Genomic DNA, 72,089 nt, shown 5'->3' with positions numbered 1-72,089 from the left:
TACAATACATTTCTCAAACTTTTTCTGTTAAAGATGAGTTTATCTAGTTTACAATTTAGTCTCAGAAATCAATTTCCGACTTATAACGAAATGTGTAGACTTTTTTGAGTTAACGTATATAAAATTCAACATTTTTATGAACTCTTTCTTTTTATGTTGGCTTTGTCTTTCTATTTGATTCAAGATAGATGAAATTTGTTAGGATTTGGATTAGTTCTGCATGGTCTTTCATCTTTCTTCTATTGTGAAATTTGACTTCCTTCATATTTTCTTGAATCAACGTACATTAAAATGCAATTTTTACTAGATGTATTGCCTTAGAACATATTAATTGTAATTACAATACATTTTTCAAACTTTTTCTGTTAAAGATGAGTTTATATAGTTTACAATTTAGTCTCAGAAATCAATTTCCGACTTATAACGAAATGTGTAGACTTTTTTGAGTTAACGTATATAAAATTCAACATTTTTATGAACTCTTTCTTTTTATGTTGGCTTTGTGTTTCTATTTGATTCAAGATAGATGAAATTTGTTAGGATTTGGATTAGTTCTGCATGGTCTTTCATCCTTCTTCTATTGTGAAATTTGACTTCCTTCATATTTTCTTGAATCAACGTACATAGAAATGAAATTTTTGCTAGACGTATTGCCTTAAAACATATTTATTGTAATTACAATACATTTTAAAACTTTTTTTTGTTAAAGATGAGTTTATCTAGTTTACAATTTAGTCTCAGAAATCAATTTCCGACTTATAACGAAGTAGACTTTTTTGAGTTAACGTATATAAAATTCAACATTTTTATGAACTCTTTCTTTTTATGTTGGCTTTGTCTTTCTATTTGATTCAAGATAGATGAAATTTGTTAGGATTTGGATTAGTTCTGCATAGTCTTTCATCTTTCTTCTATTGGGAAATTTGACTTCCTTCATATTTTCTTAAATCAACGTACATAAAAATGCAATTTTTACTAGGCGTATTGCCTTAGAACATATTAATTGTAATTAAAATACACTTCTCAAACTTTTTCTGTTAAAGATGAGTTTATCTAGTTTACAATTTAGTCTCAGAAATCAATTTCCGACTTATAACGAAATGTGTAGACTTTTTTGAGTTAACGTATATAAAATTCAGCATTTTTAAGAACTCTTTCTTTTTATGTTGGCTTTGTCTTTCTATTTGATTCAAGATAGATGAAATTTGTTAGGATTTGGATTAGTTCTGCATGGTCTTTCATCTTTCTTCTATTGTGAAATTCGACTTCCTTCATATTTTCTTGAATCAACGTACATAAAAATGTAATTTTTACTAGATGTATTGCCTTAGAACATATTAATTATAATTACAATACATTTTTCAAACTTTTTCTGTTAAAGATGAGTTTATATAGTTTACAATTTAGTCTCAGAAATCAATTTCCGACTTATAATGAAATGTGTAGACTTTTTTGAGTTAACGTATATAAAATTCAACATTTTTATGAACTCTTTCTTTTTGTGTTGGCTTTGTCTTTCTATTTGATTCAAGATAGATGAAATTTGTTAGGATTTGGATTAGTTCTGCATGGTCTTTCATCTTTCTTCTATTGTGAAATTTGACTTCCTTCATATTTTCTTGAATCAACGTACATAGAAATGCAATTTTTACTAGGCGTATTGCCTTTGAACATATTAATTGTAATTAAAATACACTTCTCAAACTTTTTCTGTTAAAGATGAGTTTATATAGTTTACAATTTAGTCTCAGAAATCAATTTCCGACTTATAACGAAATGTGTAGACTTTTTTGAGTTAACGTATATAAAATTCAACATTTTTATGAACTCTTTCTTTTTGTGTTGGCTTTGTCTTTCTATTTGATTCAAGATAGATGAAACTTGTTAGGATTTGGATTAGTTCTGCATGGTCTTTCATCCTTCTTCTATTGTGAAATCCGACTTCCTTCATATTTTCTTGAATCAACGTACATAGAAATGCAATTTTTACTAGAGGTATTGCCTTAGTACATATTAATTGTAATTACAATACATTTTTCAAACTTTTTCTGTTAAAGATGATTTTATCTAGTTTACAATTTAGTCTCAGAAATCAATTTTCGACTTATAACGAAATGTGTCAACTTTTTTGAGTTAACGTATATAAAGTTCAACATTTTTATGAACTCTTTCTTTTTGTGTTGGCTTTGTCTTTCTATTTGATTCAAGATAGATGAAATTTGTTAGGATTTGGATTAGTTCTGCATGGTCTTTCATCCTTCTTCTATTGTGAAATTTGACTTCCTTCAAATTTTCTTGAATCAACGTACATAGAAATGCAATTTTTACTAGACGCATTGCCTTAGAACATATTAATTGTAATTACAATACATTTTTCAAACTTTTTCTGTGAAAGATGAGTTTATCTAGTTTACAATTTAGTCTCAGAAATCAATTTCCGACTTATAACGAAATGTGTAGACTCTTTTGAGTTACCGTATATAAAATTAAACATTTTTATGAACACTTTCTTTTTATGTTGGCTTTGTCTTGCTATTTGATTCAAGATAGATGAAATTTGTTAGGATTTGGATTAGTTCTGCATGGTCTTTCATCTTTCTTCTATTGTGAAATTTGACTTCCTTCATATTTTCTTGAATCAGCGTACATAGAAATGCAATTTTTACTAGACCTATTGCCTTAGAACATATTAATTGTAATTACAATACATTTTTCAAACTTTTTTTTGTTAAAGATGAGTTTATCTAGTTTACAATTTAGTCTCAGAAATCAATTTCAGATGTATAACGAAGTGTGTAGACTTTTTTGAGTTAACGTATATAAAATTCAACATTTTTATGAACTCTTTCTTTTTGTGTTGGCATTGTCTTTCTATTTGATTCTAGATAGATGAAATTTGTTAGGATTTGGATTAGTTCTTCTTGGTCTTTCATCCTTCTTCTATTGTGAAATTTGACTTCCTTCATATTTTCTTGAATCAACGTACATAGAAATGCAATTTTTACTAGACGTATTGCCTTAGAACATATTAATTGTAATTACAATACATTTTCAAACTTTTTCTGTTAAAGACGAGTTTATCTAGTTTACAATATAGTCTCAAAAATCAATTTCCGACTTATAACGAAGTGTGTAGACTTTTTGAGTTAACGTATATAAAATTCAACATTTTTATGAACTCTTTCTTTTTGTGTTGGCTTTGTCTTTCTATTTGATTCAAGATAGATGAAATTTGTTAGGATTTGGGTTAGTTCTGCTTGGTCTTTCGTCTTTCTTCTATAGTGAAATTTGACTTCCTTCATATATTTTTGAATCAACGTACATAGAAATGCAATTTTTACTAGACGTACTGCCTTAGCAAATATTAATTGTGATTACAATACATTTTTCTAAAATTTTTCTGTTAAAGATGAGTTTATCTAGTTTACAATTTAGTCTCAGTAATCAACTTCTAACTTATAACGAAGAGTGTAGACTTTTTTGAGTTAACGTATAAAAAATCAACATTTTTATGAACTCTTTATTTTTGTATTGGCTTTGTCTTTAAATTTGATTCAAATAGATGAAATTTGTTAGAATTTGGATTAGTTCTGGCTGGTCTTTCATCCTTCTTATATTGTGAAATTTGACTTCCTTCATATTTTCTTGAATCTACGTACATAGAAATGCAATTTTTACTATACGTAATGCCTTAGAACATATTATTTGTGATTACAATACATTTTTAAAACTTTTTCTCTTAAAGATGAGTTTATCTAGTTTACAATTAAGTTTCGGAAATCAATTTTAGACGTATAAAGAAGTGTGAAGACTTTTTTGAGTTAACGTATATAAATTTCAACATTTTTATGAACTCTTTCTTTTTGTGTTGGCTTTGTCTTTCTATTTGATTCAAGATAGATGAAATTTGTTAGAATCTGGATTAGTTCTTCTTGGTCTTTCATCCTTCTTCTATTGTGAAATTTGACTTCCTTCATATTTTCTTGAATCAACATACATAGAAATGCAATTTTTACTAGACGGGATGCCTTAGAACATATTATTTGTGATTACAATACATTTTTCAAACTTTTTCTGTTAAAGATGAGTTTATCTAGTTTACAATTAAGTTTCAGAAATCAATTTCAGACGTACAAAGAAGTGTAGACTTTTTTGAGTTAACATATATAAAGTTCAAAATTTTTATGAACTCTTTTTTTTTGTGTTGGCTTTGTCTTTCTATTTGATTCAAGATAAATGAAATTTGTTAGGATTTGGATTAGTTCTGCTTGGTCTTTCGTCCTTCTTCTATTGTGAAATTTGACTTCCTTCATATATTCTTGAATCAACGTAGATAGAAATGCAATTTTTACTAGACGTACTGCCTTAGAACATATTAAATGTGATTACAATACATTTTTCAAATTTTTTCAATTAAAGATGAGTTTATCTGCTTTACAATTTAGTCTGAGAAATCAACTTCCGAATTATAACGAAGAGTGCAGACTATTTTGAGTTAACGTACAAAAAATTCAACATTTTTATGAACTCTTTATTTCTGTATTGGCTTTGTCTTTCAATTTGATTCAGATAGATGAAATTTGTTAGAATTTGGATTAGTTCTGGCTGATCTATCATCCTTCTTATATTGTGAAATTTGACTTCCTTCATATTTTCTTGAATCAACATACGTAGAAATGCAATTTTTACTAGACGTAATGCCTTAGAACATATTAATTCTGAATACAACACATTTTTCAAACTTTTTCTGTTAAAGATGAGTTTATCTAGTTTACATTTTAGTCTCAGAAATCAACTTCCGACTTATAACGGAGAGTGTAGACTATTTTGAGTCAACGTATAAAAAATTCAACATTTTTATGAACTCTTTATTTTTGTATTGGCTTTGTCTTTCAATTTGATTCAGATAGATGAAATTTGTTAGGATTTGGATTAGTTCTGGCTGGTCTTTTATCCTTCTTCTATTGTGAAATTTGACTTCCTTTATATTTGCTTTAATCAACGTACATAGAAATGCAATTTTTACAAGACGTAATGCCTTAGAACATATTATTTGTGATTACAATATATTTTTCAAACATTTTCTGTTAAAGACGAGTTTATCTAGTTTACAATTTAGTCTCAGAAATTACCTTCCGGATTATAACGAAAAGTGTAGACTTTTTTGAGTTAACGTATAAAAAATTCAACATTTATATGAACTCTTTATTTTTGTATTGGCTTTGTCTTTCAATTTGATTCAGATAGATGAAGTTTTTTATAATTTGGATTAGTTCTGGCTGGTCTTTCATCCTTCTTCAATTGTGAAATTTGACTTCCTTCATATTTTCTTGAATCAACGTACATAGAAATGCAATTTTTACTAGACGTATTTCCTTAAAACATATTTATTGTAATTACAGTACATTTTTCAAACTTTTTTTTGTTAAAGATGAGTTTATCTAGTTTACAATTTAGTCTCAGAAATCAATTTCCGACTTATAACGAAGTGTGTAGACTTTTTGAGTTAACGTATACAAAATTCAACATTTTTATGAACACTTTCTTTTTGTGTTGGCTTTGTCTTTCTATTTGATTCAAGATAGATGAAATTTGTTAGGATTTGGGTTAGTTCTGCTTGGTCTTTCGTCTTTCTTCTATAGTGAAATTTGACTTCCTTCATATATTTTTGAATCGACGTACATAGAAATGCAATTTTTACTAGGCGTACTTCCTTAGCACATATTAATTGTGATTACAATACATTTTTCTAAAATTTTATGTTAAAGATGACTTTATCTAGTTCACAATTTAGTCTCAGTAATCAACTTCTAACTTATAACGAAGAGTGTAGACTTTTTTGAGTTAACGTATAAAAAATCAACATTTTTATGAACTCTTTATTTTTGTATTGGCTTTGTCTTTAAATTTGATTCAAATAGATGAAATTTGTTAGAATTTGGATTAGTTCTGGCTGGTCTTTCATCCTTCTTATATTGTGAAATTTGACTTCCTTCATATTTTCTTGAATCTACGTACATAGAAATGCAATTTTTACTATACGTAATGCCTTAGAACATATTATTTGTGATTACAATACATTTTTAAAACTTTTTCTCTTAAAGATGAGTTTATCTAGTTTACAATTAAGTTTCGGAAATCAATTTTAGACGTATAAAGAAGTGTGAAGACTTTTTTGAGTTAACGTATATAAATTTCAACATTTTTATGAACTCTTTCTATTTGTGTTGGCTTTGTCTTTCTATTTGATTCAAGATAGATGAAATTTGTTAGAATCTGGATTAGTTCTTCTTGGTCTTTCACCCTTCTTCTATTGTGAAATTTGACTTCCTTCATATTTTCTTGAATCAACATACATAGAAATGCAATTTTTACTGGACGGGATGCCTTAGAACATATTATTTGTGATTACAATACATTTTTCAAACTTTTTCTGTTAAAGATGAGTTTATCTAGTTTACAATTAAGTTTCAGAAATCAATTTCAGACGTATAAAGAAGTGTAGACTTTTTTGAGTTAACATATATAAAGTTCAAAATTTTTATGAACTCTTTTTTTTTGTGTTGGCTTTGTCTTTCTATTTGATTCAAGATAAATGAAATTTGTTAGGATTTGGATTAGTTCTGCTTGGTCTTTCGTCCTTCTTCTATTGTGAAATTTGACTTCCTTCATATATTCTTGAATCAACGTAGATAGAAATGCAATTTTTACTAGACGTACTGCCTTAGAACATATTAAATGTGATTACAATACATTTTTCAAATTTTTTCAATTAAAGATGAGTTTATCTGCTTTACAATTTAGTCTGAGAAATCAACTTCCGAATTATAACGAAGAGTGCAGACTATTTTGAGTTAACGTACAAAAAATTCAACATTTTTATGAACTCTTTATTTCTGTATTGGCTTTGTCTTTCAATTTGATTCAGATAGATGAAATTTGTTAGAATTTGGATTAGTTCTGGCTGATCTATCATCCTTCTTATATTGTGAAATTTGACTTCCTTCATATTTTCTTGAATCAACATACGTAGAAATGCAATTTTTACTAGACGTAATGCCTTAGAACATATTAATTCTGAATACAACACATTTTTCAAACTTTTTCTGTTAAAGATGAGTTTATCTAGTTTACATTTTAGTCTCAGAAATCAACTTCCGACTTATAACGGAGAGTGTAGACTATTTTGAGTCAACGTATAAAAAATTCAACATTTTTATGAACTCTTTATTTTTGTATTGGCTTTGTCTTTCAATTTGATTCAGATAGATGAAATTTGTTAGGATTTGGATTAGTTCTGGCTGGTCTTTTATCCTTCTTCTATTGTGAAATTTGACTTCCTTTATATTTGCTTTAATCAACGTACATAGAAATGCAATTTTTACAAGACGTAATGCCTTAGAACATATTATTTGTGATTACAATATATTTTTCAAACATTTTCTGTTAAAGACGAGTTTATCTAGTTTACAATTTAGTCTCAGAAATTACCTTCCGGATTATAACGAAAAGTGTAGACTTTTTTGAGTTAACGTATAAAAAATTCAACATTTATATGAACTCTTTATTTTTGTATTGGCTTTGTCTTTCAATTTGATTCAGATAGATGAAGTTTTTTATAATTTGGATTAGTTCTGGCTGGTCTTTCATCCTTCTTCAATTGTGAAATTTGACTTCCTTCATATTTTCTTGAATCAACGTACATAGAAATGCAATTTTTACTAGACGTATTTCCTTAAAACATATTTATTGTAATTACAGTACATTTTTCAAACTTTTTTTTGTTAAAGATGAGTTTATCTAGTTTACAATTTAGTTTCAGAAATCAATTTCTGACTTATAACGAAGTGTGTAGACTTTTTTGAGTTAACGTATATAAAATTCAACATTTTTATGAATTCTTTATTTTTGTGTTGGCTTTGTCTTTCTATTTGATTCAAGATAGATGAAATTTGTTAGGATTTGGATTAGTTCTGCATGGTCTTTCATCTTTCTTCTATTGTGAAATCTGACTTCCTTCATATTTTCTTGAATCAACGTACATAGAAATGCAATTTTTACTAGGCGTATTGCCTTTGAACATATTAATTGTAATTAAAATACACTTCTCAAACTTTTTCTGTTAAAGATGAGTTTATATAGTTTACAATTTAGTCTCAGAAATCAATTTCCGACTTATAACGAAATGTGTAGACTTTTTTGAGTTAACGTATATAAAATTCAACATTTTTATGAACTCTTTCTTTTTATGTTGGCTTTGTGTTTCTATTTGATTCAAGATAGATGAAATTTGTTAGGATTTGGATTAGTTCTGCATGGTCTTTCATCTTTCTTCTATTGTGAAATTTGACTTCCTTCATATTTTCTTGAATCAACGTACATAGAAATGCAATTTTTACTAGGCGTATTGCCTTAGAACATATTAATTGTAATTAAAATACACTTCTCAAACTTTTTCTGTTAAAGATGAGTTTATCTAGTTTACAATTTAGTCTCAGAAATCAATTTCCGACTTATAACGAAATGTGTAGACTTTTTTGAGTTAACGTATATAAAATTCAGCATTTTTAAGAACTCTTTCTTTTTATGTTGGCTTTGTCTTTCTATTTGATTCAAGATAGATGAAATTTGTTAGGATTTGGATTAGTTCTGCATGGTCTTTCATCTTTCTTCTATTGTGAAATTCGACTTCCTTCATATTTTCTTGAATCAACGTACATAAAAATGTAATTTTTACTAGATGTATTGCCTTAGAACATATTAATTATAATTACAATACATTTTTCAAACTTTTTCTGTTAAAGATGAGTTTATATAGTTTACAATTTAGTCTCAGAAATCAATTTCCGACTTATAATGAAATGTGTAGACTTTTTTGAGTTAACGTATATAAAATTCAACATTTTTATGAACTCTTTCTTTTTGTGTTGGCTTTGTCTTTCTATTTGATTCAAGATAGATGAAATTTGTTAGGATTTGGATTAGTTCTGCATGGTCTTTCATCCTTCTTCTATTGTGAAATTTGACTTCCTTCATATTTTCTTGAATCAACGTACATAGAAATGCAATTTTTACTAGACGTATTGCCTTAAAACATATTTATTGTAATTACAATACATTTTCAAACTTTTTCTGTTAAAGATGAGTTTATCTAGTTTACAATTTAGTCTCAAAAATCAATTTCTGACTTATAACGAAGTGTGTAGACTTTTTTGAGTTAACGTATATTAAATTCAACATTTTTATGAACTCTTTCTTTTTGTGTTGGCTTTGTCTTTCTATTTGATTCAAGATAGATGAAATTTGTTAGGATATGGATTAGTTCTGCATGGTCTTTCATCTTTCTTATATTGTGAAATTTGACTTCCTTCATATTTTCTTGAATCAACGTACATAAAAATGCAATTTTTACTAGGCGTATTGCCTTAGAACATATTAATTGTAATTAAAATACACTTCTCAAACTTTTTCTGTTAAAGATGAGTTTATCTAGTTTACAATTTAGTCTCAGAAATCAATTTCCGACTTATAACGAAATGTGTAGACTTTTTTGAGTTAACGTATATAAAATTCAGCATTTTTAAGAACTCTTTCTTTTTATGTTGGCTTTGTCTTTCTATTTGATTCAAGATAGATGAAATTTGTTAGGATTTGGATTAGTTCTGCATGGTCTTTCATCTTTCTTCTATTGTGAAATTCGACTTCCTTCATATTTTCTTGAATCAACGTACATAAAAATGTAATTTTTACTAGATGTATTGCCTTAGAACATATTAATTATAATTACAATACATTTTTCAAACTTTTTCTGTTAAAGATGAGTTTATATAGTTTACAATTTAGTCTCAGAAATCAATTTCCGACTTATAATGAAATGTGTAGACTTTTTTGAGTTAACGTATATAAAATTCAACATTTTTATGAACTCTTTCTTTTTATGTTGGCTTTGTGTTTCTATTTGATTCAAGATAGATGAAATTTGTTAGGATTTGGATTAGTTCTGCATGGTCTTTCATCTTTCTTCTATTGTGAAATTTGACTTCCTTCATATTTTCTTGAATCAACGTACATAGAAATGCAATTTTTACTAGGCGTATTGCCTTAGAACATATTAATTGTAATTAAAATACACTTCTCAAACTTTTTTTGTTAAAGATGAGTTTATCTAGTTTACAATTTAGTCTCAGAAATCAATTTCTGACTTATAACGAAGTGTGTAGACTTTTTTGAGTTAACGTATATAAAATTCAACATTTTTATGAACTCTTTCTTTTTGTGTTGGCTTTGTCTTTCTATTTGATTCAAGATAGATGAAATTTGTTAGGATTTGGATTAGTTCTGCATGGTCTTTCATCCTTCTTCTATTGTGAAATTTGACTTCCTTCATATTTTCTTGAATCAACGTACATAGAAATGCAATTTTTACTAGACGTATTGCCTTAAAACATATTTATTGTAATTACAATACATTTTCAAACTTTTTTTGTTAAAGATGAGTTTATCTAGTTTACAATTTAGTCTCAGAAATCAATTTCTAACTAATAACGAGGTGTGTAGACTTTTTTGAGTTAACGTATATAAAATTCAACATTTTTATGAACTCTTTCTTTTTTGTGTTGGCTTTGTATTTCTATTTGATTCAAGATAGATGAAATTTGTTAGGATTTGGATTAGTTCTGCATGGTCTTTCATCTTTCTTCAATTGTGAAATTTGACTTCCTTCATATTTTCTTGAATCAACGTACATAAAAATGCAATTTTTACAAGGCGTATTTCCTTAGAACATATTAATTGTAATTACAATACATTTCTCAAAATTTTTCTGTTAAAGATGAGTTTATCTAGTTTACAATTTAGTCTCAGAAATCAATTTCCGACTTATAACGAAATGTGTAGACTTTTTTGAGTTAACGTATATAAAATTCAATATTTTTATGAACTCTTTCTTTTTGTGTTGGCTTTGTCTTTATATTTGATTCAAGATAGAAGAAATTTGTTAGGATTTGGATTAGTTCTGCATGGTCTTTCATCCTTCTTCTATTGTGAAATTTGACTTCCTTCATATTTTCTTGAATCAACGTACATAGAAATGCAATTTTTACTAGACGTATTGCCTTAAAACATATTTATTGTAATTACAATACATTTTCAAACTTTTTTTGTTAAAGATGAGTTTTCTAGTTTACAATTTAGTCTCAGAAATCAATTTCTGACTAATAACGAGGTGTGTAGACTTTTTTGAGTTAACGTATATAAAATTCAACATTTTTATGAACTCTTTCTTTTTTGTGTTGGCTTTGTCTTTCTATTTGATTCAAGATAGATGAAATTTGTTAGGATTTGGATTAGTTCTGCATGGTCTTTCATCTTTCTTCAATTGTGAAATTTGACTTCCTTCATATTTTCTTGAATCAACGTACATAAAAATGCAATTTTTACTAGATGTATTGCCTTAGAACATATTAATTGTAATTACAATACATTTTTCAAACTTTTTCTGTTAAAGATGAGTTTATATAGTTTACAATTTAGTCTCAGAAATCAATTTCCGACTTATAACGAAATGTGTAGACTTTTTTGAGTTAACGTATATAAAATTCAACATTTTTATGAACTCTTTCTTTTTATGTTGGCTTTGTGTTTCTATTTGATTCAAGATAGATGAAATTTGTTAGGATTTGGATTAGTTCTGCATGGTCTTTCATCCTTCTTCTATTGTGAAATTTGACTTCTTTCATATTTTCTTGAATCAACGTACATAAAAATGCAATTTTTACTAGACGTATTGCCTTAAAACATATTCATTGTAATTACAATACATTTTTCAAACTTTTTCTGTTAAAGATGAGTTTATATAGTTTACAATTTAGTCTCAGAAATCAATTTCCGACTTATAACGAAATGTGTAGACTTTTTTGAGTTAAGTATATAAAATTCAACATTTTTATGAACTCTTTCTTTTTATGTTGGCTTTGTGTTTCTATGTGATTCAAGATATATGAAATTTTTTAGGATTTGGATTAGTTCTGCATGGTCTTTCATCCTTCTTCTATTGTGAAATTTGACTTCCTTCATATTTTCTTGAAACAACGTACATAGAAATGCAATTTTTACTAGACGTATTGCCTTAAAACATATTTATTGTAATTACAATACATTTGCAAACTTTTTTTGTTAAAGATGAGTTTATCTAGTTTACAATTTAGTCTCAGAAATCAATTTCTGACTTATAACGAAGTGTGTAGACTTTTTTGAGTTAACGTATATAAAATTCAACATTTTTATGAACTCTTTCTTTTTGTGTTGGCTTTGTCTTTCTATTTGATTCAAGATAGATGAAATTTGTTAGTATTTGGATTAGTTCTGCATGGTCTTTCATCCTTCTTCTATTGTGAAATTTGACTTCCTTCATATTTTCTTGAATCAACGTATATAGAAATGCAATTTTTACTAGACGTATTGCCTTAGAACATATTATTTGTAATTACTGTACATTTTTCAAACTTTTTCTGTTAAAGATGAGTTTATCTAGTTTACAATTTAGTCTCAGAAATCAATTTCCGACTTATAAAGAAATGTGTAGACTTTTTTGAGTTAACGTATATAAAATTCAACATTTTTATGAACTCTTTCTTTTTGTGTTGGCTTTGTCTTTCTATTTGATTCAAGATAGATGAAATTTGTTAGGATTTGGATTAGTTCTGCATGGTCTTTCATACTTCTTCTATTGTGAAATTTGACTTCCTTCATATTTTCTTGAATCAACGTACATAGAAATGCAATTTTTACTAGACGTATTGCCTTAGAACATATTAATTGTAATTACAATACATTTTTCAAACTTTTTCTGTTAAAGATGAGTTTATCTAGTTTCCAATTTAGTCTCAGAAATCAATTTCCAACTTATAAAGAAATGTGTAGACTTTTTTGAGTTAACGTATATAAAATTCAACATTTTCATGAGCTCTTTCTTTTTGTGTTTGCTTTGTCTTTCTATTTGATTCAAGATAGATGAAATTTGTTAGGATTTGGATTAGTTCTGCATGGTCTTTCATCTTTCTTTTATTGTGAAATTTGACTTCCTTCATATTTTCTTGAATCAACGTACATAGAAATGCAATTTTTACTAGACGTACTGCCTTAGAACATATTAATTGTAATTACAATACATTTCTCAAACTTTTTCTGTTAAAGATGAGTTTATCTAGTTTACAATTTAGTCTCAGAAATCAATTTCCGACTTATAACGAAATGTGTAGACTTTTTTGAGTTAACGTATATAAAATTCAACATTTTTATGAACTCTTTCTTTTTATGTTGGCTTTGTCTTTCTATTTGATTCAAGATAGATGAAATTTGTTAGGATTTGGATTAGTTCTGCATGGTCTTTCATCTTTCTTCTATTGTGAAATTTGACTTCCTTCATATTTTCTTGAATCAACGTACATTAAAATGCAATTTTTACTAGATGTATTGCCTTAGAACATATTAATTGTAATTACAATACATTTTTCAAACTTTTTCTGTTAAAGATGAGTTTATATAGTTTACAATTTAGTCTCAGAAATCAATTTCCGACTTATAACGAAATGTGTAGACTTTTTTGAGTTAACGTATATAAAATTCAACATTTTTATGAACTCTTTCTTTTTATGTTGGCTTTGTGTTTCTATTTGATTCAAGATAGATGAAATTTGTTAGGATTTGGATTAGTTCTGCATGGTCTTTCATCCTTCTTCTATTGTGAAATTTGACTTCCTTCATATTTTCTTGAATCAACGTACATAGAAATGAAATTTTTGCTAGACGTATTGCCTTAAAACATATTTATTGTAATTACAATACATTTTAAAACTTTTTTTTGTTAAAGATGAGTTTATCTAGTTTACAATTTAGTCTCAGAAATCAATTTCCGACTTATAACGAAGTAGACTTTTTTGAGTTAACGTATATAAAATTCAACATTTTTATGAACTCTTTCTTTTTATGTTGGCTTTGTCTTTCTATTTGATTCAAGATAGATGAAATTTGTTAGGATTTGGATTAGTTCTGCATAGTCTTTCATCTTTCTTCTATTGGGAAATTTGACTTCCTTCATATTTTCTTAAATCAACGTACATAAAAATGCAATTTTTACTAGGCGTATTGCCTTAGAACATATTAATTGTAATTAAAATACACTTCTCAAACTTTTTCTGTTAAAGATGAGTTTATCTAGTTTACAATTTAGTCTCAGAAATCAATTTCCGACTTATAACGAAATGTGTAGACTTTTTTGAGTTAACGTATATAAAATTCAGCATTTTTAAGAACTCTTTCTTTTTATGTTGGCTTTGTCTTTCTATTTGATTCAAGATAGATGAAATTTGTTAGGATTTGGATTAGTTCTGCATGGTCTTTCATCTTTCTTCTATTGTGAAATTCGACTTCCTTCATATTTTCTTGAATCAACGTACATAAAAATGTAATTTTTACTAGATGTATTGCCTTAGAACATATTAATTATAATTACAATACATTTTTCAAACTTTTTCTGTTAAAGATGAGTTTATATAGTTTACAATTTAGTCTCAGAAATCAATTTCCGACTTATAATGAAATGTGTAGACTTTTTTGAGTTAACGTATATAAAATTCAACATTTTTATGAACTCTTTCTTTTTGTGTTGGCTTTGTCTTTCTATTTGATTCAAGATAGATGAAATTTGTTAGGATTTGGATTAGTTCTGCATGGTCTTTCATCTTTCTTCTATTGTGAAATCTGACTTCCTTCATATTTTCTTGAATCAACGTACATAGAAATGCAATTTTTACTAGGCGTATTGCCTTTGAACATATTAATTGTAATTAAAATACACTTCTCAAACTTTTTCTGTTAAAGATGAGTTTATATAGTTTACAATTTAGTCTCAGAAATCAATTTCCGACTTATAACGAAATGTGTAGACTTTTTTGAGTTAACGTATATAAAATTCAACATTTTTATGAACTCTTTCTTTTTATGTTGGCTTTGTGTTTCTATTTGATTCAAGATAGATGAAATTTGTTAGGATTTGGATTAGTTCTGCATGGTCTTTCATCCTTCTTCTATTGTGAAATTTGACTTCCTTCATATTTTCTTGAATCAACGTACATAGAAATGCAATTTTTACTAGACGTATTGCCTTAAAACATATTTATTGTAATTACAATACATTTTCAAACTATTTTTGTTAAAGATGAGTTTATCTAGTTTACAATTTAGTCTCAGAAATCATTTTCTGACTTATAACGAAGTGTGTAGACTTTTTTGAGTTAACGTATATAAAATTCAACATTTTTATGAACTCTTTCTTTTTGTGTTGGCTTTGTCTTTCTATTTGATTCAAGATAGATGAAATTTGTTAGTATTTGGATTAGTTCTGCATGGTCTTTCATCCTTCTTCTATTGTGAAATTTGACTTCCTTCATATTTTCTTTAATAAACGTCCATAGAAATGCAATTTTTACTAGACGTATTACCTTAGAACATATTTATTGTAATTACAATACATTTTCAAACTTCTTCTGTTAAAGATGAGTTTATCTAGTTTACAATTTAGTCTCAAAAATCAATTTCTGACTTATAACGAAGTGTGTAGACTTTTTTGAGTTAACGTATATTAAATTCAACATTTTTATGAACTCTTTCTTTTTGTGTTTGCTTTGTCTTTCTATTTGATTCAAGATAGATGAAATTTTTTAGGATATGGATTAGTTCTGCATGGTCTTTCATCTTTCTTCTATTGTGAAATTTGACTTCCTTCATATTTTCTTGAATCAACGTACATAAAAATGCAATTTTTACTAGGCGTATTGCCTTAGAACATATTAATTGTAATTAAAATACACTTCTCAAACTTTTTCTGTTAAAGATGAGTTTATCTAGTTTACAATTTAGTCTCAGAAATCAATTTCCGACTTATAACGAAATGTGTAGACTTTTTTGAGTTAACGTATATAAAATTCAGCATTTTTAAGAACTCTTTCTTTTTATGTTGGCTTTGTCTTTATATTTGATTCAAGATAGATGAAATTTGTTAGGATTTGGATTAGTTCTGCATGGTCTTTCATCTTTCTTCTATTGTGAAATTCGACTTCCTTCATATTTTCTTGAATCAACGTACATAAAAATGTAATTTTTACTAGATGTATTGCCTTAGAACATACTTATTGTAATTACAATACATTTTCAAACTATTTTTGTTAAAGATGAATTTATCTAGTTTACAATTTAGTCTCAGAAATCAATTTCTGACTTATAACGAAGTGTGTAGACTTTTTTGAGTTAACGTATATAAAATTCAACATTTTTATGAACTCTTTCTTTTTATGTTGGCTTTGTGTTTCTATTTGATTCAAGATAGATGAAATTTGTTAGGATTTGGATTAGTTCTGCATGGTCTTTCATCTTTCTTCTATTGTGAAATTTGACTTCCTTCATATTTTCTTGAATCAACGTACATAGAAATGCAATTTTTACTAGGCGTATTGCCTTAGAACATATTAATTGTAATTAAAATACACTTCTCAAACTTTTTCTGTTAAAGATGAGTTTATCTAGTTTACAATTTAGTCTCAGAAATCAATTTCCGACTTATAACGAAATGTGTAGACTTTTTTGAGTTAACGTATATAAAATTCAGCATTTTTAAGAACTCTTTCTTTTTATGTTGGCTTTGTCTTTCTATTTGATTCAAGATAGATGAAATTTGTTAGGATTTGGATTAGTTCTGCATGGTCTTTCATCTTTCTTCTATTGTGAAATTCGACTTCCTTCATATTTTCTTGAATCAACGTACATAAAAATGTAATTTTTACTAGATGTATTGCCTTAGAACATATTAATTATAATTACAATACATTTTTCAAACTTTTTCTGTTAAAGATGAGTTTATATAGTTTACAATTTAGTCTCAGAAATCAATTTCCGACTTATAATGAAATGTGTAGACTTTTTTGAGTTAACGTATATAAAATTCAACATTTTTATGAACTCTTTCTTTTTATGTTGGCTTTGTGTTTCTATTTGATTCAAGATAGATGAAATTTGTTAGGATTTGGATTAGTTCTGCATGGTCTTTCATCTTTCTTCTATTGTGAAATTTGACTTCCTTCATATTTTCTTGAATCAACGTACATAGAAATGCAATTTTTACTAGGCGTATTGCCTTAGAACATATTAATTGTAATTAAAATACACTTCTCAAACTTTTTTTGTTAAAGATGAGTTTATCTAGTTTACAATTTAGTCTCAGAAATCAATTTCTGACTTATAACGAAGTGTGTAGACTTTTTTGAGTTAACGTATATAAAATTCAACATTTTTATGAACTCTTTCTTTTTGTGTTGGCTTTGTCTTTCTATTTGATTCAAGATAGATGAAATTTGTTAGGATTTGGATTAGTTCTGCATGGTCTTTCATCCTTCTTCTATTGTGAAATTTGACTTCCTTCATATTTTCTTGAATCAACGTACATAGAAATGCAGTTTTTACTAGACGTATTGCCTCAGAACATATTAATTGTAATTACAATACATTTTTCAAACTTTTTTTTGTTAAAGATGAGTTTATCTAGTTTACAATTTAGTCAATTTCCGACTTATAACGAAATGTGTAGACTTTTTTGAGTTAACGTATATAAAATTCAACATTTTTATGAACTCTTTCTTTTTGTGTTGGCTTTGTCTTTCTATTTGATTCAAGATAGATGAAATTTGTTAGGATTTGGATTAGTTCTGCATGGTCTTTCATCCTTCTTCTATTGTGAAATTTGACTTCCTTCATATTTTCTTGAATCAACGTACATAGAAATGAAATTTTTACCAGACGTATTGCCTTAAAACATATTAATTGTAATTACAATACATTTTTAATACTTTTTCTGTTAAAGATGAGTTTATCTAATTTATAATTTAGTCTCAGAAATCAATTTCCGACTTATAACGAAATGTGTAGACTTTTTTGAGTTAAAGTATATAAAATTCAACATTTTTATGAACTCTTTCTTTTTGTGTTGGCTTTGTCTTTCTATTTGATTCAAGATAAATGGAATTTGTTAGGATTTGGATTAGTTCTGCATGGTCTTTCATCCTTCTTCAATTGTGAAATTTGACTTCCTTCATATTTTCTTGAATCAACGTACATAGAAATGCAGTTTTTACTAGACGTATTGCCTCAGAACATATTAATTGTAATTACAATACATTTTTCAAACTTTTATTTTGTTAAAGATGAGTTTATCTAGTTAACAATTTAGTCTCAGAAATCAATTTCCGACTTATAACGAAATGTGTAATCTTTTTTGAGTTAACGTATATAAAATTCAACATTTTTATGAAATCTTTCTTTTTGTGTTGGCTTTGTCTTTCTATTTGATTCAAGATAGATGGAATTTTTTAGGATTTGGATTAGTTCTGCGTGGTCTTTCATCCTTCTTCTATTGTGAAATTTGACTTCCTTCATATTTTCTTGAATCAACGTACATAGAAATGCAGTTTTTACTAGACGTATTGCCTCAGAACATATTAATTGTAATTACAATACATTTTTCAAACTTTTTTTTGTTAAAGATGAGTTTATCTAGTTTACAATTTAGTCTCAGAAATCAATTTCCGACTTATAACGAAGTGTGTAGACTTTTTTGAGTTAACGTATATTAAATTCAACATTTTTATGAACTCTTTCTTTTTGTGTTGGCTTTGTCTTTCTATTTGATTCAAGATAGATGGAATTTGTTAGGATTTGGATTAGTTCTACATGGTCTTTCATCCTTCTTCTATTGTGAAATTTGACTTCCTTCATATTTTCTTGAATCAACGTACATAGAAATGCAATTTTTACTAGACGTATTGCCTTAGAACATATTAATTGTAATTACAATACATTTTTCAAACTTTTTTTTGTTAAAGATGAGTTTATCTAGTTTACAATTTAGTCTCAGAAATCAATTTCCGACTTATAACGAAATGTGTAGACTTTTTTGAGTTAAAGTATATAAAATTCAACATTTTTATGAACTCTTTCTTTTTGTGTTGGCTTTGTCTTTCTATTTGATTCAAGATAGATGAAATTTGTTAGGATTTGGATTAGTTCTGCATGGTCTTTCATCCTTCTTCTATTGTGAAATTTGACTTCCTTCATATTTTCTTGAATCAACGTACTTAGAAATGCAATTTTTACTAGACGTATTGCCTTGGAACATATTAATTGTAATTACAATACATTTTTCAAACTTTTTCTGTTAAAGATGAGTTTATCTAGTTTACAATTTAGTCTCAGAAATCAATTTCCGACTTATAACGAAATGTGTAGACTTTTTTGATTTAACGTATATAAAATTCAACATTTTTATGAACTCTTTCTTTTTGTGTTGGATTTGTCTTTCTATTTGATTCAAGATAGATGAAATTTGTTAGGATTTGGATTAGTTCTGCATGGTCTTTCATCCTTCTTCTATTGTGAAATTTGACTTCCTTCATATTTTCTTGAATCAATGTAAATAGAATTGCAATTTTTACTAGACGTATTGCCTTAGAACATATTAATATTTTTCAAACTTTTTCTGTTAAAGATGAGTCTATCTAGTTTACAATGTAGTCTCAGAAATCAATTTCCGACTTATAACGAAATGTGTAGACTTTTTTGAGTTAACGTATATAAAATTCAACATTTTTATGAACTCTTTCTTTTTGTGTTGGCTTTGTCTTTCTATTAGATCTAGATAGATGAAATTTTTTAGGATTTGGATTAGTTCTGCATGGTCTTTCATCCTTCTTCTATTGTGAAATTTGACTTCCTTCATATTTTCTTGAATCAACGTAAATAGAATTGCAATTTTTACTAGATGTATTGCCTTTGAACATATTGATTGTAATTACAATACATTTTTCAAACTTTTTCTGTTTAAGATGAGTCTATCTAGTTTACAATTTAATCTCAGAAATCAATTTCCGACTTATAACGAAATGTGTAGACTTTTTTGAGTTAACGTATATTAAATTCAACATTTTTATGAACTCTTTCTTTTTGTGTTGGCTTTGTCTTTCTATTTGATTCAAGATAGATGAAATTTGTTAGGATTTGGATTAGTTCTGCATGGTCTTTCATCCTTCTTCTATTGTGAAATTTGACTTCCTTCATATTTTCTTGAATCAACGTGCATAGAAATACAATTTTTACTAGACGTATTGCCGTAGAACATATTAATTGTAATTACAATACATTTTTCAAACTTTTTCTGTTAAAGATGAGTTTATCTAGTTTACAATTTAGTCTCAGAAATAAATTTTCGACTTATAACGAAATGTGTAGACTTTTTTGAGTTAACGTATATAAAATTCAACATTTTTATGAACTCTTTCTTTTTGTGTTGGCTTTGTCTTTCTATCTGATTCAAGATAAATGAAATTTGTTAGGATTTGGATTAGTTCTGCATGGTCTTTCATCCTTCTTCTATTGTGAAATTTGACTTCCTTCATATTTTCTTGAATCAACGTACATAGAAATGCAATTTTTACTAGACGTATTGCCTTAAAACATATTTATTGTAATTACAATACATTTTCAAACTTTTTTTGTTAAAGATGAGTTTATCTAGTTTACAATTTAGTCTCAGAAATCAATTTCTGACTAATAACGAGGTGTGTAGACTTTTTTGAGTTAACGTATATAAAATTCAACATTTTTATGAACTCTTTCTTTTTTGTGTTGGCTTTGTCTTTCTATTTGATTCAAGATAGATGAAATTTGTTAGGATTTGGATTTGTTCTGCATGGTCTTTCATCTTTCTTCTATTGTGAAATTTGACTTCCTTTATATTTTCTTGAATCAACGTACATAAAAATGCAATTTTTACAAGGCGTATTTCCTTAGAACATATTAATTGTAATTACAATACATTTCTCAAAATTTTTCTGTTAAAGATGAGTTTATCTAGTTTACAATTTAGTCTCAGAAATTTATTTCCGACTTATAACGAAATGTGTAGACTTTTTTGAGTTAATGTATATAAAATACAACATTTTTATGAACTCTTTCTTTTTATGTTGGTTTTGTCTTTCTATTTGATTCAAGATAGATGAAATTTGTTAGGATTTGGATTAGTTCTGCATGGTCTTTCATCTTTCTTCTATTGTGAAATTTGACTTCCTTCATATTTTCTTGAATCAACGTACATAGAAATGCAATTTTTACTAGACGGAATGCCTTAGAACATATTATTTGTGATTACAATACATTTTTCAAACCTTTTCTGTTAAAGGTGAGTTTATCTAGTTTGCAATTTAGTCTCAAAAATCAATTTCCGACTTATAACGAATTGTGTAGACTTTTTTGAGTTAACGTATATAAAATTCAACATTTTTATGAACTCTTTCTTTTTATGTTGGCTTTGTGTTTCTATTTGATTCAAGATAGATGAAATTTGTTAGGATTTGGATTAGTTCTGCATGGTCTTTCATCCTTCTTCTATTGTGAAATTTGGCTTCCTTCATATTTTCTTGAATAAACGTACATAGAAATGCAATTTTTACTAGACGGATTGCCTTAAAACATATTTATTGTAATTACAATACATTTTCAAACTTTTTTTTGTTAAAGATGAGTTTATCTAGTTTACAATTTAGTCTCAGAAATCAATTTCTGACTAATAACAAGGTGTGTAGACTTTTTTGAGTTAACGTATATAAAATTCAACATTTTAATGAACTCTTTCTTTTTGTGTTGGCTTTGTCTTTCTATTTGATTCAAGATAGATGAAATTTGTTAGGATTTGGATTAGTTCTGCATGGTCTTTCATCTTTCTTCAATTGTGAAATTTGACTTCCTTCATATTTTCTTGAATCAACGTACATAAAAATGCAATTTTTACTAGATGTATTTCCTTAGAACATATTAATTGTAATTACAATACACTTTTCAAACTTTTTCTGTTAAAGATGAGTTTATATAGTTTACAATTTAGTCTCAGAAATCAATTTCCGACTTATAACGAAATGTGTAGACTTTTTTGAGTTAACGTATATAAAATTCAACATTTTTATGAACTCTTTCTTTTTATGTTGGCTTTGTGTTTCTATTTGATTCAAGATAGATGAAATTTGTTAGGATTTGGATTAGTTCTGCATGGTCTTTCATCCTTCTTCTATTGTGAAATTTGACTTCCTTCATATTTTCTTGAATCAACGTACATAGAAATGCAATTTTTACTAGACGTATTGCCTTAAAACATATTTATTGAAATTACAATACATTTTCAAACTTTTTTTGTTAAAGATGAGTTTATCTAGTTTACAATTTAGTCTCAGAAATCAATTTCTGACTAATAACGAGGTGTGTAGACTTTTTTGAGTTAACGTATATAAAATTCAACATTTTTATGAACTCTTTCTTTTTTGTGTTGGCTTTGTCTTTCTATTTGATTCAAGATAGATGAAATTTGTTAGGATTTGGATTTGTTCTGCATGGTCTTTCATCTTTCTTCTATTGTGAAATTTGACTTCTTCATATTTTCTTGAATCAACGTACATAAAAATGCAATTTTTACAAGGCGTATTTCCTTAGAACATATTAATTGTAATTACAATACATTTCTCAAAATTTTTCTGTTAAAGATGAGTTTATCCAGTTTACAATTTAGTCTCAGAAATTTATTTCCGACTTATAACGAAATGTGTAGACTTTTTTGAGTTAATGTATATAAAATACAACATTTTTATGAACTCTTCCTTTTTATGTTGGTTTTGTCTATCTATTTGATTCAAGATAGATGAAATTTGTTAGGATTTGGATTAGTTCTGCATGGTCTTTCATCTTTCTTCTATTGTGAAATTTGACTTCCTTCATATTTTCTTGAATCAACGTACATAAAAATGCAATTTTTACAAGGCGTATTTCCTTAGAACATATTCATTGTAATTACAATACATTTGTCAAAATTTTTCTGTTAAAGATGAGTTTATCTAGTTTACAATTTAGTCTCAGAAATTTATTTCCGACTTATAACGAAATGTGTAGACTTTTTTGAGTTAATGTATATAAAATACAACATTTTTATGAACTCTTTCTTTTTATGTTGGTTTTGTCTTTCTATTTGATTCAAGATAGATGAAATTTGTTAGGATTTGGATTAGTTCTGCATGGTCTTTCATCTTTCTTCTATTGTGTAATTTGACTTCCTTCATATTTTCTTGAATCAACGTACATAGAAATGCAATTTTTACTAGACGGAATGCCTTAGAACATATTATTTGTGATTACAATACATTTTTCAAACCTTTTCTGTTAAAGGTGAGTTTATCTAGTTTGCAATTTAGTCTCAAAAATCAATTTCCGACTTATAACGAATTGTGTAGACTTTTTTGAGTTAACGTATATAAAATTCAACATTTTTATGAACTCTTTCTTTTTATGTTGGCTTTGTGTTTCTATTTGATTCAAGATAGATGAAATTTGTTAGGATTTGGATTAGTTCTGCATGGTCTTTCATCCTTCTTCTATTGTGAAATTTGACTTCCTTCATATTTTCTTGAATCAACGTACATAGAAATGCAATTTTTACTAGACGTATTGCCTTAAAACATATTTATTGTAATTACAATACATTTTCAAACTTTTTTTGTTAAAGATGAGTTTATCTAGTTTACAATTTAGTCTCAGAAATCAATTTCTAACTAATAACGAGGTGTGTAGACTTTTTTGAGTTAACGTATATAAAATTCAACATTTTTATGAACTCTTTCTTTTTTGTGTTGGCTTTGTATTTCTATTTGATTCAAGATAGATGAAATTTGTTAGGATTTGGATTAGTTCTGCATGGTCTTTCATCTTTCTTCAATTGTGAAATTTGACTTCCTTCATATTTTCTTGAATCAACGTACATAAAAATGCAATTTTTACAAGGCGTATTTCCTTAGAACATATTAATTGTAATTACAATACATTTCTCAAAATTTTTCTGTTAAAGATGAGTTTATCTAGTTTACAATTTAGTCTCAGAAATCAATTTCCGACTTATAACGAAATGTGTAGACTTTTTTGAGTTAACGTATATAAAATTCAATATTTTTATGAACTCTTTCTTTTTGTGTTGGCTTTGTCTTTATATTTGATTCAAGATAGAAGAAATTTGTTAGGATTTGGATTAGTTCTGCATGGTCTTTCATCCTTCTTCTATTGTGAAATTTGACTTCCTTCATATTTTCTTGAATCAACGTACATAGAAATGCAATTTTTACTAGACGTATTGCCTTAAAACATATTTATTGTAATTACAATACATTTTCAAACTTTTTTTGTTAAAGATGAGTTTTCTAGTTTACAATTTAGTCTCAGAAATCAATTTCTGACTAATAACGAGGTGTGTAGACTTTTTTGAGTTAACGTATATAAAATTCAACATTTTTATGAACTCTTTCTTTTTTGTGTTGGCTTTGTCTTTCTATTTGATTCAAGATAGATGAAATTTGTTAGGATTTGGATTAGTTCTGCATGGTCTTTCATCTTTCTTCAATTGTGAAATTTGACTTCCTTCATATTTTCTTGAATCAACGTACATAAAAATGCAATTTTTACTAGATGTATTGCCTTAGAACATATTAATTGTAATTACAATACATTTTTCAAACTTTTTCTGTTAAAGATGAGTTTATATAGTTTACAATTTAGTCTCAGAAATCAATTTCCGGCTTATAACGAAATGTGGAGACTTTTTTGAGTTAACGTATATAAAATTCAACATTTTTATGAACTCTTTCTTTTTTGTGTTGGCTTTGTCTTTCTATTTGATTCAAGATAGATGAAATTTGTTAGGATTTGGATTTGTTCTGCATGGTCTTTCATCTTTCTTCTATTGTGAAATTTGACTTCCTTCATATTTTCTTGAATCAACGTACATAAAAATGCAATTTTTACAAGGCGTATTTCCTTAGAACATATTAATTGTAATTACAATACATTTCTCAAAATTTTTCTGTTAAAGATGAGTTTATCTAGTTTACAATTTAGTCTCAGAAATTTATTTCCGACTTATAACGAAATGTGTAGACTTTTTTGAGTTAATGTATATAAAATACAACATTTTTATGAACTCTTTCTTTTTATGTTGGTTTTGTCTTTCTATTTGATTCAAGATAGATGAAATTTGTTAGGATTTGGATTAGTTCTGCATGGTCTTTCATCTTTCTTCTATTGTGAAATTTGAATTCCTTCATTTTTTCTTGAATCAACGTACATAGAAATGCAATTTTTACTAGACGGAATGCCTTAGAACATATTATTTGTGATTACAATACATTTTTCAAACCTTTTCTGTTAAAGGTGAGTTTATCTAGTTTGCAATTTAGTCTCAAAAATCAATTTCCGACTTATAACGAATTGTGTAGACTTTTTTGAGTTAACGTATATAAAATTCAACATTTTTATGAACTCTTTCTTTTTATGTTGGTTTTGTCTTTCTATTTGATTCAAGATAGATGAAATTTGTTAGGATTTGGATTAGTTCTGCATGGTCTTTCATCTTTCTTCTATTGTGAAATTTGACTTCCTTCATATTTTCTTGAATCAACGTACATAGAAATGCAATTTTTACTAGATGTATTGCCTTAGAACATATTATTTGTGATTACAATACATTTTTCAAACCTTTTCTGTTAAAGGTGAGTTTATCTAGTTTGCAATTTAGTCTCAGAAATCAATTTCTGACTAATAACAAGGTGTGTAGACTTTTTTGAGTTAACGTATATAAAATTCAACATTTTTATGAACTCTTTCTTTTTTGTGTTGGCTTTGTCTTTCTATTTGATTCAAGATAGATGAAATTTGTTAGGATTTGGATTAGTTCTGCATGGTCTTTCATCTTTCTTCTATTGTGAAATTTGACTTCCTTCATATTTTCTTGAATCAACGTACATAAAAATGCAATTTTTACAAGGCGTATTTCCTTAGAACATATTAATTGTAATTACAATACATTTCTCAAAATTTTTCTATTAAAGATGAGTTTATCTAGTTTACAATTTAGTCCTAGAAATCAATTTCCGACTTATAACGAAATGTGTAGACTTTTTTGAGTTAACGTATATAAAATACAACATTTTTATGAACTCTTTCTTTTTATGTTGGATTTGTCTTTCTATTTGATTCAAGATAGATGAAATTTGTTAGGATTTGGATTAGTTCTGCATGGTCTTTCATCTTTCTTCTATTGTGAAATTTGACTTCCTTCATATTTTCTTGAATCAACGTACATAGAAATGCATTTTTTACTAGACGTATTGCCTTAGAACATATTAATTGTAATTACAATACATTTTTCAAACTTTTTCTATTAAAGATGAGTTTATCTAGTTTACAATTTAGTCTCAGAAATCAATTTCCGACTTATAACGAAGTGTGTAGAATTTTTGAGTTAACGTATATTAAATTCAACATTTTTATGAACTCCTTATTTTTGTGTTGGCTTTGTTTTTCTATTTGATTCAAGATAGATAAAATTTGTTTGGATTTCGATTAGTTCTGCATTGTCTTTCATCCTTCTTCTATTGTGAAATTTGACTTCCTTCATATTTTCTTGAATCAACGTACATAGAAATGCAATTTTTACTAGACGTATTGCGTCAGAACATATTAATTGTAATTACAATACATTTTTCAAACTTTTTTTGTTAAAGATGAGTTTATATAGTTTACAATTTAGTCTCAGAAATCGATTTCCGACTTATAATGAAATGTGTAGACTTTTTTGAGTTAACGTATATAAAATTCAACATTTTTATGAACTCTTTGTTTTTGTGTTGGCTTTGTCTTTCTATTTGATTCAAGATAGATGAAATTTGTTAGGATTTGGATTAGTTCTGCATGGTCTTTCATCCTTCTTCTATTGTGAAATTTGACTTCCTTCATATTTTCTTGAATCAACGTACATAGAAATACAATTTTTACTTGACGTATTGCCTAAGAACATATTTGTTGTAGTTACAATACATTTTTCAAACTTTTTATGCTAAAGATGAGTTTATCTAGTTTACAATTTAGTCTCAGAAATCAATTTCCGACTTATAACGAAATGTGTAGACTTTTTTGAGTTAACGTATATAAAATTCAATATTTTTATGAACTCTTTCTTTTTGTGTTGGCTTTGTCTTTCTATTTGATTCAAGATAGATGAAATTTGTTAAGATTTTGATTAGTTCTGCATGGTCTTTCATCCTTCTTCTATTGTGAAATCTGACTTCCTTCATATTTTCTTGAATCAACGTACATAGAAATGCAATTTTTACTAGACGTATTGCCTTAGAACATATTAATTGTAATTACAATACATTTTTCAAACTTTTTCTGTTAAAGATGAGTTTAACTAGTTTACAATTTAATCTCAGAAATCAATTTCCCACTTATAACGAAGTGTGTAGACTTTTTTGAGTTAACGTATATTAAATTCAACATTTTTATGAACTCTTTCTTTTTGTGTTGGCTTTGTCTTTCTATTTGATTCAAGATAGATGAAATTTGTTAGGATTTGGATTAGTTCTGCATGGTCTTTCATCCTTCTTCTATTGTGAAATTTGACTTCCTTCATATTTTCTTGAATCAACGTACATAGAAATGCAATTTTTACTTGACGTATTGCCTTAGAACATATTAATTGTAATTACATTTTCAAACTTTTTTCTATTAAAGATGAGTTTAACTAGTTTACAATTTAGTCTCAGAAATCAATTTCCGACTAATAACGAAGTGTGTAGACTTTTTTGAGTTAACGTATATAAAATTCAACATTTTTATGAACTCTTTCTTTTTGTGTTGGCTTTGTCTTTCTATTTGATTCAAGATAGATGAAATTTGTTAGGATTTGGGTTAGTTCTTCATGGTCTTTCATCCTTCTTCTATTGTGAAATTTGACTTCCTTCATATTTTCTTGAATCAACGTACATAGAAATGAAATTTTTACTAGACGTATTGCCTTAGAACATATTAATTATAATTACAATAAATTTTTCAAACTTTTTCTGTTAAAGATGAGTCTATCTAGTTTACAATTTAGTCTCAGAAATAAATTTCCCTACTTATAACGAAATGTGTAGACTTTTTTGAGTTAACGTGTATAAAATTCAATATTTTTATGAACTCTTTCTTTTTGTGTTGGCTTTGTCTTTCTATTTGATTCAAAATAGATGAAATTTGTTAGGATTTGGATTATTTCTGTATGGTCTTTCATCCTTCTTCTATTGTGAAATTTGACTTCATTCATATTTTCTTGAATCAACGTACATAGAAATGCAATTTTTACAAGACTTATTGCCGGAGAACATATAAATTGTAATTACAATACATTTTTAAAACTTTTTCTGTTAAAGATGAGTTTATCTAGTTTTAAATTTATTCTCAGAAATCAATTTCCGACTTATAACGAAATGTGTAGACTTTTTTGAGTTAACGGATGTAAAATTCAAAATTTTTATGAACTCTTTCTTTTTGTGTTGGCTTTATCTTTCTATTTAATTCAAGATAGATGAAATTTGTTAGGATTTTGATTAGTTCTGCATGGTCTTTCATCCTTCTTCTATTGTGAAATCTGACTTCCTTTATATTTTCTTGAATCAACGTACATAGAAATGCAATTTTTACTAGACGTATTGCCTTAGAACATATTAATTGTAATTACAATACATTTTTCAAACATTTTCTGTTAAAGATGAGTTTAACTAGTTTACAATTTAGTCTCAGAAATCAATTTCCCACTGATAACGAAGTGTGTAGACTTTTTTGAGTTAACGTATATAAAATTCAATATTTTTATGAACTCTTTCTTTTTGTGTTGGCTTTGTCTTTCTATTTGATTCAAAATAGATGAAATTTGTTAGGATTTGGATTATTTCTGCATGGTCTTTCATCCTTCTTCTATTGTGAAATTTGACTTCATTCATATTTTCTTGAATCAACGTACATAGAAATGCAATTTTTACTAGACGTATTGCCTTAGAACATATTAATTATAATTACAATACATTTTTCAAACTTTTTCTGTTAAAGATGAGTTTATCTAGTTTACAATTTAGTCTCAGAAATCAATTTCCGACTTATAACGAAATGTGTAGACTTTTTTGAGTTAACGTATATAAAATTCAGCATTTTAATGAACTCGTTCTTTTTATATTGGCTTTGTCTTTCTATTTGATTCAAGATAGATGAAATTTGTTAGGATTTGGATTAGTTCTGCATGGTCTTTCATCTTTCTTCTATTGTGAAATTTGACTTCCTTCATATTTTCTTGAATCAACGTACATAAAAATGCAATTTTTACTAGATGTATTGCCTTGAACATATTAATTGTAATTACAATACATTTTCAAACTTTTTCTGTTAAAGATGAGTTTATAAAGTTTACAATTTAGTCTCAGAAATCAATTTCCGACTTATAACGAAATGTGTAGACTTTTTTGAGTTAACGTATATAAAATTCAACATTTTTATGAACTCTTTCTTTTTATGTTGGCTTTGTGTTTCTATTTGATTCAAGATAGATGAAATTTGTTAGGATTTGGATTAGTTCTGCATGGTCTTTCATCCTTCTTCTATTGTGAAATTTGACTTATTTCATATTTTCTTGAATCAACGTACATAGAAATGCAATTTTTACTAGACGTATTGCCTTAAAACATATTTATTGTAATTACAATACATTTTCAAACTTTTTTTGGTAAAGATGAGTTTATCTAGTTTACAATTTAGTCTCAGAAATCAATTTCTGACTAATAACGAGGTGTGTAGACTTTTTTGAGTTAACGTATATAAAATTCAACATTTTTATGAACTCTTTCTTTTTTGTGTTGGCTTTGTCTTTCTATTTGATTCAAGATAGATGAAATTTGTTAGGATTTGGATTAGTTCTGCATGGTCTTTCATCTTTCTTCTATTGTGAAATTTGACTTCCTTCATATTTTCTTGAATCAACGTACATAAAAATGCAATTTTTACAAGGCGTATTTCCTTAGAACATATTAATTGTAATTACAATACATTTCTCAAAATTTTTCTATTAAAGATGAGTTTATCTAGTTTACAATTTAGTCTCAGAAATCAATTTCCGACTTATAACGAAATGTGTAGACTTTTTTTTGAGTTAACGTATATAAAATACAACATTTTTATGAACTCTTTCTTTTTATGTTGGCTTTGTCTTTCTATTTGATTCAAGATAGATGAAATTTGTTAGGATTTGGATTAGTTCTGCATGGTCTTTCATCCTTCTTCTATTGTGAAATTTGACTTCCTTCATATTTTCTTGAATCAACGTACATAGAAATCCAATTTTTACTAGACGTATTGCCTTAAAACATATTTATTGTAATTACAATACATTTTTCAAACTTTTTTTTGTTAAAGATAAGTTTATCTAGTTTACAATTTAGTTTCAGAAATCAATTTCTGACTTATAACGAAGTGTGTAGACTTTTTTGAGTTAACGTATATAAAATTCAACATTTTAATGAACTCTTTCTTTTTGTGTTGGCTTTGTCTTTCTATTTGATTCAAGATAGATGAAATTTGTTAGGATTTGGATTAGTTCTGCATGGTCTTTCATCTTTCTTCAATTGTGAAATTTGACTTCCTTCATATTTTCTTGAATCAACGTACATAAAAATGCAATTTTTACTAGATGTATTGCCTTAGAACATATTAATTGTAATTACAATACATTTTTCAAACTTTTTCTGTTAAAGATGAGTTTATATAGTTTACAATTTAGTTCAGAAATCAATTTCCGACTTATAACGAAATGTGTAGACTTTTTTGAGTTAACGTATATAAAATTCAACATTTTTATGAACTCTTTCTTTTTATGTTGGCTTTGTGTTTCTATTTGATTCAAGATAGATGAAATTTGTTAGGATTTGGATTAGTTCTGCATGGTCTTTCATCCTTCTTCTATTGTGAAATTTGACTTCCTTCATATTTTCTTGAATCAACGTACATAGAAATGCAATTTTTACTAGACGTATTGCCTTAAAACATATTTATTGTAATTACAATACATTTTCAAACTTTTTTTGTTAAAGATGAGTTTATCTAGTTTACAATTTAGTCTCAGAAATCAATTTCTAACTAATAACGAGGTGTGTAGACTTTTTTGAGTTAACGTATATAAAATTCAACATTTTTATGAACTCTTTCTTTTTTGTGTTGGCTTTGTATTTCTATTTGATTCAAGATAGATGAAATTTGTTAGGATTTGGATTAGTTCTGCATGGTCTTTCATCTTTCTTCAATTGTGAAATTTGACTTCCTTCATATTTTCTTGAATCAACGTACATAAAAATGCAATTTTTACAAGGCGTATTTCCTTAGAACATATTAATTGTAATTACAATACATTTCTCAAAATTTTTCTGTTAAAGATGAGTTTATCTAGTTTACAATTTAGTCTCAGAAATCAATTTCCGACTTATAACGAAATGTGTAGACTTTTTTGAGTTAACGTATATAAAATTCAATATTTTTATGAACTCTTTCTTTTTGTGTTGGCTTTGTCTTTATATTTGATTCAAGATAGAAGAAATTTGTTAGGATTTGGATTAGTTCTGCATGGTCTTTCATCCTTCTTCTATTGTGAAATTTGACTTCCTTCATATTTTCTTGAATCAACGTACATAGAAATGCAATTTTTACTAGACGTATTGCCTTAAAACATATTTATTGTAATTACAATACATTTTCAAACTTTTTTTGTTAAAGATGAGTTTTCTAGTTTACAATTTAGTCTCAGAAATCAATTTCTGACTAATAACGAGGTGTGTAGACTTTTTTGAGTTAACGTATATAAAATTCAACATTTTTATGAACTCTTTCTTTTTTGTGTTGGCTTTGTCTTTCTATTTGATTCAAGATAGATGAAATTTGTTAGGATTTGGATTAGTTCTGCATGGTCTTTCATCTTTCTTCAATTGTGAAATTTGACTTCCTTCATATTTTCTTGAATCAACGTACATAAAAATGCAATTTTTACTAGATGTATTGCCTTAGAACATATTAATTGTAATTACAATACATTTTTCAAACTTTTTCTGTTAAAGATGAGTTTATATAGTTTACAATTTAGTCTCAGAAATCAATTTCCGGCTTATAACGAAATGTGGAGACTTTTTTGAGTTAACGTATATAAAATTCAACATTTTTATGAACTCTTTCTTTTTATGTTGGCTTTGTGTTTCTATTTGATTCAAGTTAGATGAAATTTGTTAGGATTTGGATTAGTTCTGCATGGTCTTTCATCCTTCTTCTATTGTCAAATTTGACTTCCTTCATATTTTCTTGAATCAACGTACATAGAAATGCAATTTTTACTAGACGTATTGCCTTAAAACATATTTATTGTAATTACAATACATTTTCAAACTTTTTTTGTTAAAGATGAGTTTATCTAGTTTACAATTTAGTCTCAGAAATCAATTTCTGACTAATAACGAGGTGTGTAGACTTTTTTGAGTTAACGTATATAAAATTCAACATTTTTATGAACTCTTTCTTTTTTGTGTTGGCTTTGTCTTTCTATTTGATTCAAGATAGATGAAATTTGTTAGGATTTGGATTTGTTCTGCATGGTCTTTCATCTTTCTTCTATTGTGAAATTTGACTTCTTCATATTTTCTTGAATCAACGTACATAAAAATGCAATTTTTACAAGGCGTATTTCCTTAGAACATATTAATTGTAATTACAATACATTTCTCAAAATTTTTCTGTTAAAGATGAGTTTATCCAGTTTACAATTTAGTCTCAGAAATTTATTTCCGACTTATAACGAAATGTGTAGACTTTTTTGAGTTAATGTATATAAAATACAACATTTTTATGAACTCTTCCTTTTTATGTTGGTTTTGTCTATCTATTTGATTCAAGATAGATGAAATTTGTTAGGATTTGGATTAGTTCTGCATGGTCTTTCATCTTTCTTCTATTGTGAAATTTGACTTCCTTCATATTTTCTTGAATCAACGTACATAAAAATGCAATTTTTACAAGGCGTATTTCCTTAGAACATATTCATTGTAATTACAATACATTTCTCAAAATTTTTCTGTTAAAGATGAGTTTATCTAGTTTACAATTTAGTCTCAGAAATTTATTTCCGACTTATAACGAAATGTGTAGACTTTTTTGAGTTAATGTATATAAAATACAACATTTTTATGAACTCTTTCTTTTTATGTTGGTTTTGTCTTTCTATTTGATTCAAGATAGATGAAATTTGTTAGGATTTGGATTAGTTCTGCATGATCTTTCATCTTTCTTCTATTGTGAAATTTGACTTCCTTCATATTTTCTTGAATCAACGTACATAGAAATGCAATTTTTACTAGACGGAATGCCTTAGAACATATTATTTGCGATTACAATACATTTTTCAAACCTTTTCTGTTAAAGGTGAGTTTATCTAGTTTGCAATTTAGTCTCAAAAATCAATTTCCGACTTATAACGAATTGTGTAGACTTTTTTGAGTTAACGTATATAAAATTCAACATTTTTATGAACTCTTTCTTTTTATGTTGGCTTTGTGTTTCTATTTGATTCAAGATAGATGAAATTTGTTAGGATTTGGATTAGTTCTGCATGGTCTTTCATCCTTCTTCTATTGTGAAATTTGACTTCATTTATATTTTCTTGAATCAACGTACATAGAAATGCAATTTTTACTAGACGTATTGCCTTAAAACATATTTATTGTAATTACAATACATTTTCAAACTTTTTTTTGTTAAAGATGAGTTTATCTAGTTTACAATTTAGTCTCAGAAATCAATTTCTAACTAATAACGAGGTGTGTAGACTTTTTTGAGTTAACGTATATAAAATTCAACATTTTTATAAACTCTTTCTTTTTTGTGTTGGCTTTGTATTTCTATTTGATTCAAGATAGATGAAATTTGTTAGGATTTGGATTAGTTCTACATGGTCTTTCATCTTTCTTCAATTGTGAAATTTGACTTCCTTCATATTTTCTTGAATCAATGTACATAGAAATGCAATTTTTACTAGATGTATTGCCTTAGAACATATTAATTGTAATTACAATACATTTTTCAAATTTTTTTTTGTTAAAGATGAGTTTATCTAGTTTACAATTTAGTCTCAGAAATCAATTTCCGACTTATAACTAAATGTGTAGACTTTTTTGAGTTAACGTATATAAAATTCAGCATTTTATGAACTCTTTCTTTTTGTGTTGGCTTTGTCTTTCTATTTGATTCAAGATATATGAAATAAATTTGTTAGGATTTTGATTAGTTTGCATGGTCTTTAATCCTTCTTCTATTGTGAAATTTGCCTACCTTCATATTTTCTTGAATCAACATACATAAAAATACAATTTTTACTAAACGTAAAGCCTTAGAACATATTATTTGTGATTACAATACAGTTTTCAAAAAAATTCTGTTAAAGATGAGTTTATCTAGTCTACAATTTAATTTCATAAATTAATTTCAGAATTTTAACGAAGTGTGTAAACTTTTTTGAGTTAACGTGTAAAAAAGTCAACATTTTTATGAACTCTTTATTTTTGTGTTGGCTTTGTCTTCTATTTGATTCAAGATAGGTGAAATTTGTTAGGAATTAGATTAATTCTGCTTGGTCTTTCATCCTTCTTTTCAAACTTTTTCTGTTAAAAATGAGTTTATCTAGTTTACAGATTAGTCTCATAAATGAATTTCCGATTTATAAAGAAGTTTGTCTACTTTTTTGAGTTAACGTATATAAAATTTAACATTTTTATGAACTCTTTCTTTTTGTGTTGGCTTTGTCTTTCTATTTGATTCAAGAAAGATTAAATTTGGTGTGATTTGGATTAGTTTGCATGGTCTTTCATCCTTCTTCTATTATGAAATTTGCCTACCTTCGTATTTTCTTGAATCAACGTACATAGAAATGCAATTTTTACTAATTCCTTAGAACATATAATTTGTGATTAAAATACAATTTTCAAACTTTTTCTTTTAAAGATGAGTTTATCTAGTTTAAAATTTAGTCTCAGAAATCAATTTGCGACTTATTTCGAAGTTTGTAGCCTTTTTTTGAGTTAACGTATAAAAAATTCAACATTTTTATGAACCTGTATTTTTGTAGTTGTTTTGTCTTTCAATTTGATTCAAATAGATGAAATTTGTTATAATTTGGATTAGTTCTGGATGGTCTTTCATCCTTCTTATATTGTGAAATTTGACTTCCTTGATATTTTCATGAATCAACGTACATAGAAATGCAATTTTTACTAGACGTAATGCCTTAGAACATATTAATTGTGAATACAATACATTTTTCAAACTTTTTCTGTTGAATATGAGTTTTTCTAGTTTACAATTTAGTCTCAGAAATCAACTTCCGACTTATAACGAAGAGTGTAGATTTTTTGAGTTAACGTATAAAAAATCTAACATTTTTATAAATTCTTTATTTTTATATTGGCTTTGTCTTTCAATTTGATTCAGATAGATGAAATTTGTTGGAATTTGGATTAGTTCTGCATGGTCTTTCATCCTTCTTCTATTGTGAAATATGACTTCCTTCATATTTTCTTGAATCAACGCACATAGAAATGCAATTTTTACTAGACGTAATTCCTTAGAACATATAATTTGTGATTGAAATACATTTTTCAAACTTTTTCTGTTAAAGATGAGTTTATCTAGTTTACAATTTAGTCTCAGAAATTAATTTCCGACTTATACCGAAGAGTGTGGACTTTTTGAGATAACGTATACAAAATCTAACATTTTTATGAATTCTTTATTTTTGTATTGGCTTTGTCTTTCAATTTGATTCAGATAGATGAAATTTGTTAGAATTTGGATTAGTTCTGGCTGGTCCTTCATCCTTCTTATATTGTGAAATTTGACTTCCTTCATATTTTCTTGAATCAGCGTACATATAAATGCAATTTTTACTAGACGTAATGCTTTAGAACATATTAATTGTGAGTACAATACATTTTTCAAACTTTTTTTGTTAAAGATGAGTTTATCTAGTTTACAATTTAGTTTCAGAAATCAACTTCCGACTTATAACGAAGAGTGTGGACTTTTTGAGATAACGTATACAAAATCTAACATTTTTATGAATTCTTTATTTTTGTATTGGCTTTGTCTTTCTATTTGATTCAAGAAAGATGAAATTTGTTAGGATTTGGATTAGTTCTGCATGGTCTTTCATCCTTCTTCTATTGTGAAATTTGACTTCCTTCATATTTTCTTGAATCAACGTACATATAAATGCAATTTTTACTAGACGCAATTCCTTAGAACATATAATTTGTGATTAAAATATATTTTTCAAACTTTTTCTGTTAAAGATGAGTTTATCTAGTTTACAATTTAGTCTCAGAAATCAATTTCCGACTTATAACGAAGTTTGTAGACTTTTTTGAGTTAACGTATAAAAATTTCAACATTTTTAGGAACTCTTTATTTTTTTGTATTGGCTTTGTCTTTCAATTTGATTCAAATATATGAAATTTGTTAGAATTTGGATTAGTTCTGGCTGGTCTTTCATCCTTCTTATATTGTGAAATTTGACTTCCTTCATATTTTCTTGAATCAGCGTACATAGAAATGCAATTTTTACTAGACGTAATGCCTTAGAACATATAATTTGTGATTAAAATACATTTTTAAAACTTTTTCTGTTAAAGATGAGTTTACTAGTTTAAAATTTAGTTTCAGAAATCAATTTGCGACTTATACCGAAGTTTGTACCCTTTTTTGAGTTAACGTATGAAAAATTCAACATTTTTATGAACTCTTTATTTTTGTATTGGCTTTGTCTTTCAATTTGATTCAAATAGATGAAATTTGTTAGAATTTGGATTAGTTATGGCTGGTCTTTCATCCTTCTTATATTGTGAAATTTGACTTCCTTCATATTTTCTTGAATCAATGTATAAAGAAATGCAATTTTTACTAGACGTAATACCTTAGAACATATTAATTGTGAATACAATACATTTCTCAAACTTTTTATGTTAAAGATGAGTTTATCTAGTTTACAATCTAGTCTCAGAAATCAACTTCCGACTTATAACGAAGAGTGTAGACTTTTTTGAGTTAACGTATAAAAGATCTAACATTTTTATGAATTCTTTATTTTTGTATTGGCTTTGTCTTTCAATTTGATTCAAATAGATGAAATTTGTTGGAATTTGGATTAGTTCTGCATGGTCTTTCATCCTTCTTTTATTGTGAAATTTGACTTCCTTCATATTTCTTGAATCAACGCACATAGAAATGCAATTTTTACTAGACGTAATTCCTTAGAACATATAATTTGTGATTAAAATACATTTTTCAAACTTTTTCTGTTAAAGATGAGTTTATCTAGTTTACAATTTAGTCTCATAAATCAATTTCCGATTTATACCGAAGTTTGTAACTTTTTTGAGTTAACGTATAAAAAATTCAACATTTTTATGAACTCTTTATTTTTTTATTGGCTTTGTCTTTCAATTTGATTCAAATAGATGAAGTTTGTTAGGATTTGGATTAGTTCTTCTTGGTCTATCATCCTTCTTCTATTGTGAAATTTGACTTCCTTGATATTTTCATGAATCAACGTACATAGAAATTAAACTTTTATTAGAGGTATTACCTTAGAACATATTAATTGTAATTACAATATACTTTTCAAACTTTTTATATTAAAGATGACTTTATCTAGTTTACAATTTAGTCTCAGAAATCAACTTCCGACTTATAACGAAGTGTGTAGACTATTTTGAGTTAACGTATATAAAATTCAACAAATTTATGAACTCCTTATTTTTGGTTGGCTTTGTCTTTTTATCTGATTCAAGATAGATGAAATTTGTTAGGATTTGGATTAGTTCTGCTTGGTCTTTCAACCTTCTTCCATTGTGAAATTTGACTTCCTTCATATTTTCTTGAATCAACGTACATAGAAATTCAATTTTTACTAGTCGTATTTCCTTAGAATATATTAATTGTGATTACAATACATTTTTCAAACTATTTATGTTAAAGATGAGTTTATCTAGTTTACAATTTAGTCTCAGAATCAATTTCCGACTTATAACGAAGATTGTAGACTTTTTTGAGTTAACATATATAAAATTCAACAAATTTATGAACTCTTTATTTTTGTATTGGCTTTGTCTTTCTATTTGATTCAAGATAGATGAAATTTGTTAGGATTTGGATTAGTTCTGCTTGGTCATTCAACCTTCTTCTATTGTGAAATTTGACTTCCTTCTTATTTTCTTGAATCAACGTACATATAAATGCAATTTTTACTAGACGTATAGCCTTAGAACATATTAATTTTGATTACAATACATTTTTCAAACTTATTCTGTTAAAGATGAGTTTATCTAGTTTACAATTTAGTCTAAGAAATCAATTTCCGACTTATAACGAAGAGTGCAGACTTTTTTGAGTTAACGTATATAAGATTCAAAATTTTTATGAACTCTTTCTTTTTGTGTTAGCTTTGTCTTTCTATTTGATTCAAGATAGATGAAATTTGTTAGGATTTGGATTAGTTCTTCTTGGTCTTTCATCCTTCTTCTATTGTGAAATTTGACTTCCTTCGTATATTCTTGAATTAACGTACATAGAAATGTAATTTTTACTAGACGTACTACCTTAAAACATATTAATTGTGATTACAATACATTTTTCAAACTTTTTCTGTTAAAGATGAGTTTATCTAGTTTACAATTTAGTCTCAGAAATCAACTTTTGACTTATAACGAAGAGTGTAGACTTTTTTGAGTTAACGTATAAAAAATTCAACATTTTTATGAACTCTTTATTTTTGTATTGGCTTTGTCTTTCAATTTGATTCAAATATATGAAATTTGTTAGAATTTGTATTAGTTCTGGATGGTCTTTCATCCTTCTTATATTGTGATTGACTTCCATCATATTTTCTTGAATCAACGTACATAGAAATGCAATTTTTACTAGACGTAAAGCCTTAGAACATATTATTTGTGATTACAATACATTTTTCAAACTTTTTATATTAAAGATGAGTGTATCTAGTTTATAATTTAGTTTCAGAAATCAATTCCCGACTTATAACAAAGTGTGTAGACTTTTTGAGTTAACGTATATAAAATTCAACATTTTTATGAACACTTTGTTTTTGTGCTGGCTTTGTCTTTCTATTTGATTCAAGATAGATGAAATTTGTTAGGATTTGGGTTAGTTCTGCTTGGTCTTTCGTCTTTCTTCTATAGTGAAATTTGACTTCCTTCATATATTTTTGAATCAATGTACATAGAAATGCAATTTTTACTAGACGTACTGCCTTAGAACATATTAATTGTGATTACAATATATTTTTCAAAAAGTTTCTGTTAAAGATGAGTTTATCTAGTTTACAATTTAGTCTCAGAAATCAACTTCTGAATTATAACGAAGAGTTTATACTTTTTTGAGTTAACGTATAAAAAATCAACATTTTTATGAACTCTTTATTTTTGTATCGGCTTTGTCTTTCAATTTGATTCAAATAGATTAAATTTGTTAGAATTTGGATTAGTTCTGACTAGTCTTTCATCCTTCTTATATTGTGAAATTTGACTTCCTTCATATTTTCTTGAATCAACGTACATAGAAATGCAATATTTACTAGATGTAATGCCTTAGAACATATTATTTGTGATTACAATACATTTTTCAAACTTTTTCTCTTAAAAATAAGTTTTTCTAGTTTACAATTAAGTTTCATAAATCTATTTCAGAAGTATAAAGAAGTGTGTAGATTTTTTTGAGTTAACGTATCTAAAATTCAACATTTTTATGAACTCTTTCTTTTTGTGTTGGCTTTGTCTTTCTATTTGATTCAAGATAGATGAAATTTGTTAGGATTTGGGTTAGTTCTGCTTGGTCTTTCGTCTTTCTTCTATAGTGAAATTTGACTTCCTTCATATATTTTTGAATCAACGTACATAGAAATGCAATTTTTACTAGACGTACTGCCTTAGAACATATTAATTGTGATTACAATACATTTTTAAAAATTTTCTATTAAAGATGAGTTTATCTAGTTTACAATTTAGTCACAGAAATCAACTTCCGACTTATAACGAAGAGTGCAGACTATTTTGAGATAACGTATAAAAAATTAAACATTTTTATTAACTATTTATTTTTGTATTGGCTTTGTCTTTCAATTTGATTCAAATAGATGAAATTTGTTAGAATTTGGATTAGTTCTGGCTGGTCTTTCATCCTTCTTATTTTGTGAAATTTGACTTCCTTCATATTTTCTTGAATCAACGTACATAGAAATGCAATTTTCACTTGACGTAATGCCTTAGAACATATTATTTGTGATTACAATACATTTTTCAAGACTATTTCAGATAAATTGACGAAGTGCGTGCTAAATTCATTAGAGATCCAATTTATAGACAAGACTATTTCAAGGAAAAAAAGGAGCAACTAGATAGAATGTTAACTAAGAAGAAAGCTCAATCTCCTATTAAGCTTGTTCCGGGTGGTAAATATGCTTCAGATGAAAATGAAGAGAATTGTGACTATGTTGAAACTTATGCTGATTATGAAGATGATTACAAAGAGACTTATCGTGACTATGATTTGACTCAAATTATTGCTAGTCTCATTCCCAAGAAGAAGAATTTTAGATTTGGAAATAAGGGGCGAAAACGTTTCTAATTTACCTAGTTTTCTTCTTTATGTTGTTTTTAAGTGTTTAGGAGCTTATTTTATGTGTTTTAAATTTTTTTACCCCTTCGGTTTATGGGGGTAGGGAGGCCTTTAGCCTCCCATTTTGTAATTCTTGTAATTACGCTTTTTTGCTTTAATAAACCATTTTGACCTAGCAAAAAAAAAAAAACATTTTTCAAACTTTTTCTGTTAAAGATGAGTTTATCTAGTTTACAATTTAGTTTCAGAAATCAATTTCAGACTTATAACGAAGTGTGTAGACCTTTTTGAGTTAACTTATATAAAATTCAATATTTTTATGAACTCTTTCTTTTTGTGTTGGTTTTGTCTTTCTATTCGGTTCAAGATAGATGAAATTTGTTAGGATTTAGATTAGTTCTGCTTGGTCTTTCGTCCTTCTTCTATAGTGAAATTTGACTTCCTTCATATATTCTTGAATCAACGTACATAGAAATGCAATTTTTACTAGACGTACTGCCTTAAAACATATTAATTGTGATTACAATACATTTTTCAAACTTTTCTGTTAAAGCCGAGTTTATCCAGTTTACAATTTAGTTTCAGAAATCAATTTCAGACTTATAAAAAGTGTGTGGAATTTTTTGAGTTAACGTATATAAAACTCAACATTTTTATGAACTGTTTCTTTTTGTGTTGGCTTTGTCTTTCTATTTAATTCAAGATAGATGAAATTTGTTAGGATTTCGATTAGTTCTTCTTGGTATTTCATCCTTCTTCTATTGTGAAATTTGACTTCATTCATATTTTCTTGAATCAACGTACATAGAAATGCAATTTTTACTAGACATATTGCCTTATAACATGTTAATTGTAATTACAATACATTTTTCAAACTTTTTCTGTTAAAGATGAGTTTATCTAGTTTACAATTTAGTTTCAGAAATCAATTTCCGACTTATAACGAAGAGTGTAGACTTTTTTGAGTTAACGTATATAAGATTCAACATTTTTATGAACTCTTTCTTTTTGTGTTGGTTTTGTCTTTCTATTTGATTCAAGATGGATGAAATTTGTTAGGATTTGGATTAGTTCTTATTGGTCTTTCATCCTTCTTCTATTGTGAAATTTGCCTTCCTTCATATTTTCTTGAATCAACGTACATAGAAATGCAATTTTACTAGACGTAATGCCTTAGAACATATTATTTGTGATTACAATACATTTTTCAAACTTTTTATGTTAAAGATGAGTTTATCTAGTTTAAAATTTAGTCTGAGAAATCAATTTACGACTTATAACAAAGTGTGTCGACTTTTTTGAGTTATCGTATATAAAATTCAACATTTTTATGAACTCTTTCTTTTTGTGTTGGCTTTCTGTTTCTATTTGTTCAAGATAGATGAAATTTGTTAGGATTTTGATTAGTTCTGCTTGGTTTTTCATCCTTCTACTGTTGTGAAATTTGACTTCCTTCATATTTTCTTGAATCAACGTACATAGATATGCAATTTTTGCTAGACGTATTGCCTTAGAACATAATTACAATACATTTTTCAAACTTTTTCTGTTAAAGATGAGTTTATCTAGTTTAAAATTAAGTCTCAGAAATCAATTTCCGACTTATAACGAACAGTGTAGACTTTTTTGAGTTAACGTATATAAAATTCAACAAATTTGTGAACTCTTTATTTTTGAATTGGCTTTGTCTTTCTATCTGATTCAAGATAGATGAAATTTTTTAGGATTTGGATTAGTTCTGCTTGGTCATTCAACCTTCTTCTATTGTGAAATTTGACTTCCTTCATATTTTCTTAAATCAACGTACATAGAAATGCAATTTTTACTAGACGTATTGCCTTAGAACATATTAATTGTGATTACAATACATTTTTCAAACTTTTTCTGTTAAAGATTAGTTTATCTAGCTTACAATTTAGTTTCAGAAATCAATTTCCGACTTATAACGAAGAGTGTAGACTTTTTGAGTTAACGTATATAAGATTCAACATTTTTATGAACTCTTTCTTTTTGTGTTGGCTTTGTCTTTCTATTTGATTCAAGATGGATGAAATTTGTTAGGATTTGGATTAGTTCTTATTGGTCTTTCATCCTTCTTCTATTGTGAAATTTGCCTTCCTTCATATTTTCTTGAATCAACGTACATAGAAATGCAATTTTACTAGACGTAATGCCTTAGAACATATTATTTGTGATTACAATACATTTTTCAAACTTTTTATGTTAAAGATGAGTTTATCTAGTTTACAATTTAGTCTGAGAAATCAATTTACGACTTATAACAAAGTGTGTCGACTTTTTTGAGTTATCATATATAAAATTCAACATTTTTATGAACTCCTTCTTTTTGTGTTGGCTTTGTCTTTCTATTTGATTCAAGATGGATGAAATTTGTTAGCATTTGGATTAGTTCTTCTAGGTCTTTCATCCTTCTTCTATTGTGAAATTTGACTTCCTTGATATTTTCATGAATCAACGTACATAGAAATGAAATTTTTATTAGAGGTATTACCTTAGAACATATTAATTGTAATTACAATATATTTTTCAAACTTTTTATATTAAAGATGAATTTATCTAGTTTACAATTTAGTCTCAGTAATCAACTTCCGACTTATAACGAAGTGTGTAGACTATTTTGAGTTAATGTATATAAAATTCAACAAATTTATGAACTCTTTATTTTTGTATTGGCTTTGTCTTTCTATCTGATTCAAGATAGATGAAATTTGTTAGGATTTGGATTAGTTCTGCTTGGTCTTTCAACCTTCTTCTATTGTGAAATTTGACTTCCTTCATATTTTCTTGAATCAACGTACATAGAAATGCAATTTTTAGTAGACGTAATGCCTTAGAACATATTATTTGTGATTACAATACATTTTTCAAACTTTTTCAGTTAAAGATGAGTTTATCTAGTTTACAATTTATTCTCAGAAATTCCGACTTATAACGAAGTGTGTAGACTTTTTTGAGTTAACGTATATTAAATTCAACATTTTTATGAACTCTGTCTTTTTGTGTTGGCTTTGTCTTTCTATTTGATTCAAGATAGATGAAATTTGTTAGGATTTGGATTAGTTTTGCATGGTCTTTCATCCTTCTTCTATTGTGAAATTTGACTTCCTTCATATTTTCTTGAATCAACGTACATATAAATGCAATTTTTACTAGACGTATTGCCTTAGAACATATTAATTGTAATTACAATACATTTTTCAAACTTTTTCTGTTAAAGATGAGTTTATCTAGTTTACAATTTAGTCTCAGAAATCAATTTTCGACATATAACGAAATGTGTAGACTTTTTCGAGTTAACGTATATAAAATTCAACATTTTTATGAACTCTTTCTTTTTGTGTTACCTTTGTCTTTCTATTTGATTCAAGATAGATGAAATTTGTTAGGATTTGGATTAGTTTTGCATGGTCTTTCATCCTTCTTCTATTGTGAAATTTGACTTCCTTCATATTTTCTTGAATCAACGTACATAGAAATGAAATTTTTACTAGACGAATTGCATTAGAACATACTAATTGTAATTACAATACATTTTTCAAACTTTTTCTGTTAAAGATGAGTTTATCTAGCTTACAATTTAGTCTCAGAAATCAATTTCCGACTTATAACGAAATGTGTAGACTTTTTTCAGTTAACGTATATAAATTCAGCATTTTAATGAACTTTTTCTTTTTATATTGGCTTTGTCTTTCTATTTGATTCAAGATAGATGAAATTCATTAGGATTTGGATTAGTTCTGCAAGGTCTTTTATCTTTCTTCTATTGTGAAATTTGACTTCCTTCATATTTTCTTGAATCAACGTACATAGAAATGCAATTTTTACTAGACGTATTGCCTTAGAAAATATTAATTGTAATTACAATACAATTTTACTTTTTCTATTAAAGATGAGTTTATCTACTTTACAATTTAGTCTCAGAAATCAATTTCCGACTTATAACGAAATGTGTAGACTTTTTTGAGTTAACGTATATAAAATTCAGCATTTTAATGAACTCTTTCTTTTTGTGTTACCTTTGTCTTTCTATTTGATTCAAGATAGATGAAATTTGTTAGGATTTGGATTAGTTTTGCATGGTCTTTCATCCTTCTTCTATTGTGAAATTTGACTTCCGTGTGATGCATAGGAAGGTTAAGCAGGTTCAGCCAATTGAGTGCTTTTGGAGTCCGCCAAATAGGGATGAAATTTTATTATGTTGTGATGGAGCAGCCAAAGGAAATCCGGGTATAGCTGGAGCTGGTGTTGTTGTTCGTGATGCTGATTGTAATTTTTTGGGTGCTATGAGTATTGGTTTGGGTTCTACTACTAATTTCTTAGCTGAACTTTATGGTATTATTGTTGGTTTGGAGTGGGCTATGAAGTGGAATGTTAAAAAAGTGGTTGTACGTTCTGATTCAATGGGCACAATTAAGACATTGACGGGTACAAATCTTCCTTGGTTTGTCAAGCACAGATGGAGAAGAATACAAAACAATTATGACTCTATTCGTTTTGTTCATACTTATCGTGAGGCTAATTTTGCAGCAGACAAGATGGCTAAAAGGGGATGTTATCTTCGTAATGGTGAAGGTTTAAATTATGATGAAAGGCCTGATTTCCTTTTGTCTTTAGAATTTCCTAATGTTGTTTATTTCAGATTCAAGTAGTTTGTAAGTTTTTGGGGTCTTATGATCTCTTTTCTTATGAACACTTTGTACATATTGGTTATTCATTAATACAACTTGGATTTAGCAAAAAAAAAATATCTAGTTTACAAATTAGTCTCAGAAATCAATTTCCAACTTATAAAGAAATGTGTAGACTTTTTTGAGTTAACGTATATAAAATTCAACATTTTTATGAACTCTTTCTTTTTATGTTGGTTTTGTCTTTCTATTTGATTCAAGATAGATGAAATTTGTTAGGATTTGGATTAGTTCTGCATGGTCTTTCATCTTTCTTCTATTGTGAAATTTGACTTTCTTCATATTTTCTTGAATCAACGTACATAGAAATGCAATTTTTACTAGATGTATTGCCTTAGAACATATTAATTGTAATTACAATACATTTTTCAAACTTTTTCTGTTAAAGATGAGTTCATCTAGTTTACAATTTAGTCTCAGAAATCAATTTCCAACTTATAAAGAAATGTGTAGACTTTTTTGAGTTAACGTATATAAAATTCAACATTTTTATGAACTCTTTCTTTTTATGTTGGTTTTGTCTTTCTATTTGATTCAAGATAGATGAAATTTGTTAGGATTTGGATTAGTTCTGCATGGTCTTTCATCTTTCTTCTATTGTGAAATTTGACTTCCTTCATATTTTCTTGAATCAACGTACATAGAAATGCAATTTTTACTAGATGTATTGCCTTAGAACATATTATTTGTGATTACAATACATTTTTCAAACCTTTTCTGTTAAAGGTGAGTTTATCTAGTTTGCAATTTAGTCTCAGAAATCAATTTCTGACTAATAACAAGGTGTGTAGACTTTTTTGAGTTAACGTATATAAAATTCAACATTTTTATGAACTCTTTCTTTTTTGTGTTGGCTTTGTCTTTCTATTTGATTCAAGATAGATGAAATTTGTTAGGATTTGGATTAGTTCTGCATGGTCTTTCATCTTTCTTCTATTGTGAAATTTGACTTCCTTCATATTTTCTTGAATCAACGTACATAAAAATGCAATTTTTACAAGGCGTATTTCCTTAGAACATATTAATTGTAATTACAATACATTTCTCAAAATTTTTCTATTAAAGATGAGTTTATCTAGTTTACAATTTAGTCCTAGAAATCAATTTCCGACTTATAACGAAATGTGTAGACTTTTTTGAGTTAACGTATATAAAATACAACATTTTTATGAACTCTTTCTTTTTATGTTGGATTTGTCTTTCTATTTGATTCAAGATAGATGAAATTTGTTAGGATTTGGATTAGTTCTGCATGGTCTTTCATCTTTCTTCAATTGTGAAATTTGACTTCCTTCATATTTTCTTGAATCAACGTACATAAAAATGCAATTTTTACTAGATGTATTGCCTTAGAACATATTAATTGTAATTACAATACATTTTTCAAACTTTTTCTGTTAAAGATGAGTTTATATAGTTTACAATTTAGTCTCAGAAATCAATTTCCGACTTATAACGAAATGTGTAGACTTTTTTGAGTTAACGTATATAAAATTCAACATTTTTATGAACTCTTTCTTTTTATGTTGGCTTTGTGTTTCTATTTGATTCAAGATAGATGAAATTTGTTAGGATTTGGATTAGTTCTGCATGGTCTTTCATCCTTCTTCTATTGTGAAATTTGACTTCCTTCATATTTTCTTGAATCAACGTACATAGAAATGCAATTTTTACTAAACGTATTGCCTTAAAACATATTTATTGTAATTACAATACATTTTCAAACTTTTTTTTGTTAAAGATGAGTTTATCTAGTTTACAATTTAGTCTCAGAAATCAATTTCTGACTAATAACGAGGTGTGTAGACTTTTTTGAGTTAACGTATATAAAATTCAACATTTTTATGAACTCTTTCTTTTTTGTGTTGGATTTGTCTTTCTATTTGATTCAAGATAGATGAAATTTGTTAGGATTTGGATTTGTTCTGCATGGTCTTTCATCTTTCTTCTATTGTGAAATTTGACTTCCTTCATATTTTCTTGAATCAACGTACATAAAAATGCAATTTTTACAAGGCGTATTTCCTTAGAACATATTCATTGTAATTACAATACATTTCTCAAAATTTTTCTGTTAAAGATGAGTTTATCTAGTTTACAATTTAGTCTCAGAAATTTATTTCCGACTTATAACGAAATGTGTAGACTTTTTTGAGTTAATGTATATAAAATACAACATTTTTATGAACTCTTTCTTTTTATGTTGGTTTTGTCTTTCTATTTGATTCAAGATAGATGAAATTTGTTAGGATTTGGATTAGTTCTGCATGGTCTTTCATCTTTCTTCTATTGTGTAATTTGACTTCCTTCATATTTTCTTGAATCAACGTACATAGAAATGCAATTTTTACTAGACGGAATGCCTTAGAACATATTATTTGTGATTACAATACATTTTTCAAACCTTTTCTGTTAAAGGTGAGTTTATCTAGTTTGCAATTTAGTCTCAAAAATCAATTTCCGACTTATAACGAATTGTGTAGACTTTTTTGAGTTAACGTATATAAAATTCAACATTTTTATGAACTCTTTCTTTTTATGTTGGCTTTGTGTTTCTATTTGATTCAAGATAGATGAAATTTGTTAGGATTTGGATTAGTTCTGCATGGTCTTTCATCTTTCTTCTATTGTGAAATTTGACTTCCTTCATATTTTCTTGAATCAACGTACATAGAAATGCAATTTTTACTAGACGTATTGCCCTAGAACATATTAATTGTAATTACAACACATTTTTCAAACTTTTTCTGTTAAAGATGAGTTTATCTAGTTTACAATTTAGTCTCAGAAATCAATTTCCGACTTATAACGAAATGTGTAGACTTTTTTGAGTTAACGTATATAAAATTCAACATTTTTCTGAACTCTTTCTTTTTGTGTTGGCTTTGTCTTTCTATTTGATTCAAGATAGATGAAATTTGTTAGGATTTGGATTAGTTCTGCATGGTCTTTCATCCTTCTTCTATTGTGAAATTTGACTTGCTTCATATTTTCTTGAATCAACGTACATAGAAATACAATTATTACTAGACGTATTGCCTTAGAACATATTAATTGTAATTACAATACATTTTACAAACTTTTTCTGTTAAAGATGAGTTTATCTAGTTTACAATTTAGTCTCAGAACTCAATTTCTGACTTATAACGAAATGTGTAGACTTTTTTGAGTTAACGTATATAAAATTCAACATTTTTATGAACTCTTTCTTTTTGTGTTGGCTTTGTCTTTCTATTTGATTCAAGATAGATGAAATTTGTTAGGATTTGGATTAGTTCTGCTTGGTCTTTCAACCTTCTTCTATTGTGAAATTTGACTTCCTTCATATTTTCTTGAATCAACGTACATAGAAATGCAATTTTTACTAGACGTATTGCCTTAAAACATATTAATTGTGATTACAATACATTTTTCAAACTTTTTCTGTTAAAGATGAGTTTATCTAGTTTACAATTTAGTCTCAGAAATCAATTTCCGACTTATAACGAAGAGTGTAGACTTTTTTGAGTTAACGTATATAAAATTCAACAAATTTATGAACTCTTTATTTTTGTATTGGCTTTGTCTTTCAATTTGATTCAAGATAGATGAAATTTGTTAGGATTTGGATTAGTTCTGCTTGGTCATTCAACCTTCTTCTATTGTAAAATTTGACTTCCTTCATATTTTCTTGAATCAACGTACATAGAAATGCAATTTTTACTAGACGTATTGCCTTGAACATATTAATTGTGATTACAATACATATTTCAAACTTTTTCTGTTAAAGATGAGTTTATCTAGTTTACAATTTAGTCTCAGAAATCAATTTCCGACTTATAACGAAGAGTGTAGACTTTTTGAGTTAACGTATATAAGATTCAACATTTTTATGAACTCTTTCTTTTTGTGTTGGCTTTGTCTTTCTATTTGATTCAAGATGGATGAAATTTGTTAGGATTTGGATTAGTTCTTATTGGTCTTTCATCCTTCTTCTATTGTGAAATTTGCCTTCCTTCATATTTTCTTGAATCAACGTACATAGAAATGCAATTTTACTAGACGTAATGCCTTAGAACATATTATTTGTGATTACAATACATTTTTCAAACTTTTTATGTTAAAGATGAGTTTATCTAGTTTACAATTTAGTCTGAGAAATCAATTTACGACTTATAACAAAGTGTGTCGACTTTTTTGAGTTATCGTATATAAAATTCAACATTTTTATGAACTCCTTCTTTTTGTGTTGGCTTTCTCTTTCTATTTGATTCCAGATAGATGAAATTTGTTAGGATTTTGATTAGTTCTGCTTGGTTTTTCATCCTTCTACTATTGTGAAATTTGACTTCCTTCATATTTTCTTGAATCAACGTACATAGATATGCAATTTTTGCTAGACGTATTGCCTTAGAACATAATTACAATACATTTTTCAAACTTTTTCTGTTAAAGATGAGTTTATCTAGTTTACAATTTAGTCTCAGAAATCAATTTCCGACTTATAACGAAGAGTGTAGACTTTTTTGAGTTAACGTATATAAGATTCAACATTTTTATGAACTCTTTCTTTTTGTGTTAGCTTTGTCTTTCTATTTGATTCAAGATAGATGAAATTTATTAGGATTTGGATTAGTTCTTCTTGGTCTTCCATCCTTCTTCTATTGTGAAATTTGACTTCCTTCATATTTTCTTGAATCAATGTACATAGAAATGCAATTTTTACTAGACGTAATGCCTTACAACATATTAATTGTGAATACAATACATTTCTCAAAATTTTTTTGTTAAATATGAGTTTATCTAGTTTACAATTTAGTCTGAGAAATCAATTTACGACTTATAACAAAGTGTGTCGACTTTTTTGAGTTATCGTATATAAAATTCAACATTTTTATGAACTCCTTCTTTTTGTGTTGGATTTCTCTTTCTATTTGATTCAAGATAGATGAAATTTGTTAGGATTTTGATTAGTTCTGCTTGGTTTTTCATCCTTCTACTATTGTGAAATTTGACTTCCTTCATATTTTCTTGAATCAACGTACATAGATATGCAATTTTTGCTAGACGTATTGCCTTAGAACATAACTACAATACATTTTTCAAACTTTTTCTGTTAAAGATGAGTTTATCTAGTTTACAATTTTGTCTCAGAAATCAATTTCCGACTTATAACGAAGAGTGTAGACTTTTTTGAGTTAACGTATATAAGATTCAACATTTTTATGAACTCTTTCTTTTTGTGTTAGCTTTGTCTTTCTATTTGATTCAAGATAGATGAAATTTATTAGGATTTGGATTAGTTCTTCTTGGTCTTCCATCCTTCTTCTATTGTGAAATTTGACTTCCTTCATATTTTCTTGAATCAATGTACATAGAAATGCAATTTTTAGTAGACGTAATGCCTTATAACATATTAATTGTGAATACAATACATTTCTCAAAATTTTTTTGTTAAAGATGAGTTTATCAAGTTTACAATTTAGTCTCAGAAATCAACTACCGACTTATAACGAAGAGTGTAGACTTTTTTGAGTTAACGTATAAAAGATCTAACATTATTATGAATTCTTTATTTTTGTATTGGCTTTGTCTTTCAATTTGATTCAAATAGATGAAATTTGTTGGAATTTGGATTAGTTCTGCATGGTCTTTCATCCTTCTTTTATTGTGAAATTTGACTTCCTTCATATTTTCTTGATTCAACGAACATAGAAATGCAATTTTTACTAAACGTAATTCCTTAGAACATATAATTTGTGATTAAAATACATTTTTCAAACTTTTTCTGTTAAAGATGAATTTATCTAGTTTACAATTTAGTCTCAGTAATCAACTTCCGACTTATAACGAAGTGTGTAGACTATTTTGAGTTAATGTATATAAAATTCAACAAATTTATGAACTCTTTATTTTTGTATTGGCTTTGTCTTTCAATCTGATTCAAGATAGATGAAATTTGTTAGGATTTAGATTAGTTCTGCTTGGTCTTTCGTCCTTCTTCTATAGTGAAATTTGACTTCCTTCATATATTCTTGAATCAACGTACATAGAAATGCAATTTTTACTAGACGTACTGCCTTAAAACATATTAATTGTGATTACAATACATTTTTCAAACTTTTCTGTTAAAGCCGAGTTTATCCAGTTTACAATTTAGTTTCAGAAATCAATTTCAGACTTATAACAAAGTGTGTGGAATTTTTTGAGTTAACGTATATAAAACTCAACATTTTTATGAACTGTTTATTTTTGTGTTGGCTTTGTCTTTCTATTTAATTCAAGATAGATGAAATTTGTTAGGATTTCGATTAGTTCTTCTTGGTATTTCATCCTTCTTCTATTGTGAAATTTGACTTCATTCATATTTTCTTGAATCAACGTACATAGAAATGCAATTTTTACTAGACATATTGCCTTATAACATGTTAATTGTAATTACAATACATTTTTCAAACTTTTTCTGTTAAAGATGAGTTTATCTAGTTTACAATTTAGTGTCAGAAATCAATTTCCGACTTATAACGAAGAGTGTAGACTTTTTTGAGTTAACGTATATAAGATTCAACATTTTTATGAACTCTTTCTTTTTGTGTTGGTTTTGTCTTTCTATTTGATTCAAGATGGATGAAATTTGTTAGGATTTGGATTAGTTCTTATTGGTCTTTCATCCTTCTTCTATTGTGAAATTTGCCTTCCTTCATATTTTCTTGAATCAACGTACATAGAAATGCAATTTTACTAGACGTAATGCCTTAGAACATATTATTTGTGATTACAATACATTTTTCAAACTTTTTATGTTAAAGATGAGTTTATCTAGTTTACAATTTAGTCTGAGAAATCAATTTACGACTTATAACAAAGTGTGTCGAATTTTTTGAGTTATCGTATATAAAATTCAACATTTTTATGAACTCTTTCTTTTTGTGTTGGCTTTCTGTTTTTATTTGTTCAAGATAGATGAAATCTGTTAGGATTTTGATAAGTTCTGCTTGGTTTTTAATCCTTCTACTGTTGTGAAATTTGACTTCCTTCATATTTTCTTGAATCAACGTACATAGATATGCAATTTTTGCTAGACGTATTGCCTTAGAACATAATTACAATACATTTTTCAAACTTTTTCTGTTAAAGATGAGTTTATCTAGTTTAAAATTAAGTCTCAGAAATCAATTTCCGACTTATAACGAACAGTGTAGACTTTTTTGAGTTAACGTATATAAAATTCAACAAATTTGTGAACTCTTTATTTTTGTATTGGCTTTGTCTTTCTATCTGATTCAAGATAGATGAAATTTGTTAGGATTTGGATTAGTTCTGCTTGGTCATTCAACCTTATCTATTGTGAAATTTGACTTCCTTCATATTTTCTTAAATCAACGTACATAGAAATGCAATTTTTACTAGACGTATTGCCTTAGAACATATTAATTGTGATTACAATACATTTTTCAAACTTTTTCTGTTAAAGATGAGTTTATCTAGTTTACAATTTAGTTTCAGAAACCAATTTCCGACTTATAACGAAGAGTGTAGACTTTTTGAGTTAACGTATATAAGATTCAACATTTTTATGAACTCTTTCTTTTTGTGTTGGCTTTGTCTTTCTATTTGATTCAAGATGGATGAAATTTGTTAGGATTTGGATTAGTTCTTATTGGTCTTTCATCCTTCTTCTATTGTGAAATTTGCCTTCCTTCATATTTTCTTGAATAAACGTACATAGAAATGCAATTTTACTAGACGTAATGCCTTAGAACATATTATTTGTGATTACAATACATTTTTCAAACTTTTTATGTTAAAGATGAGTTTATCTAGTTTACAATTTAGTCTGAGAAATCAATTTACGACTTATAACAAAGTGTGTCGACTTTTTTGAGTTATCGTATATAAAATTCAACATTTTTATGAACTCCTTCTTTTTGTGTTGGCTTTGTCTTTCTATTTGATTCAAGATGGATGAAATTTGTTAGGATTTGGATTAGTTCTTCTTGGTCTTTCATCCTTCTTCTATTGTGAAATTTGACTTCCTTGATATTTTCATGAATCAACGTACACAGAAATGAAATTTTTATTAGAGGTATTACCTTAGAACATATTAATTGTAATTACAATATATTTTTCAAACTTTTTATATTAAAGATGAATTTATCTAGTTTACAATTTAGTCTCAGTAATCAACTTCCGACTTATAACGAAGTGTGTAGACTATTTTGAGTTAATGTATATAAAATTCAACAAATTTATGAACTCTTTATTTTTGTATTGGCTTTGTCTTTCTATCTGATTCAAGACAGATGAAATTTGTTAGGATTTGGATTAGTTCTGCTTGGTCTTTCAACCTTCTTCTATTGTGAAATTTGACTTCCTTCATATTTTCTTGAATCAACGTACATAGAAATGCAATTTTTACTAGACGTATTGCCTTAAAACATATTAATTGTGATTACAATACATTTTTCAAACTTTTTCTGTTAAAGATGAGTTTATCTAGTTTACAATTTAGTCTCAGAAATCAATTTTCGACTTATAACGAAGAGTGTAGACTTTTTTGAGTTAACGTATATAAAATTCAACAAATTTATGAACTCTTTATTTTTGTATTGGCTTTGTCTTTCAATTTGATTCAAGATAGATGAAATTTGTTAGGATTTGGATTAGTTCTGCTTGGTCATTCAACCTTCTTCGATTGTAAAATTTGACTTCCTTCATATTTTCTTGAATCAACGTACATTGAAATGCAATTTTTACTAGACGTATTGCCTTGAACATATTACTTGTGATTACAATACATTTTTCAAACTTTTTCTGTTAAAGATGAGTTTATCTAGTTTACAATTTAGTCTCAGAAATCAATTTCCGACTTATAACGAAGAGGGTAGACTTTTTGAGTTAACGTATATAAGATTCAACATTTTTATGAATTCTTTCTTTTTGTGTTGGCTTTGTCTTTGTATTTGATTCAAGATGGATGAAATTTGTTAGGATTTGGATTAGTTCTTATTGGTCTTTCATCCTTCTTCTATTGTGAAATTTGCCTTCCTTCATATTTTCTTGAATCAACGTACATAGAAATGCAATTTTACTAGACGTAATGCCTTAGAACATATTATTTGTGATTACAATACATTTTTCAAACTTTTTATGTTAAAGATGAGTTTATCTAGTTTACAATTTAGTCTGAGAAATCAATTTACGACTTATAACAAAGTGTGTCGACTTTTTTGAGTTATCGTATATAAAATTCAACATTTTTATGAACTCCTTCTTTTTGTGTTGGCTTTCTCTTTCTATTTGATTCAAGATAGATGAAATTTGTTAGGATTTTGATTAGTTCTGCTTGGTTTTTCATCCTTCTACTATTGAGAAATTTGACTTCCTTCATATTTTCTTGAATCAACGTACATAGATATGCAATTTTTGCTAGACGTATTGCCTTAGAACATAATTACAATACATTTTTCAAACTTTTTCTGTTAAAGATGAGTTTATCTAGTTTACAATTTAGTCTCAGAAATCAATTTCCGACTTATAACGAAGAGTGTAGACTTTTTTGAGTTAACTTATATAAGATTCAACATTTTTATGAACTCTTTCTTTTTGTGTTAGCTTTTTTTTTCTATTTGATTCAAGATAGATGAAATTTATTAGGATTTGGATTAGTTCTTCTTGGTCTTCCATCCTTCTTCTATTGTGAAATTTGACTTCCTTCATATTTTCTTGAATCAATGTACATAGAAATGCAATTTTTACTAGACGTAATGCCTTATAACATATTAATTGTGAATACAATACATTTCTCAAAATTTTTTTGTTAAAGATGAGTTTATCAAGTTTACAATTTAGTCTCAGAAATCAACTACCGACTTATAACGAAGAGTGTAGACTTTTTTGAGTTAACGTATAAAAGATCTAACATTTTTATGAATTCTTTATTTTTGTATTGGCTTTGTCTTTCAATTTGATTCAAATAGATGAAATTTGTTGGAATTTGGATTAGTTCTGCATGGTCTTTCATCCTTCTTTTATCGTGAAATTTGACTTCCTTCATATTTTCTTGATTCAACGAACATAGAAATGCAATTTTTACTAGACGTAATTCCTTAGAACATATAATTTGTGATTAAAATACATTTTTCAAACTTTTTCTGTTAAATATGAGTTTATCTAGTTTACAATTTAGTCTCATAAATCAATTTCCGACTTATACAGAAGTTTGTAACTTTTTTGAGTTAACTATACAAAATTCAACATTTTTATGAACTCTTTATTTTTTTATTGGTTTTGTCTTTCAATTTGATTCAAATAGATGAAGTTTGTTAGGATTTGGATTAGTTCTTCTTGGTCTTTCATCCTTCTTCTATTGTGAAATTTGACTTCCTTGATATTTTCATGAATCAACGTACACAGAAATGAAATTTTTATTAGAGGTATTACCTTAGAACATATTAATTGTAATTACAATATATTTTTCAAACTTTTTATATTAAAGATGAATTTATCTAGTTTACAATTTAGTCTCAGTAATCAACTTCCGACTTATAACGAAGTGTGTAGACTATTTTGAGTTAATGTATATAAAATTCAACAAATTTATGAACTCTTTATTTTTGTATTGGCTTTGTCTTTCTATCTGATTCAAGATAGATGAAATTTGTTAGGATTTGGATTAGTACTGCTTGGTCTTTCAACCTTCTTCTATTGTGAAATTTGACTTCCTTCATATTTTCTTGAATCAACGTACATAGAAATGCAATTTTTACTAGACGTATTGCCTTAAAACATATTAATTGTGATTACAATACATTTTTCAAACTTTTTCTGTTAAAGATGAGTTTATCTAGTTTACAATTTAGTCTCAGAAATCAATTTCCGACTTATAACGAAGAGTGTAGACTTTTTCGAGTTAACGTATATAAAATTCAACAAATTTATGAACTCTTTATTTTTGTATTGGCTTTGTCTTTCAATTTGATTCAAGATAGATGAAATTTGTTAGGATTTGGATTAGTTCTGCTTGGTCATTCAACCTTCTTCTATTGTAAAATTTGACTTCCTTCATATTTTCTTGAATCAACGTACATAGAAATGCAATTTTTACTAGACGTATTGCCTTGAACATATTAATTGTGATTACAATACATTTTTCAAACTTTTTCTGTTAAAGATGAGTTTATCTAGTTTACAATTTAGTCTCAGAAATCAATTTCCGACTTATAACGAAGAGTGTAGACTTTTTGAGTTAACGTATATAAGATTCAACATTTTTATGAACTCTTTCTTTTTGTGTTGGCTTTGTCTTTCTATTTGATTTAAGATGGATGAAATTTGTTAGGATTTGGATTAGTTCTTATTGGTCTTTCATCCTTCTTCTATTGTGAAATTTGCCTTCCTTCATATTTTCTTGAATCAACGTACATAGAAATGCAATTTTACTAGACGTAATGCCTTAGAACATATTATTTGTGATTACAATACATTTTTCAAACTTTTTATGTTAAAGATGAGTTTATCTAGTTTACAATTTAGTCTGAGAAATCAATTTACGACTTATAACAAAGTGTGTCGACTTTTTTGAGTTATCGTATATAAAATTCAACATTTTTATGAACTCCTTCTTTTTGTGTTGGCTTTCTCTTTCTATTTGATTCAAGATAGATGAAATTTGTTAGGATTTTGATTAGTTCTGCTTGGTTTTTCATCCTTCTACTATTGTGAAATTTGACTTCCTTCATATTTTCTTGAATCAACGTACATAGATATGCAATTTTTTCTAGACGTATTGCCTTAGAACATAATTACAATACATTTTTCAAACTTTTTCTGTTAAAGATGAGTTTATCTAGTTTACAATTTAGTCTCAGAAATCAATTTCCGACTTATAACGAAGAGTGTAGACTTTTTTGAGTTAACGTATATAAGATTCAACATTTTTATGAACTCTTTCTTTTTGTGTTAGCTTTTTTTTTCTATTTGATTCAAGATAGATGAAATTTATTAGGATTTGGATTAGTTCTTCTTGGTCTTCCATCCTTCTTCTATTGTGAAATTTGACTTCCTTCATATTTTCTTGAATCAATGTACATAGAAATGCAATTTTTACTAGACGTAATGCCTTATAACATATTAATTGTTTTTTTTTTGCTAAATCCATGTTGTATTAATGAATAACCAATATGTACAAAGTGTTCATAAGAAAAGAGATCATAAGACCCCAAAAACTTACAAACTACTTGAATCTGAAATAAACAACATTAGGAAATTCTAAAGACAAAAGGAAATCAGGCCTTTCATCATAATTTAAACCTTCACCATTACGAAGAAAACATCCCCTTTTAGCCATCTTGTCTGCTGCAAAATTAGCCTCACGATAAGTATGAACAAAACGAATAGAGTCATAATTGTTTTGTATTCTTCTCCATCTGTGCTTGACAAACCAAGGAAGATTTGTACCCGTCAATGTCTTAATTGTGCCCATTGAATCAGAACGTACAACCACTTTTTTAACATTCCACTTCATAGCCCACTCCAAACCAACAATAATACCATAAAGTTCAGCTAAGAAATTAGTAGTAGAACCCAAACCAATACTCATAGCACCCAAAAAATTACAATCAGCATCACGAACAACAACACCAGCTCCAGCTATACCCGGATTTCCTTTGGCTGCTCCATCACAACATAATAAAATTTCATCCCTATTTGGCGGACTCCAAAAGCACTCAATTGGCTGAACCTGCTTAACCTTCCTATGCATCACACGGAAAAAGTTCAAAAGATCCAAGTCCGTTGTAGTATTATGCATGAAACCCTTCAAACGACCAGCGTATTCACTAATCAAATAGAACACTCTCTTCTTAAAAAAATGAATGCTAACAGAAGAATTCTGAAAACATGCCATATTTCTTGTTTGCCATAATTCCGAGCGAATCACCAAAATAGCTAAAAGCCATAAATCTTTGACAATTCTACTTCTACCCTTTGCTGATTTATATGAATTCACAATATCATAATAAGGTGTTAGATTAAACAAACCTGAACACCACTGCCAAATTTGAGTTGCAAACGTACAACTCCAAATAATATGCTCCAAAGATTCTTCCTCCATGTTGCACAAGTAACATTTGTTGGCCATTTCAACTTTGAATCTACTCCTGATCTTGTCTTGAGTTGCACAAACCTCACGACATATCTTCCAATTCTGAGCAGCCAATTTGGGATGAACTTCTTTCCTCCACAAAAGACCATAAATTGCTGATTTTGGATACGCCCTTCTAATGATATTCTTTGCTGAAGAGACTGAAAAGTGGCCATTCATCTCCGGCATCCAAACTCTACAATCATTCCCTCCTTGTAACAAAGGCAAATTTGTAAGATCCACACCCGCACAGACCAAATTCTGAATATGATCTCCCTGCATCATCCAAGCATTATTAACAATAATATCACTGACCTTGACATTTCTGTCCAAGTCAGTTTCATTAAGCATATCAGCAATACACTCATTACCATACCAAACATCAAAATAAAGAGATGTAGACCTCCCGTCCCCAATTAGAACCTTGGTATTCTTGTCAACAATAGAATGAATCAGTTTCATGCCCGGCAAAATAGAAGAATTTACCCCATAAAGCTTTATACTACCCTGCTTAGTAGTAAATTTCGCCCATAAGAAACGAGCCCATTTCTTGTTAGAAGAACGAACACTCCACCATAGCTTCATAAGAAGAGCCTTATTAGTAACAACCATGCTGGTTATACCAAGACCCCCTTCCTTCAACGGACAGCAAACCTTTGGATATCCAACAACAAATTTCCTTGCAACATCAGCATCACCCGACCAAAGAAAATTACGAATAACTCTTTCAGCCTGTTGAACAAATTTCCTAGGCCATTTGTACACCGCCATGTTGTGAATAGCATAACTCGCTATCACTGAATTGATAAGAACAACTCTATCTTGAAAAGAAAGTAACTTACCTTTCCAAACTGAAAGTTGGTTCTTAATTTTCTCTATCACATTACAAATGTGACGATACTTAACTGCTCCAGGCATAATTTGAACTCCCAAATACCTGTCCGGAAAAGTAGTAACTTCCATACCCAGTAAATTAGTGATAGTCCCACAGCGACTCAAAGAACCACCACCATAATAAATCTTACTCTTTTGACGACAGACAGTTTGGCCCGAGGCACTTTGGTATTTACCAAGCAAAGCAAGAAGATTATGCAGACTCTTCATATTGCCTTTACAAAAAATCATAATGTCATCAGCAAAGAAAAGATGTGTGGGAGAAATACCTCTTTTGGAAAGCATAGGCGTCATCATCTTCTCAGCAAACAACTTTGTAAGATTTCTACTAAGAACATCTTCAACCAGAACAAAAATAAGAGGAGATAAAGGATCACCTTGCCGAAGACCTCTATTGATTTTGAAGAATCCCTCTGGACTTCCATTAAGAAGAATAGAAATCCTTGCTGAGTTAAGAATAACCAAAATCCAAGAACACCAATTTTGAGAGAAACCATACCTTCGAAAAACCTCTAAAACAAATGACCAACTAACCGTGTCAAAAGCTTGAGTAATATCCAGTTTCAACCCCAAATTGCCATCCTTACGTTTGGTTTTCAGATCATTGATCATCTCCGACGCCACAGTAATGTTTTCATGAATGTTCCTCCCCTTCATGAAAGCAACTTGTTCTTCTGAAACCAAATTATCAAGAACACTCCCTAGTCTTGTAGCTAATATCTTAGTAAAAATTTTAAAGAAAAAATTACTAAGACCAATAGGCCGAAAGCTTCGAAGAGTGTTGGCTCCTCTAACCTTGGCAAGAAGAATAATAAGACTAGAATTAGCACCATGAGGAATGATTTGCCGTTGCCAACAGTACGTGATAGCTCTGACAAGGTCATATTGCACCACGTCCCAACAATGCCTATAAAAACAACCAGAGAAACCATCTGGCCCTGGCGCACTATCCGCACCCAAATCAAAAACAGCATTCTTAATCTCCTCCATAGTAGGAATTTCATCCATTCTCTGACTATCCTCCACCGAGATGATGTTATGATCATAATTAAAAAGCTCCTCATCAATAGGCAACTCATCACCATTAAACTTTGACTCAAAAAAAGAAATCGTATAGTCTCTAATTTGATTACAATCAGTAATAACGACCCCATTATCATCCACCAACTCCGAAATCATATTACTACTCCTGCGCATTCTGATATTAGCATGAAAGAAAGAAGTATTACTAGCTCCCTCCAAAAGCCATTTATTACGTGACTTTTGCTTTAGCATAGTAACATGATGAGAACGAATTTCCTGAAGAATAACTGAAGCCTCCTTGGCAGAATTCAGCTTAGTTATATCCTCTGGATCCTCATCCGAAATACGAAGAGCCACTTCCATAGTCAATTCAGCTTGTTTTAGCTTAGCAAAAATATTGCCAAATACATGTAAATTCCAATCCTTCATAGCAACTTTTAACCTCTTGAGCTTGAAAGGAAAAATAGAAGCAGGAGATCCTGTAACCGGTGCATTCCAACAATCACTTACCATTCTCATGAAATCAGAATGAGCAAACCACATCTTCTGAACTCTAAAAGGAGCTCTCTTCGGTCTAGTATTAACAAAAGGAAAGCCAATAAGAGTAGAATTGTCGGAAACTTCACGGGGAAGAGCTTTACACCTCCAATTCTCATACTTAATGAGCCATGCCTCATTAATCAAAGCTCTATCCAGCTTACAAAGGATTCTATGAACACCATATTGCCTATTAGACCAGGTGAATTTAGAACCCAAAAAATCAGCTTCAAAAAGATTATTATCATCCATCCAATCACTAAACTCATTGATGACTGAAGTACGTGGTTGATTGCCTCCTTTTTTCTCCTCATTACGAAGAACACAATTAAAATCACCCATAACCAACCAAGGAGTATTAATATCAACTGAGGAAAGTTGTTGCCACAAACTTCTTCTCGTGACTTGAAAACAGCTAGCATGAACAAAGGAAACCAACACCCCCTCTGTTGCAATGGTAATAGCTTGTCTACTAGTATTCATAACTACAGGCGTAGCTATGTCAATGGACCAAAAAATCCATATGTTACCTTTAGACGAATCAACAGCATTATGAATAACTTCCTTCTTATAACCAGCCACATATAATTTGTGTAAGAAACGCAAGGTACAATGCACCTTAGGTTCAGCTAGACAGAAAATATCTGGCTTAAAATCAAGAATTAACTCTCTTAACTTATTTTTGGCTGCATCCCGTGCAATGCCATTAATGTTCCAATAGAGAACACGCATTGAAAACCAGATTTAGAGACCTTACCAACTATAGAAGCAACTCCAGAGTTCACTCCTGGTGAACTTCCTTGTTCAACACCAACACGGACATTAGAGTCCTGAAGAGAAGCGGATTCAGAAATTGGTTCCAAAGAAGTATTCCTACCAGCTGTAGTATTCACAATCTTATGCATGGATAGCATGCGTATTCTCTTTACTTCTTGTTCAGCCCTAAACTTTGCATCAGCTGTGCTTTCCTCCACATCTTGCATAGAATTAAGAGCACTATATTTATTGTTATTCAATATAAACTCCCCAGCCGTGAGCTGATCACAAAGAGGAGTTGGAGTTGAAGTCACAATCCTAACAGGTTTAGGAATCCTAGTTCCAACCAAACTTGTCATATTTGAAGGATTAGTTTCACCCACTTTTCCATTCAATAATATGGCTGATTTTGAAGCCTGTGCTTGTTTAGTTCTCGCCAATTCAACATAGACAGATTCAAAATCAGCTTTGGCTTGTGACATAACAGCCTCCAACTGCTTAGCTTTCACCAGCTTAGCAGCAAACTCCTCATCAACCACGTCCCCAACAAAAGTCTCTTCATCATCATGAATAACCTCCAAGCTGTTTGTATCCTTCTTTTTTCCTTTTTTCTTACGCCTAGCAACTTGCCATTCACCACCAACCTTGTTATTCCTCACAGGTTGCGCTTCACCAGTTTCGTGAGATTGATTGGTAACCAAAGGTTGATGCTCAGAAGTTTCCTTGGAATGTTTTCTACACTCCTTATCATTATGACCAATTAACTTGCACTTGGAACAATATTTTGGAATTTTTTGGATCGCAACAGCTTGCCAAAAATCCAAACCCCCCACCGTGATATGTATAGCATCAGTAGCCGCTTCAGAAAAATCAATATCCACCAAAACTGAAGCAAAGTGTCCATATTCATGTTCAAGAGTTCTTCTATCAACCACAATAGGAGTTCCTAACGATTTTGCAAGAGACAATAACGTTTTTTCTGTCCAAAACTCCAATGGTAACCCTGGAAAAGTAACCCACACCGAAGCATGAGATGTGCGTTGCTTCTCAGCATCAAAACCAGGAAACCACTCAATTAGGTTTAACTTTTGGTTTCTAAAAAACCAAGCTTCAGCATTCAAAATCGTATCTTTGGCTGATTGCGTGCGTAACTTGATGGTAAAGAAACCTCTACTCATAGGAATTAATTGAACAGCATCTTGGCTTAACTTCCATTGATTTAACAAATCGTTTTTCACCTCTTGAAAGGTGATCCCTTTAAGATCTAAACGACCTATGAGACTGAATTTCCAAATATCACAACCTTCTAAATAAAACTCCTCAGGCAAAACAACAGCAGGCTTTCCTTCTTTTGACGTTGGTGTTGGCAAGGTTTTGAGATCAATAGAAGTTGTTGGAAGTTGTTGTTTTCCTTTCAACTGATCAGCATAAGAGCGAGTCCTATTAGTAGATGATTGAGGCGGATCCCCCATCTCAAATCACCTAAAGATGATTGAGAGGAAGAATGAAAAAAGTTGAAAGTTTGTAAAACCCTAAGGAAAAAATCGCCTCAGAGCAATGGCTTTGGCTTTCAAAAAAAAAAATACATATTAATTGTGAATACAATACATTTCTCAAAATTTTTTTGTTAAAGATGAGTTTATCAAGTTTACAATTTAGTCTCAGAAATCAACTACCGACTTATAACGAAGAGTGTAGACTTTTTTGAGTTAACGTATAAAAGATCTAACATTTTTATGAATTCTTTATTTTTGTATTGGCTTTGTCTTTCAATTTGATTCAAATAGATGAAATTTGTTGGAATTTGGATTAGTTCTGCATGGTCTTTCATCCTTCTTTTATCGTGAAATTTGACTTCCTTCATATTTTCTTGATTCAACGAACATAGAAATGCAATTTTTACTAGACGTAATTCCTTAGAACATATAATTTGTGATTAAAATACATTTTTCAAACTTTTTCTGTTAAATATGAGTTTATCTAGTTTACAATTTAGTCTCATAAATCAATTTCCGACTTATACAGAAGTTTGTAACTTTTTTGAGTTAACTATACAAAATTCAACATTTTTATGAACTCTTTATTTTTTTATTGGTTTTGTCTTTCAATTTGATTCAAATAGATGAAGTTTGTTAGGATTTGGATTAGTTCTTCTTGGTCTTTCATCCTTCTTCTATTGTGAAATTTGACTTCCTTGATATTTTCATGAATCAACGTACACAGAAATGAAATTTTTATTAGAGGTATTACCTTAGAACATATTAATTGTAATTACAATATATTTTTCAAACTTTTTATATTAAAGATGAATTTATCTAGTTTACAATTTAGTCTCAGTAATCAACTTCCGACTTATAACGAAGTGTGTAGACTATTTTGAGTTAATGTATATAAAATTCAACAAATTTATGAACTCTTTATTTTTGTATTGGCTTTGTCTTTCTATCTGATTCAAGATAGATGAAATTTGTTAGGATTTGGATTAGTACTGCTTGGTCTTTCAACCTTCTTCTATTGTGAAATTTGACTTCCTTCATATTTTCTTGAATCAACGTACATAGAAATGCAATTTTTACTAGACGTATTGCCTTAAAACATATTAATTGTGATTACAATACATTTTTCAAACTTTTTCTGTTAAAGATGAGTTTATCTAGTTTACAATTTAGTCTCAGAAATCAATTTCCGACTTATAACGAAGAGTGTAGACTTTTTCGAGTTAACGTATATAAAATTCAACAAATTTATGAACTCTTTATTTTTGTATTGGCTTTGTCTTTCAATTTGATTCAAGATAGATGAAATTTGTTAGGATTTGGATTAGTTCTGCTTGGTCATTCAACCTTCTTCTATTGTAAAATTTGACTTCCTTCATATTTTCTTGAATCAACGTACATAGAAATGCAATTTTTACTAGACGTATTGCCTTGAACATATTAATTGTGATTACAATACATTTTTCAAACTTTTTCTGTTAAAGATGAGTTTATCTAGTTTACAATTTAGTCTCAGAAATCAATTTCCGACTTATAACGAAGAGTGTAGACTTTTTGAGTTAACGTATATAAGATTCAACATTTTTATGAACTCTTTCTTTTTGTGTTGGCTTTGTCTTTCTATTTGATTCAAGATGGATGAAATTTGTTAGGATTTGGATTAGTTCTTATTGGTCTTTCATCCTTCTTCTATTGTGAAATTTGCCTTCCTTCATATTTTCTTGAATCAACGTACATAGAAATGCAATTTTACTAGACGTAATGCCTTAGAACATATTATTTGTGATTACAATACATTTTTCAAACTTTTTATGTTAAAGATGAGTTTATCTAGTTTACAATTTAGTCTGAGAAATCAATTTACGACTTATAACAAAGTGTGTCGACTTTTTTTAGTTATCGTATATAAAATTCAACATTTTTATGAACTCCTTCTTTTTGTGTTGGCTTTGTCTTTCTATTTGATTCAAGATGGATGAAATTTGTTAGGATTTGGATTAGTTCTTCTTGGTCTTTCATCCTTCTTCTATTGTGAAATTTGATTTCCTTGATATTTTCATGAATCAACGTACACAGAAATGAAATTTTTATTAGAGGTATTACCTTAGAACATATTAATTGTAATTACAATATATTTTTCAAACTTATTATATTAAAGGTGAATTTATCTAGTTTACAATATAGTCTCAGTAATCAACTTCCGACTTATAACGAAGTGTGTAGACTATTTTGAGTTAATGTATATAAAATTCAACAAATTTATGAACTCTTTATTTTTGTATTGGCTTTGTCTTTCTATCTGATTCAAGATAGATGAAATTTGTTAGGATTTGGATTAGTTCTGCTTGGTCTTTCAACCTTCTTCTATTGTGAAATTTGACTTCCTTCATATTTTCTTGAATAAACGTACATAGAAATGCAATTTTTACTAGACGTATTGCCTTAAAACATATTAATTGTGATTACAATACATTTTTCAAACTTTTTCTGTTAAAGATGAGTTTATCTAGTTGACAATTTAGTCTCAGAAATCAATTTCCGACTTATAACGAAGAGTGTAGACTTTTTGAGTTAACGTATATAAGATTCAACATTTTTATGAACTCTTTCTTTTTGTGTTGGATTTGTCTTTCTATTTGATTCAAGATGGATGAAATTTGTTAGGATTTGGATTAGTTCTTATTGGTCTTTCATCCTTCTTCTATTGTGAAATTTGCCTTCCTTCATATTTTCTTGAATCAACGTACATAGAAATGCAATTTTACTAGACGTAATGCCTTAGAACATATTATTTGTGATTACAATACATTTTTCAAACTTTTTATGTTAAAGATGAGTTTATCTAGTTTACAATTTAGTCTGAGAAATCAATTTACGACTTATAACAAAGTGTGTCGACTTTTTTGAGTTATCGTATATAAAATTCAACATTTTTATGAACTCCTTCTTTTTGTGTTGGCTTTCTCTTTCTATTTGATTCAAGATAGATGAAATTTGTTAGGATTTTGATTAGTTCTGCTTGGTTTTTCATCCTTCTACTATTGTGAAATTTGACTTCCTTCATATTTTCTTGAATCAACGTACATAGATATGCAATTTTTGCTAGACGTATTGCCTTAGAACATAATTACAATACATTTTTCAAACTTTTTATGTTAAAGATGAGTTTATCTAGTTTACAATTTAGTCTCAGAAATCAATTTCCGACTTATAACGAAGAGTGTAGACTTTTTTGAGTTAACGTATATAAGATTCAACATTTTTATGAACTCTTTCTTTTTGTGTTAGCTTTGTCTTTCTATTTGATTCAAGATAGATGAAATTTATTAGGATTTGGATTAGTTCTTCTTGGTCTTCCATCCTTCTTCTATTGTGAAATTTGACTTCCTTCATATTTTCTTGAATCAACGTACATAGAAATGCAATTTTTACTAGACGTATTGCCTTAGAACATATTAATTGTGATTACAATACAGTTTTCAAACTTTTTCTGTTAAAGATGAGTTTATCTAGTTTTCAATTTAGTCTCAGAAATCAATTTCCGACTTATAACGAAGTGTGTAGACCTTTTTGAGTTAACATATATAAAATTCAACATTTTTATGAACTCTTTCTTCTTGTGTTAGCTTTGTCTTTCTATTTGATTCAAGAAAGATGAAATTTGTTAGGATTTGGATTATTTCTGCATGGTCTTTCATCCTTGTTCTATTTTGAAATTTGAATTCCTTCATATTTTCTTGAATCAACGTACATAGAAATGCAATTTTTACTAGACGTATTGCCATAGAACATATTAATTGTAATTACAATACATTTCTCAAACTTTTTCTGTTAAAGATGAGTTTACCTAGTATACAATTTAGTCTCAGAAATCAATTTCCGACTTATCACGAAGTGTGTAGACCTTTTTGAGTTAACTTATATAAAATTCAATATTTTTATGAACTCTTTCTTTTTGTGTTGGTTTTGTCTTTCTACTTGATTCAAGATAGATGAAATTTGTTGGAATTTGGATTAGTTCTGCATGGTCTTTCATCCTTCTTTTATTGTGAAATTTGACTTCCTTCATATTTTCTTGATTCAACGCACATAGAAATGCAATTTTTACTAGACGTAATTCCTTAGAACATATAATTTGTGATTAAAATACATTTTTCAAACTTTTTCTGTTAAATATGAGTTTATCTAGTTTACAATTTAGTCTCATAAATCAATTTCCGACTTATACAGAAGTTTGTAACTTTTTTGAGTTAACTATACAAAATTCAACATTTTTATGAACTCTTTATTTTTTTATTGGTTTTGTCTTTCAATTTGATTCAAATAGATGAAGATTGTTAGGACTTTGATTAGTTCTTCTTGGTCTTTCATCCTTCTTCTATTGTGAAATTTGACTTCCTTGATATTTTCATGAATCAACGTACACAGAAATGAAATTTTTATTAGAGGTATTACCTTAGAACATATTAATTGTAATTGCAATATATTTTTCAAACTTTTTATATTAAAGATGAATTTATCTAGTTTATAATTTAGTCTCAGTAATCAACTTCCGACTTATAACGAAGTGTGTAGACTATTTTGAGTTAATGTATATAAAATTCAACAAATTTATGAACTCTTTATTTTTGTATTGGCTTTGTCTTTCTATCTGATTCAAGATAGATGAAATTTGTTAGGATTTGGATTAGTTCTGCTTGGTCTTTCAACCTTCTTCTATTGTGAAATTTGACTTCCTTCATATTTTCTTGAATCAACGTACATAGAAATGCAATTTTTACTAGACGTATTGCCTTGAACATATTAATTGTGATTACAATACATTTTTCAAACTTTTTCTGTTAAAGATGAGTTTATCTAGTTTACAATTTAGTCTCAGAAATCAATTTCCGACTTATAACGAAGAGTGTAGACTTTTTGAGTTAACGTATATAAGATTCAACATTTTTATGAACTCTTTCTTTTTGTGTTGGCTTTGTCTTTCTATTTGATTCAAGATGGATGAAATTTGTTAGGATTTGGATTAGTTCTTATTGGTCTTTCATCCTTCTTCTATTGTGAAATTTGCCTTCCTTCATATTTTCTTGAATCAACGTACATAGAAATGCAATTTTACTAGACGTAATGCCTTAGAACATATTATTTGTGATTACAATACATTTTTCAAACTTTTTATGTTAAAGATGAGTTTATCTAGTTTACAATTTAGTCTGAGAAATCAATTTACGACTTATAACAAAGTGTGTCGACTTTTTTGAGTTATCGTATATAAAATTCAACATTTTTATGAACTCCTTCTTTTTGTGTTGGCTTTCTCTTTCTATTTGATTCAAGATAGATGAAATTTGTTAGGATTTTGATTAGTTCTGCTTGGTTTTTCATCCTTCTACTATTGTGAAATTTGACTTCCTTCATATTTTCTTGAATCAACGTACATAGATATGCAATTTTTGCTAGACGTATTGCCTTAGAACATAATTACAATACATTTTTCAAAATTTTTCTGTTAAAGATGAGTTTATCTAGTTTACAATTTAGTCTCAGAAATCAATTTCCGACTTATAACGAAGAGTGTAGACTTTTTTGAGTTAACGTATATAAGATTCAACATTTTTATGAACTCTTTCTTTTTGTGTTAGCTTTGTCTTTCTATTTGATTCAAGATAGATGAAATTTATTAGGATTTGGATTAGTTCTTCTTGGTCTTCCATCCTTCTTCTATTGTGAAATTTGACTTCCTTCATATTTTCTTGAATCAATGTACATAGAAATGCAATTTTTACTAGACGTAATGCCTTATAACATATTAATTGTGAATACAATACATTTCTCAAAATTTTTTTGTTAAAGATGAGTTTATCTAGTTTACAATTTAGTCTGAGAAATCAATTTACGACTTATAACAAAGTGTGTCGACTTTTTTGAGTTATCGTATATAAAATTCAACATTTTTATGAACTCCTTCTTTTTGTGTTGGATTTCTCTTTCTATTTGATTCAAGATAGATGAAATTTGTTAGGATTTTGATTAGTTCTGCTTGGTTTTTCATCCTTTTACTATTGTGAAATTTGACTTCCTTCATATTTTCTTGAATCAACGTACATAGATATGCAATTTTTGCTAGACGTATTGCCTTAGAACATAACTACAATACATTTTTCAAACTTTTTCTGTTAAAGATGAGTTTATCTAGTTTACAATTTTGTCTCAGAAATCAATTTCCGACTTATAACGAAGAGTGTAGACTTTTTTGAGTTAACGTATATAAGATTCAACATTTTTATGAACTCTTTCTTTTTGTGTTAGCTTTGTCTTTCTATTTGATTCAAGATAGATGAAATTTATTAGGATTTGGATTAGTTCTTCTTGGTCTTCCATCCTTCTTCTATTGTGAAATTTGACTTCCTTCATATTTTCTTGAATCAATGTACATAGAAATGCAATTTTTACTAGACGTAATGCCTTATAACATATTAATTGTGAATACAATACATTTCTCAAATTTTTTTTGTTAAAGATGAGTTTATCAAGTTTACAATTTAGTCTCAGAAATCAACTACCGACTTATAAGGAAGAGTGTAGACTTTTTTGAGTTAACGTATAAAAGATCTAACATTTTTATGAATTCTTTATTTTTGTATTGGCTTTGTCTTTCAATTTGATTCAAATAGATGAAATTTGTTGGAATTTGGATTAGTTCTGCATGGTCTTTCATCCTTCTTTTATTGTGAAATTTGACTTCCTTCATATTTTCTTGATTCAACGCACATAGAAATGCAATTTTTACTAGACGTAATTCCTTAGAACATATAATTTGTGATTAAAATACATTTTTCAAACGTTTTCTGTTAAATATGAGTTTATCTAGTTTACAATTTAGTCTCATAAATCAATTTCCGACTTATACAGAAGTTTGTAACTTTTTTGAGTTAACTATACAAAATTCAACATTTTTATGAACTCTTTATTTTTTTATTGGTTTTGTCTTTCAATTTGATTCAAATAGATGAAGTTTGTTAGGATTTGGATTAGTTCTTCTTGGTCTTTCATCCTTCTTCTATTGTGAAATTTGACTTCCTTGATATTTTCATGAATCAACGTACACAGAAATGAAATTTTTATTAGAGGTATTACCTTAGAACATATTAATTGTAATTACAATATATTTTTCAAACTTTTTATATTAAAGATGAATTTATCTAGTTTACAATTTAGTCTCAGTAATCAACTTCCGACTTATAACGAAGTGTGTAGACTATTTTCAGTTAATGTATATAAAATTCAACAAATTTATGAACTCTTTATTTATGTATTGGCTTTGTCTTTCTATCTGATTCAAGATAGATGAAATTTGTTAGGATTTGGATTAGTTCTGCTTGGTCTTTCAACCTTCTTCTATTGTGAAATTTGACTTCCTTCATATTTTCTTGAATCAACGTACATAGAAATGCAATTTTTACTAGACGTATTGCCTTAAAACATATTAATTGTGATTACAATACATTTTTCAAACTTTTTCTGTTAAAGATGAGTTTATCTAGTTTACAATTTAGTCTCAGAAATCAATTTCCGACTTATAACGAAGAGTGTAGACTTTTTTGAGTTAACGTATATAAAATTCAACAAATTTATGAACTCTTTATTTTTGTATTGGCTTTGTCTTTCAATTTGATTCAAGATAGATGAAATTTGTTAGGATTTGGATTAGTTCTGCTTGGTCATTCAACCTTCTTCTATTGTAAAATTTGACTTCCTTCATATTTTCTTGAATCAACATACATAGAAATGCAATTTTTACTAGGCGTATTGCCTTGAACATATTAATTGTGATTACAATACATTTTTCAAACTTTTTCTGTTAAAGATGAGTTTATCTAGTTTACAATTTAGTCTCAGAAATCAATTTCCGACTTATAACGAAGAGTGTAGACTTTTTGAGTTAACGTATATAAGATTCAATATTTTTATGAACTCTTTCTTTTTGTGTTGGCTTTGTCTTTCTATTTGATTCAAGATGGATGAAATTTGTTAGGATTTGGATTAGTTCTTATTGGTCTTTCATCCTTCTTCTATTGTGAAATTTGCCTTCCTTCATATTTTCTTGAATCAACGTACATAGAAATGCAATTTTACTAGACGTAATGCCTTAGAACATATTATTTGTGATTACAATACATTTTTCAAACTTTTTATGTTAAAGATGAGTTTATCTAGTTTACAATTTAGTCTGAGAAATCAATTTACGACTTATAACAAAGTGTGTCGACTTTTTTGAGTTATCGTATATAAAATTCAACATTTTTATGAACTCCTTCTTTTTGTGTTGGATTTCTCTTTCTATTTGATTCAAGATAGATGAAATTTGTTAGGATTTTGATTAGTTCTGCTTGGTTTTTCATCCTTCTACTATTGTGAAATTTGACTTCCTTCATATTTTCTTGAATCAACGTACATAGATATGCAATTTTTGCTAGACGTATTGCCTTAGAACATAACTACAATACATTTTTCAAACTTTTTCTGTTAAAGATGAGTTTATCTAGTTTACAATTTTGTCTCAGAAATCAATTTCCGACTTATAACGAAGAGTGTAGACTTTTTGAGTTAACGTATATAAGATTCAACATTTTTATGAACTCTTTCTTTTTGTGTTGGCTTTGTCTTTCTATTTGATTCAAGATGGATGAAATTTGTTAGGATTTGGATTAGTTCTTATTGGTCTTTCATCCTTCTTCTATTGTGAAATTTTCCTTCCTTCATATTTTCTTGAATCAACGTACATAGAAATGCAATTTTACTAGACGTAATGCCTTAGAACATATTATTTGTGATTACAATACATTTTTCAAA

Source organism: Papaver somniferum, unplaced genomic scaffold (genome assembly GCF_003573695.1).
Source record: "Papaver somniferum cultivar HN1 unplaced genomic scaffold, ASM357369v1 unplaced-scaffold_70, whole genome shotgun sequence".
Lineage (NCBI taxonomy): Eukaryota > Viridiplantae > Streptophyta > Magnoliopsida > Ranunculales > Papaveraceae > Papaver > Papaver somniferum.
The sequence above is the reverse complement of the archived record's forward strand: the minus strand, read 5'-3'. Positions refer to the sequence as shown.